General features: G+C 33.7%; 1 protein-coding gene across 1 annotated transcript; it reads right to left on the bottom strand.

Moving 5' to 3' along the window:
* Positions 1-760: 760 nt before the first annotated feature.
* On the bottom strand, positions 761-10,870 carry LOC140444824 (synaptic vesicle glycoprotein 2B-like). Its single transcript, XM_072536554.1, has 4 exons — positions 10,780-10,870; positions 10,099-10,437; positions 6,927-7,452; positions 761-1,600 (listed from the first exon to the last, which is right to left on the bottom strand). Exons 1-4 carry the CDS (start codon positions 10,868-10,870, stop codon positions 940-942), a joined length of 1,617 nt encoding a protein of 538 aa, XP_072392655.1. The 3' UTR covers positions 761-939.
* Between the last annotated feature and the right edge of the window lie 50,078 nt (positions 10,871-60,948).

Here is a 60,948-nt window from a genome sequence, read left to right as displayed (position 1 = left end):
ACCATATGCAGCAATTACAGAAATACTGTACAATACCTCCATAACCAAAAACCTCAATCCATCACATATAATCAATAAACGTCTTAAAACTTCCTACTTCCTCCAGAATAGCCGAAAACAATGCGTTTCGTACCAGAAAAAACCTACGCATCACATAATCAATACCAGACAGATAATAGAAAAAGCGTGAGACAACACAACCATACCAATGTATAACATAATGAACTGATAGACCGATAAAAACTCAGCCAAAGTTAAAATACACGTGACATACACGCAAATGCATTACAACAAAGAAAGGAACTAGTCAGGGCTGCATACTATCACCATTATCATACAACAGATATTTTAAATATATAATGAGAAAAATACTAGACGAATGGGATGGAGAAAACAATATGGGAGGCAGAAAAATCAGCAACCAGCGATACGCCGAGGACACATTTGTACTAGGAGCGAATGAATTGAAAATGATTATCATCACTGAACGGCTAAGCCAGATAAACGGAGAATTTTGACTTCAGATTAACATCGGATTTGTATACTTGGGCGCCCTGATAACCTGATAACTCCCTGACAGCAAGCTAATAATATTTAAAGTGCTGCCACGCCCTGGCAAGGGCTCAAGGAATGAGGAGGAACATTAACTTATTATGGGTTTAGAAAAACTATAAAATTTGTTTTTGTATTGATTTAAACTTTAATTTTTATACAAATAAACATATAAACTTATAATATATACATTAAGTTTTGCTTTAATTTTTACTATATTAAATACACTCGACATTATCAGACCTATAAATGGTTGGATTTTTTAAGTTTCATAGTTTCTATTATGAGCACATCCATAGTTTGTAGATTAATCACATCTTTATACTATTAAAATTGTAATTTATCAAAGATTTAAAATTTCTTCATTACTTGATTGACTTAATTTGGTTAAATTGATTTGTTATTTATAGCAGCCAATTCAAAATTATTTAACTTGGTTTCTTCACAACTTTTAACTGTTTCAGCACGACATTTCTTCTGAGAGGGTACCAGAAAACAGAGTATTCCTCCTATTATCTGAACAAAAGCGACAGCAAAAATCGCGAACTGACAATAATCGTCCATTAGAAAGGCAAAAACTACGTTACTGATGGCGGCTCCTACCCTCCCGGCACATATCACAAAACAAACTGCCATTCCACCAATACTAGTGGGAAAAAGTTCAACTGCTATGCTGGTGATACTCATATTGGCAGTCAGCATTGTAGCTTGAAAAATACATGAAACTATGAGATTCTGAAGCGAGGTTGTCAACCAATAGATACAAGCTGCACAGATTCCTCCCAAGAACGTCAACACCAGAGTAATATTCCGTGAAGATACTCTAGTACTTATTAAACAGGAGATTCCGTTGAAAATTAGCGCTGTTGATCCAGTGGCTACCGTGCTTATTATCACTGATTGGTCAAAAGATGGTTGGCAAGATTTTTCTCTGTTTTGAGGTAAGGATGAGAGCTCTTCAATAGATACTGTCGAGTTTGGATGCAAGAGATGGTACTTCTCAAATTTTATAAAAAGTTCTGGTAGCCATAGTCCTAGGCCGAACAATCTACAACAAAATAAATATATCAGTTAACAAAAGATAATACATAGTTTATCAATTTTAGTTAGCTACAAACCTCCATATTAACGAAAGACTTTTCATACAGTCCTGTATATTCTGAGCAACTTGAATTAAATAATAAATAATTTTCAGTCTGTTCCTCATTTTGGAGTAGGGCTGCTACTCCGCTACTCTTGTGCAATGTAGATAACGTACGTATTGTTCTAGCCTTCCGGGCTGTTTTTGCCTGCCTTTACTTTGTTTATTTAATTATTTTTCCTAGCTCTTTCTATATTCTTTTCCATTTGTTATTTGGCAGCCATGCATATTTTTCTTGTTGAAACCTAGCATAACAATCAATTACTAGCTCCTTCTTCAGGTATTGCTTTCTTTTAGGAAATTACACGGTTATTTTCACTTTTGATACGGCAGCTGTGAACAGTCCAGTGGAGCTAAATTTATACCACTTTTTCAACTTAGTTAACGAGGAAATGAACCAATGGAAATATTCAAATGGTTCGTTTCCTGCATTTAATTTTGTATTATTATCTGTAGCAAAAAGTATTTCATCTCATCACATGGCTCAGGCTTCTTTCTTATCTTAATCGTGTTGATTACTTTCTTATCTAATTGGGTTGATTTCTTTTTTTATTTTTATCAGTATTTGCTACTCTGTCCAGCTTACTTCTCAAATGCTTCTATCGGTCACTAATGCCTTCTTTAAGGTCCAGACCTCGATTCTGTAGAGCTAGTTTCTCATTTTCAGTAGTAATGCAAGGTATGTATAACCCTTTTTTTCTTTTATTAAATATTGATCTAATTTCCATCGATGTTTCTGTTGTATAAGCATTATTTTCATTGACAATCTCCACAAGATATCGTTTTTTTTCTTGTTCATAAATTTATCATTTTTAACTTTAAGTGATAGTCCCTTTATTTATTTATCATATGGTTCCGGACATACAAATACATTTTATAGAACAAGATACATTTATTACAAGTTTACAAACGTACATCTAAATTATTTCTATAGTCTATCGACCTTGGAGTCACCGTTAGGAAGTCATCTGACCTGCCATCGTATGATCTTCTGAGGCACTGTTCTGTGGCGTGTCTGATGGTTTGTAGTTGTCTGTTCTAATTTTGTTCAGCACAAACCATGTATTGCGTACCAAATCGTATTTGGGCAGTTTTTGGGTGATATAAGGCGTATTTCCACTTTGTTGTTCAGTCCATTCTCGGATCCATGTGGTCGTGAGATTAAACTCTTTTTCCACAACTGACTTTTTTTTTGGGGGTCTTCTGAAGCAAATCGATGAGCAAATGATGTTGTTTCCGGATTTCGGTTTTTCCACTATTTTTGGCAGATGCTCTTTGTAGGATAAGGTTTTACCAAGGGTTATCTTTAGGTACCTTGGCGTTTTAATGTAGGTGAGTGTGGTGTTTTTGAATTGTATGTTAATTATTCTTCCCTTAAGCTTGTCATTTAGGTGAAAACTGGAAACCTCTCTTTTCGAGGCGTTTAGTTGGGGCCTCTATTTACGCAAGTATTTTCCCGGTGTGTAAAAATCCATCGTAAGGGGTTTTTAATTTTTTTCAAATGATTTACTCCTTGTTGTAGCCAAACTTTCGCTATGTGGTTTATGGTATGTCCGCAAAGTATAAGCAGAGGGGGCAGTGTCTACCCTTGAAGCAGTCCATTTTCCTATTTCCTAGGTGTCGGTTCCCATCATTACTTGAATCGTTCCGTAGTTCAGCATACTGTTGATTATTTGGACGGTGGATTTACAAAGAAATATTAGGAGAAGCTGCGAAGCTGCTTCTCTCAAAACTGTATCGTAGACCGCTGTTAGGTCTATGAACACGGCTGAAGTTTTCTTTAAAATTCTACATCAATTAAGATAGTAAGTGAAAGAACTTCTGCGTAACTTCTCTTTGGTCAGAAGCCTGCGTGTTTGATTGGTATAGATTCACTGAGTTTTGTACCGATTTGATTGAAGATTAATCGTTCTCATAACAAACTTTGTCGATAATAGGGCTATCGGCCTGCAGTTTTTGAGATTATCATCATTTGGATTGACAACTTTTAATATGGCAATGACCGTTCAGCTTATAAGTTCTTGAGTCTGGTTTCCAGTCTTCATGATATCTGTGAAAAAGTGAGTCATCCATTTTCTTGCATATTTGCCACTGTTTATTAATAATTCGAAAAAAATATTATCAAAACCTCGGGCCCTACCTAGTTTTACAATTTTGAGAACTATTGTGACTTCTTTGCTTGTAAAGAGGTGAGAATATTCGGTTGATGTGACTTCGAATTTTAGGGCTTTTAGCTCCCGTTTTACCTTGATTTTGTTGTGACTTATCTTCTGGTGTTATATACCAGATGTGATGCGATGTTATTGGCATTAATTATTCTTGTATTGATGTGTGAGCAAATAGATGCTCACAGTTCAGATCAATTAGCTTGATGAGCAATTTTCTGAAAATTTTACTCAAAATTATACATCAACGTATATACAGAGAATGCGAAAAAAATCTTAGCGACAATCAATTTGGATTTCGTATGGGGCTTGGTACGAAGGAGGCATTATTTGGCCTACAGATATTACTACAAAAATGCCGAGATCAACGAGAATACTGTTGTTTGTTTTATCGACTACGAAAAAGCGTTTGATCGAGTAAAACACACAGAACTCATAGAAATCCTAACACAACATAGTATAAACCATAACACGGTGGCCCTTATTAAAAACCTATATTGGGATCAAATGGCGTCGATTAAAATAGATAATCGTATGACAGCAGAAATGTCAATAAAAAGAGGAGTTCACCAGGGCTGTGTACTTTCTCAACTATTGTTTAATATATATTCCGAAAAGATCTTGCCAAAATGCTCTCGAAAATATTGAAGAAGGAGTAAAAATCAATGGAGAATATGTAAACAACTTAAGATACGCAGACGACACCATCATTATTGAGGACAGTGCTGAGTGTTTGCAACGACTTTTGAATGTCATAACCAGAGAGGGAGATAGCTTGGGGCTAAATATGAACACAAATAAAACAAAAGTAATGACCGTTACACGTGCACCAAATGCCGACATTAATATTCATATATAAACGACGTTCGACAATAAACCGATAGAACCCGTACACAAATTCCAGAGTCTGGTTGCTGGATAACAAACGGTCTTGACTACGAAGTTGAAATATGTGCTCGTATAGAGTATGCTACGTCCGCTTTTAAAAGAATGAAAAAAATCCTAATAAACTCTACCTTATCGTTGGATATCCGATACCAACTTGTAAAAACATTCATTTATTCCATATTGCTATACGGAGTGGAAACATGGACTCTCGGAATCACAAGTATAGACATGTAGAAGCCTTTGAGATGTGGCTTTTTCGAAGGATGCTGAAGATCTCTTGGACAGAGCACGTGACCAACAACGAGGTGCTGAGAAGAATGGAGACTGAGAGAGAACTCCTAAATATTGTAAAAACCAGAAAAACGAGTTATCTAGGACATATTTACAGAGGAGAAAAATACAACTTCCAACGGCTGATAATGGAAGGGAAAGTGGAAGGAAGAAGTGGTCCAGGAAGAAGAAAATGCTCCTGGCTGAAAAATGTAAGAGACTGGAAAGAAATGGACACACATTAGGTACTAAGAACAGCTCGGGATACAGAGCAATTTGCTGTAGTTATAGCCAACCTTCAGTAATAGAGAGCACCTTAAGAAAAAGTATTGATATCAAGCTGCTTGTCTGATTGATGTTTGAAAGTTCTTGCTTTCTACCGTTTCCCTCCATTTTGCTGCTGAGTCGCTGCATTCAGCAGTTTGTCGGCAATTTCTTGATCAACACTTTCAAGGAAGTTTTGGTACAGCTCTTCGCTGTTCTGGAAACAACCAGAAATGTATTCCTTACGATAGACTCTTTGTATGTACCTATTTTTTAGTCACGTTAGTACGGCTCCGATAAATCTTTTGTAGTTTTTACTGGTAGGGTATATCAATCCTAGATTCTTATTTAATCCCGCAGAGAACCCATTTTACATAACCTCATGGGCGCCGCCAGAATTATTTTCGGAGGGGTGCATCTGCTTTTAAGGAGAGGTGGGTGCATTTACATCTACACATAATATTATGCAATATAAAATATAGAACTATACACGTATAACTATGTACTTTCTTTCCGAACAGGAAGGTGCAACTGCACCCCCTTGCCCTCCGCTACCGGCGCAGATGCATAGCTGAATATTATTATGGAAAGGATCTCGGCACTTTACTTATGTAAAAGTGGTTTGTGTTAAATTAGCTGAAAGTTTGCAGAGAGTAGCTTTGGTCATACTGATCAAAAGTTATCGTTGCGTCAAGACTCATAAGTCAAATGTTTCTGAGTTACACAGGTTCAAAGTGTCGGTTTTTAGTCCTTTTGAATTATAGTTGAGTTGAGGTTTAGAAAATACGCAAAACTAATTTCAGAGAGATATTCGCCATGAAAAATAATTTAAATGGAACGATATAAGCCGAATGCCAACAAATATATAATACTAATAAGTAGTAAAGACGGGAAGAGACGGTTCCCCAATAGGAAGACGATTAGTAGGAAGACCACGAAAACGATAGAACGACAACTTACTGAAGGCACATTGAAAAGCAGATAGACTCATGTCTACATAAAAAGAAGAATAAGATGAAAAAAATATACAGGGCCGCCCATATTGACGGGGTGGAAAAAAAAAAATTTTTTTAATGGAGCATCCTGTATATTCTTTCATTTTTGGATTCTTCTCGATGTTCTCGTTGTTTTCAATGTAAGGTTTGCCAGTGTTATAGTAATTTAAAAGATAGTTACTTTTTTTTTAATTTGGTAACTCGGAATGCGTATCTATTTTTTGAATTTTTTTAGTAGGTATATTAGTATTAATAATAATAATAATACTGTATTTTACTATTTTAATAAAATGTTACATATTTTATGATACTTTATTATTTATTAAGCATTCCCTTTACCTAACTGCTTTAATTTGTGAGTTATTCGTGATTTTTTTTGTGCCAAACATTAATTTCATATTTTTATTTAAGCCTGGAAAATAAAATCTAGCTTGTTTAACTTTCGAGATCGTGAAGACCACCTTCTTGCTTATTTCCTTGTATATCCACATGCTCTCACATAAGTTCAACAGTACTACTTAAAGTTGTCCAAAAGATGTAGACACATTGTTTACTGAGCGTTATTACTGGATGCTTTAGTAATGAATTAACTTGTTATTTTGTTAATAAGCTTAAACATTAATATGAACGATAGTTATAAAAATTACTTACCCAAACATATTACTAAACATGATTGCACTGATCACAAAGGTCTTTGTAAGGAAAGGTTTCTGAAACAGCTTTCTAATTTGATTCGTCACTTCCTTCAAAACCCTTGCAGTCTTTCCGCTGATCATAACTTCACTGTTTTGAAGATTATTGTAAACTTCGCAGATGATGGTTTTAACAGGGAATAATTCCGCACTCTTTCCTGAGTTCGCAGAATAGATTTTCTTTAAAATTTTCAGTGTTTTTTTGTGATTTCCTCTGGCTATATAAAATTTGGGACTTTCTGGTAATCTTGTCAGCCAAAGACATACTAGTATTTCAGGAATAGCAATAAGAAGAAGAAAAACTCTCCATGGGGATATTATAAATATATTTTTAAAATTGTAGTAAATTTTTACTGGTAGAATTAGATATGCTAATACTGGGAGGAATAACCAAGATGCTATGAAGAATAATCCTAAGATACAGACGGTTCTAAAACGGTGTGTAGATGGTTGAAATTCTGCAATATATGTGTACATCAAACTACCTGAAATTCAAGAAAGCAGTAAGTAACATATTGTTATTAGTTATAATAAATTATAATTATTAATACATAATTAAATCCGTAAACTAATTTTCGAAACCAAATTCAGATTTTTGCTCTAATCTGTGCCTTCTTCGAATTGCAAGGCAAAACAGACGTTGATAAATATATTATTAGAGACATAGGGAATCTAAAAATGGCATTCCACAACATATCTATTCAACTAAGCAAAAATCCTTAACGAATTGGTTTCTAGTATTCGTACAGAGTATATCGGAATAAAAGGAAAAAGAAATTTAAGATTTGATTTCACGTACAGTGCATCTGTGTATCCGCTTTCTACGTATTTCGCCCTAATGGGGCTCTTCAGAGACGGATATTCACAGTTGCTCTGAAAATAAAAATAAATCTTTTCTGTCTTAAGAAGCAAATCTAACATGACTTCGTATAGACGCAAATAGCGACATCTGATATTAAATCCGTAAACTAATTTTCGAAACCAAATTCAGATTTTTGCTTTAATCTGTGCCTTCTAAGAATTGCAAGGCAAAACAGACGTTGATAAAGATCCTATTAAAGACATGTGGAATCTAAAAATTGCATTTAATATGTCTCTACTCTGTCCCTCTACTGAATAATTCTACTGTCTTATCCACGTTAAAAGAGAGTAAATTAGAGTCGGACTAGGTTTTTATTTTTAGTAGATCAGAAGTTATAGTTACCTGAAGATTTACAATATAAGAGTTCCTCTAGGTGATACTGGTATCATCAGCAAAAATAAAAAATCTATTTTTAAATAAGTGATGTCATTTATAAAGATAAGAAAAAGTAGAGGACCCAATACTGAACCTTGTGGTATTCCACATACAATGCTTTTGTGACTAAAGTCAGTATCATTTGTTCTAACTAGTTGTTTCCTATTCCTCAAGTAAGATTGAAACCAATTTAAAGAAATACCTCGAATTCCGTAGAAATTTAGTTTTTTTATCAATATGTCATGATTTACACAATCAAAAGCTTTGGCGTAGTCACAAAAAACAGTGGCAGTATAAAGATTATTGTTTATTGTTTGATAGACCTATGTAGTACATAAAACATAACAGCACTGGTACATTTATTAGATAAAAAGCCGAACTGACTTTGTGTTAAAATGTTGTTTTCAACGGGAAAGAACATAAGTCGGGCTTTTATAATTCTCTCAATAATTTTTCACCGGACCGGTAGTATATAGTTGCAGACATTCGATTTTTCTGAAGAGGAATGATAATAGCTGTCTTTAGACATTCTAGAAATATAGCTTTTTCAAAAGAATCATTAATTAGTGAGATCAGGACTTCCAACACATTTTTTGGGAGATTTAAAAAAAATTTATGGGTAGTCTATAAGTACTACAGGAAGATTTGCTTTTGATTCTACTGATTGTTTGGATCAGTTCAGATTTATCAACTGGTCTTATAAAGAATGAATTCGAGACCTTTTTTGAATTGGGGAGATAGGAAATAGGATCTTGTTGTGGTAAAATAGTTTATGTTATATTTTTAATCACATTAACGAAGTATTCATTTAGATTTTCAGATTTTGGAAGAGAAAATGTTTGAGCTGTATTAGTTTTATTTCGAAAATCGTTTATTATGGACTAAGTTTCTTGTGCAACATTTTTAGAGCTTCCCAGACAATTTGTATACTATATTTTTTAGCTGCTTTGATAAGATTTAGATAGGTTCCTCTGTACTTGGAGATATATTGAGTGATAAAGACGTTGGTAGTAAATTTCTTGATGTACAGTAGTGAACGCATATTCTTGGCTGTTATGCGGATACCTTTGGTAGTCCAGGAATTGTGATGTTTTGACTTAATTGTAATTAAAGGAAATACATTATTGAAAATACAGACAAGCCTATCTAAAATATCACTGAAAATATAGTCCATGATCACAGAGGGAAAGTGCCACCCAGATACCAAGCACAAATTTTGGAATTTACGAATGTTCTGAGCGGAAAAAATACTACCTAAACGTTGGGTTTTCGAGGATGGTTTGTTGAGACTGTCAAACGTCCTGCATTAATAATTGTAGATTATTATATACCTGCCACATTTCTGTTACGGAAGATATTAAACTGATCACGTTTGCAGACAACACTGTAATAGTAACAGTTGATAAAACATTAAAAGAAATCCAAGAAAAACTAGACACCTCCAAAATGCGGTAAAAAAATGCACTTGAAATATTAAATGGCGCATAAAAATTAATGCCGGGAAATTTGTCCATATCGATTTCACTGACAAAAAAAAATAAATAATTAGCCAGTTACAAAAAACATTGTCATTTGTAACGGCATGTAGACTATGTATTCCTACCACTGGTAGTATGTACTCTTGTGTGCCTAATTTTGCGTAGGCGCAGAAGCGTATATCTATCTTTATTAACCAATCAATAACTGCCATAAATAACGAGCAACAAAATGCAGCTTTGTTTAAACCTTTAAATATCTGATGGGCGTGTTGGCTAGTTTGCTCTACCCTTATTGGTTTGATCATTATCACTTTATCTTAGAATATTTATACATTTACTTAAACACCACATATTTTATTAATGTAATTGTTATATGCATTTCGTTTCAGTTTTATACATATTGATTTAAAACTTACCTGGTGCTCCCATAAGAAACCCATTGATAAATCTACATGACACCAGAGTTGCAGTATACGGATTAACAGCAGAAACCATGGTCACGATGAGGTTGCATAGATGAGCAAATATCAACACTTTTTTCCTGCCGTGGTTGTCGGCGATAAGGCCCCAAAGGAAACAGCTGACGGTTCCTCCAACCAGAAAGGAGACGTTGAGAAACCCCAGCTCTAGAGACGTCAAATTAAGTTCGCACTGAGCGGGTGGGAAAATGTATGAGGAAATGCCGTTTTGGAAGCCGACAATTATTATGGATAGACTGCAGACCGCTATGGCTTCATAGTGGAATCTACCATAACCTAAAATAGTATCTTTTGTAACAAGGCTAGAATGAATCGTCAGGCGTAATGAGCGTGAAGAACTAGGAGTTCGAATTTTTATTCACTCTCAAATCTAGTAACACTCTGTATTTTCTACACGGTCAGAAAATATTAATTAAAAATAACTAAATGCGATAAGTAAGAGTAATTAGAGGTTGAGTACAATTTTACAAATCATTTAGAATAATAAGAATTAAATCAAGAAATTGAAGAAACAAATTTATTTCATGTAATAATTCGATTTTGCAAATATTTTTCTATAAATCCATCTACTACTTGAGAAGCCTTTTAGCCTCCATACCTATTTAATGTTTTAATAACCACACCAGAAATTGTTATTAACGTAGTCGCTGGGGTACTGCGGAAACAGTGGACATCGTCCCATGGCTGATAGGAAATGTTGTACAGGCATATAGAACTTTTTTTGGATGTGGTAAGTGGTAATCTTCGTAAGACGAGTGGCAAATATTGGTGTGAATGAATACGAACTTGTTATAATTTCTGTCCGTAATAATTCCGATTTTAGCGACATAAAATAGAAAATATTTAAAAATGTTCAACAAAGGACATTCTTACGTCATAGTAACTACAGTGTGGTTATAATTTAAACTAAATTTAGAGAGTGATAGCTATAGCTCGTCCCAAACCCTTCTTTCAGTGCTTGTGCTTGTGTTGATCGAATTCCCTCTAACACATTAAGCTAGAAGTGACAGAAAAAAACGGGAGTCTGTGATTATTGTACATAGAACCTAGAAAAATATTTATCGTAAAGCTTATTCTACTTACGGATGTATAATTGGTTGGAGTTTAGAATACGCTAAATAGATATCCAATCAATTGTCATTCTAGGTTAGTATTATCAGACATTTTACAGTGAAAATTTAATTTTGTATTTATTTTCATAAAAATATTTTAAATATGCCGAGATATATCGAGAAAGAACAAAGACTAATATTAAAATTATTAAATTATTTTCAATTAGAAAAGGAGAGATTACGATCCTGCAACTGTCAAATTTAAACTAAAATGTCATGCAATAATTCTCGACATTCTTAAAATCCTATATGACGTCAAAATTAGTGACGCACTGAAAGAAGGGTTTAGAACAGACTGTAAGTCCATAATTTTGTAAACTCAGAAAAATCAGGTATAGTTCATCCCAAACCCTTCTTTCAGTGCGTCACAGTTTATCGAATTCTCTCTAACGCATTAAGCTAGAAGTGACAGAAAAAAACGTGAGTCTGTGATTATTATACATAGAACTTAAAAAATTATATATCGTTCAAGGGTATTTGCATATTAAAGCGAATTCTACTTACGGATATATAATTGGTTGGAGTTTAGAATACGCTAAATAGATATCCAATTAATGATACGCATAAATATAATTTGACGCAGATGGTCTCGATAGTGACAGTACTTTGACAATGTCAACTGATAAAATGATAATTGTCATTATAGGATAGTATTTTCAGACATTTTACAGTGAAAATTTAATTTTGTATTTATTGTCATAAAAATATTTTAAATATGCCGAGATATACCGAGAATGAACAAAGACTAATATTAAAATTATTAAATTATTTTCAATTAGAAAAAGAGGCTGGGACAACTTTATTACCAGTTTCTGCCGTTCGTGAAGTAAGTTTTAAATTATTCTAAAAAATATTCATATTAGTAGTTTAAATACTATACATTTTAGCCATAGTGTTTGTAATAAATAATAATAAATACATAAATAAATCTTAGCTAATTAAGCACTTTCCTTGGAATGTATAGAATAGGAATTATGACAAACTGCCGTTCCAATATAATGCACAATAAATTTTTTTATACAGGACGGGACCTCTAATATGTAAATTTAAAAAAAAATTTAATTCTTAAAATTTTTACTCCACATTTTCAAAAAATAACCTTTTCACATTTAGCCGATTACGATCCTTCAACTGTCAGATTTAACTAAAATTTCATGCAATAATTCTCGACATTCTTAAAATCCTATATGACGTCAAAATTAGTGACGCACTGAAAGAAGGGTTTGGGACCGACTGTAGATATACTTCAGCTGATAACGGTGATAGAAGGAGGTGGGCTACGCCCATCGAGCAAAAAGACAAAAGAGGGAATGTAAAGGTAGTGGGGGCAAAAATATTGTTAGACAGGAAGTGCCATCTTGAGAGGCCAAATTAAACAAGGAAAGAGAGTCTTTCCTTGTTTAAGAAATCAAATTTAGTTGGGTTATGTTATTATTTGTCCCAACTGTCACATGAAATTAAATCAAGGGGTACCATTTATGACAGGGGTAATTTCGGCCGAGGGGTTGATGTTTACGATGAGATTAAAATATTGGTAATTACGCTTCATAGTTTCTGTAAAATATTAATTGTGTATTTATTTGGAAATACCTAATCCTGTGTACCTGTCGGAAATACCTTTAATTTACTTATCTCTTTATTCTAATAACTATGTTGTACCTACTTAAGATTATTCCTTTAAATGTATAAAATTCACAAATAACAGGTATAAAATTATTATAGCTAGTCAGTATTATAACTTATCTTGAAGCTACTAGTCGATAGAAAGCATAAAATATATTATTTGTATACGATGGCATCTGTTTCAGTAATTAAGAGTTCACGCGGTTGTGACTTACTAGTTGTAGAAAAGTTTCAGTTTTGTAAACAGGACGTATTAAAAAGTGGTGAAGTACGTTGGAGGTGTATAAAGAAAAATTTAAGATGTTTAGCCAAACTGTACACTGTTGGTGCGGAATACACAGTTACTAGAAGTGAATTAATCCACAACCACGAGTCCGATGAAACTACGTTGGAGAGAAAAATAGTGACGACTTCATGCAAGCGCAAAGCTGAGGAAGACATATCGGAGAAACCTTCAAAAATTATTAAAAGCGTTCTTTCAAATCATTTGCCAGAGAATTTGTCATCGATAGATGTCAGTCTAATAAGAAGAAATTTGTACAACAGCCGCCGTAAGCTCTTACCAGCCCTGCCTAAGGATATTCACGATGTACATTCTGTACTCGATAGTTATGGACCGAAAACCACAACAGGTGAAAATTTTTTGTTTATTAACAGCACAGCTGATAATATCATTGTTTTTTCTTGCCATACAAATATAATAAGTTTATGTAAAATGAAAGATTTTTACATGGATGGCACATTTTCTTATTGTACAAAATATTTTTATCAGTTATTTACCATCCATGGACTGGAAAATGGGCATTATGTTCCTCTTTTGTATTGTCTGTTGCCCAATAAGACCAGTGACACATATATGAGACTTTTTCTGTTGGTAAAATCTAAAATTTTTGAACTTTATAATATTGTTTTTGAACCGAAGGAGGTATTTGTGGATTTTGAAATCGCAATTCATAACGCATTAAAAGTTGTCTTTCCCAAAACCAAACTAAATGGTTGTAGATTCCACTTGCACCAGGCGTGGTATAGGAAAATACAATCATTAGGGTTAACCCAAATGTATAAAGATAAAAACTGCGAGGAAAGCAAATGGCTTACTCATACTTTTGGGCTAACTTATTTAGACCCCTCTGAAGTTGAAGATTGTTTCATATTTGATCTCATGTCATACAAACCGGACCATAAACTTATAGATAAATACGCAGACTATTTATTAGAAAACTACATAGCACCAGAATCTCATTTTCCACCAAATATATGGGCATATGAAAACCCATCAATTAAAAGAACCACAAATGCCTGCGAATCATTCCATTCGCACTTTAATTCTAGTTTTTATTCAAGTCACCCTTCTATATTTATTTTTATAGAAAAATTAAAAGATTGTCAGATCGATGCATATTTAAAAATAAAAAATTTAAATATTCCAGCAAAAATTAAAGACAAACAAGTAAAAAACAAACTAAAATTTATCGAAAACATGGTAAATATGCTTCGATCTGACAATATTTCTAGAATTAATTTCGTTAAATCTGTATCACATCAAAACGTTTTTTAAAAATTTATAGTTTACTTAATTTATAGAAATAAGTTGATGTAATAATTTTATTGAAATAAAGAAATATTTTAATATAAAGCATTCTGGTATTTTATTTGATTTGCGGCCGAAAATACCTATGAGATAAGGAAGCAACTTAAAACCTCCGGCCGAATTTACCTACCGGCTTTTAGTACCTGCTCTTTTTCCGGCCGAAATTACGTCCGCCCAAATCTTATTTATATTGAAGTTTTTTAACAATTGTTTCACATTTTAGATTGTTATCGTTAATATTTAATTAAAATTTTCTCGTCTAAGACACATTCTGAAAACTATTTTATAGCTACTGTTAATAAGTGTCGGAAAATTTAAATTTGGCGCATTCGCATTTCCGGATATGTCCGCCATCAGAGGCCACTTTTTTGGTCGCCTTTTCATAACGATTAAATTCCCTCTTTTGTCTTTTTGCTCGATGGCTACGCCAAAATGATTTGCGACGTTGCCGGCTTTTAAGTAAATTATATTTAATTTGGAAATCAAAATAAAAAGGGAGTATAGTTGAAATTCAATATGATTATCAGGGCAGACATTTTGTAATTCGAAAACATTTGATGATAATCGGCTATCTACTTATTTATTTATTAGCACAAATTCAATTCTCAATTATCATTTTTGCCGGTTACATCTGATGTAAGTCCAAACTGGATAAAGTAGACTCGCCTTGTTGCTAAATTATTTAGTACCGCTTTTAGCTTATCAGTGCCTTTAAGGTATAGACACCGTTATCTTTTTCGAAAGTAATATTCTTATTACAATACAGCAACATCGAAAAAACTAGCAGGCAAATAGTGTAAATTAATATTAAAATAAAGTGGTCGGAAATATTTCATGAGCACAGAGTCGGATAACATGGCATTAAAACCAACGTTATCTGTGAGAGAAAAACAAATGATAAAATCGGTTTATGAGGGATTACGTAGAAAAAATCAAGATATGTTTATGAGGACATCGCGGCATTGGGTGGATTTAACGAAAGTATCGACTTGTACGGTTTTCCGAATAATTCAAGGTAACAAACTACTCCAAAAACCTATTCATAAAGGACGTGCAAAATTCATATAAAAGTTCCCAACATGAAGCAACCGGTTATTCTCCATCGATGTTGATCACCGGCAGAGAAATGAAGCTTCCTCAAGATCTTATTTTTGGACGATTGCCTCCTTGTAAAGAATAAAGTTCATTCCTGAAGTACATCGAAAATTTGAAAGAAAAGTAGGAAAAAGGTCTGCGAATTTCCTCGTAAAAGTTTGAAGCTTCAAAGTCGATAAAACCAAGGCTAGGCTCGACATGCACGTTACAGGTACAACTTTCGAAAGAGGTGACCCAATATGGTTTTTCAATCCAATACCACAATGTAAGAAAGGACTTTGTCCGAAACTTCAACCAAACTGAGGAGGATCGTATACCATTCCGCAGAAAATAAATGATCTAATCTACCGAATCCAGTTTTCATCTAAAAGTAAACCCAATGTAGCTCAAATCAAGAAATTAGCTTAATACTATAGAACTGATTAACCCTGTTGGCTTCAACTGGTCCTTGATAGACCAGTTATTCGAGGCGAATAACTATAAAGGAGGGAGCAGTGTTGGAAAGTTCCGTAAGGTTTATCCCACAATTTATCCCACATAGAAAAAGTATCCCACATAAAATTTGACGAAAAGTATTAAAATTTTAGAATACTCAAGATGCTAACTGCCAACGAAAACTCCTGGAATGTCTACCGAAATCTAGAACGTCAGAGAGTATATATAAAAACAGATGTTTTTGACAGTTAGTGATAGTATTTTGAAGTTTACAGTTACCTTTGAATTAAGTATTATATTGTAATATTGTTGCTGTTCCAATAAAGTTATTTTACAAAAGTGCAACAATATAGGACAATTCTCTTCTTTTGCGAACAATAATTATAGGAGAATGTTCAATGATGTTACAAACTACTTACCTGTTAGAGAAATGGCTTCATCAAAAGTTACACTTTCGCTGTTGCTCCTGCATAATTTCGGCATCATTGTTCTCTTATTTTTTTAACAAGTTTCTATTTTAAGTATTTTGCTGTTTTTAAGTCTCCTGTATTAGAGTTCAAATTAAATCGAAACCGCTAGACCTTTTTTAAAAGAAATTAACAAAATACGGCATTTTTAAATAATGCGGTGATTTGAAGAAGAAAAAATTGTATAAAAATATTCAATACTCCCCTCGTATATTCACTCTATAAAATTTTTATGCAATAGGGTTAGGTTTTACTAATTATATGTATAAAATATTATCATTTACAAGACAACTATTCCGAATATATTTGAAGTAAATAGGTGCAATTTCTAAAGAGCTTTAACATTTTTGCATAAGATGTTTAACGTTTTTGTTGATGTTAACTTTTTTATAGAATTCTCTGAATCAACAAAAAAGAATTCAAGGCAACCACAAGACAATGCAGAAGTCAGAATGGCGACCTGTTAACAGCAAGGAAAGATTTATTGAATAGACATGTAAAATACTTTAACCAGGCACTTAATATAGAGGAGGAAGAAGAAAACCTGGAAGACGAAAGAGGTGAGGCAAGGGGAACAGACGAGAGGAAAAAAGAACCACCAGCGATTCTTGAAGTTGAAGATGCAGTTAAAAAACTAGCCAGAAACAAATCACCTGGAATAGATAATCTTCCTGCTGAACTATAAAAAGAAGGTGGACATGATACCATAATGGCATCACAGCAATCACAGCAATTTTGAAATATTTTGTACCATACACAAAAAAGAAGATATCTTTGAATGCTCTAACCACCGAGGAATTACGATTCTAATTTCCACAGTACTTTGTCACCGTATGGCACCATATGCAGAACGGATAGTAGGAAAATACCAGGCTGGTTTCAGAGGTGGTAAATCGACAATTCATCAGATTACAACCCCGAAACAAATTTTAAAAAAATCACTGGAATATGGCATTATACCCATCACATATTTATAGACAACAAAGCAGCCTACGACTCTGTGAATAGAAGAGAAATGTTCAAAGTAATGAAAAAGCTAGGAATACCAAATCAGTTGGTAAATTTAACAAAACTAACTCTTGGAAAAGTTGAATGTAGAGTACGAATGCAGGGGGAACTGTCTGAACCTTTTAAAACAAATACCGGGCTGCGCCAGGGAGACCCTCTCTCCTGTATACTGTTCAATCTGGCTCTGGAAAAAGTAATACGTATGTCACAAATCACAACCACTGGTTCAATATATAATAAATCAGTGCAAATCCTGACCTATGCTCATGATACCAATATTGTTGGGAGAACGGAAAACGCTGTACGAGAGGCGTATGTAGCATTAAAAGAATCACCTACAAAAATGGGTTTAATAATAAATACCAACAAAACGAAGTATATAAAAATAAGCACGCAACCACAAATCCTACGACCACTTGTTAAACTGCATAATTTGCACGGCCAATAGATGCTATTTTGGGCTCAACCTCCTCCTTAAATCCACAATTATATCGAGAAATATAAAAATAAAACTCTACAAAACAATAATACGCCCAGTCCTAACATATGCTTTAAACAAAACACTCTAACAAAAAATAATAAATGAAAACATATTAGGATGTTTCGAAAGAAAAGTACTAAGGCAAATCTATGGAGCAGTGAATGACAATGGAGTATGGAGAAGATTATACAACTTGGAAGTTTATAGAATATACCAGGAACATGATATCGTAAAACACATTAAGATAGGATGTCTGACGTGGATAGGCCATGTAATGCGGATGGAACAAAATGAGGGTTCCTTGATAACTTGAAGACATGAGAAATATGAGAATACGTGCTTGGCGGAGAAAGGCGATGGATAGGGGCGACTGGAAAGAAATTCTTGAGTAGGCTAGAACTGTCGCAGGGTTGTAAAGCCAGAATGATGATGATGTTTAACGTTTTTAACGTTTCTGAAGATAATCTCTGGACACCATATACATTCAAAAAAAAAAAATAAAGATTTTATAAAATTTCGTAAGATAAAAAGAATTACTGTAATCCAAGAATAAAGAGGATAAAGGAATGTTTAGTCATAGTTACTATTACACGCTTTTAGAAAAGGATTAAGTTGATGACATATATGCGAACAATATAAACTAAAAACATTGAACGACTTTTTTGAGCACAAAATATTAATAAATATACCTTGTACCAAAATACTAGAGGAGTATAATCTACGATGAGTATGTCAATCTGAAACAACAGAGTACACTTTGGGAACAAGATGTGATCGTAAAGAGAGGAGCAGATTGTAAGTCGGATCACTGCCTAGTCGTTAGCAACCATTTGCAGTAGTGTCAACCAAAAAAATCAGAATACGAATATGAAGGATAACATCGAGGGTATTAAATATAACTTGAAATGTCCAGATAATGAAATAAACGTTTACTTTATCAGGATTTTTTTATATAGGTTTACGAAGAAAAATATTAACATATAAAACCTGCATTAAAGAAGCAGCGGTAAACCTCTAAGAAAAAAAGACGAAAAGGTTGGTAAAAAGTATTGTTGGGACAAAGAGATTGAAGAAATGATTAAGAAAAAGAAAGGAAAATACGAAGAATTCAAAACAGATGCGAGCGAATAGTAGAAGAATACAAACAAATGAATAAAAGAGTTAAACAAGAAGTATTAAGAAGAAGAACAGTACCTGGCAAAATAAATGGAACTATATTGGAGGTACTAAAAGCACTTTATTGAATTATTTACAGAAACCCGAAAAAATTTTCTAGATAATGTGCAGAACATTAAATGAACAGGTTAAATAATGAATTTAAGCTTGGAACAGGTAAGAGTTGTAAAATAAACAAAACTGCGAAAATTTCCACGTCCAGGGCGAATAAATCTAGAACTAGTACGGTTGGGCCCAATAAAATTACTAGGAATGCTCGAAAAACTTTTCGAAAGATGAATAAACGCAGATAGTGTCCCAGAAGGAGACAGTCTTGTATTCGCCTATCCACAAAAAAGGTATAAAAGCCAACCAAAAGAACTACAAGGGCATAGCGCTAATACCAACGACAGCTTGTTTGTCTCATTTTTATAGATCAAATCTTTGACGACTGGACTAAATTAGAGCTACGCATAATTATTATAGAGATAACCGGTCTAGAATTAAAATAGGAAATGGAGTCACTGCATCATTAAATACAATCAAAGGATTGAGACATCTATATTGTCTTTCTCCTACTCTCTTCAAGATATATTTAGACAGAGCTCTAGTAAAATGGGTTAAAAATGCGGAAACATGGAACTAAAAGTAGGGGATAATATGGCATTTTATTCTTTGCAGATGACCAAATCGTAATGACCTAAGAACAAGGTGATATAAGTTATATAATAAGAAAAATAAAAGGAGAATATGAAGCCGCAAGCCTTACCATGAATATATCTAAGTGTGAATATGTGGTGATCGAAAAGAGTGAAATAGAAGATCTAATTTTAGATACTGAAAGTATAACAGGTGTAGAGTTAACAAAGGCAGAGTGACTATTTGGACTTATCTAGGACAGATCAATAAAAAGAGACTTGAAAAATTGCATTTATAAAAGCATAGTTGAATGTAATGTATTACCCTCTGCAGTTTGTGATGTAACGAAAGCTAACAGAAACAAGCTGTATCAACAAGTATCAACCAAAATGGATTTTATGAGAAAGGGTTGTCAAAGATCAAAATTAGAGAGAATTTGAAATGAGCATATAAGAATTGAAATGGATATGGGCAGAAATGTACGAGAACAGATTGAAAGAAGACAATTAAGTTGGTTTTGGCCATGTTAAGATAATGCCAGAGGACATGCTATGTCTCCGGAAAATATTGGAATGGGTGTTCTGTAGAATGAAGGAAAAGTGGTCGACCACACCGATCTTGAAAAGATGAATTTTATGAGGCTATGAAGGCAAGATGGTATATATACTTGGTAGAGAATAGTGCCTTAAATAGAAAGAATGGAAACTGCGGAAAACTTGTCTAAAAAAACAACAAAACTTAAGATGGCTTAAATATTTATGATATGATAATACAAAAGATGTGATAAATTTTTATTTGTTTTTGAATAAAGGATGATTTTTAAAACAAATTAAACCAAAATTGAAAATTTTTGTAATTTATAGAATAAGACATTTTTTAGATTTTGCTTTTCTGAGTAATTTTGTGTTTTTTATTTCTTACGCAGAGGCTAAAACAAACACCTGTGCACAAACACACGAACTTGAACTACACCTTTCACAGTAATAACGAATTTTCCGGGAAAAGATCTTTTTATATAACCGAAAGGGGTATTAATTTTCTTTTGACAGAGCAAATATTGAACTTTACCTTGAAGATAATGTTATTGGCAATGACTGATAGGGTCTATTCCAAGGTATCTCGATTTATTCTGTAAGTGGTGAATGATTTTTCGTAAGTTATAGTCTAAGGTATCGTTCATTCCATTTGCAATACGTGTTAATATATCTCTAATCGCTTATGACATTAGACTATTGCTATTTTATTCACAGAAAGTTGCCGAGATAAAGTTCGGAAAATGAGTATTATCCTTATTGCTAGTGTACTCTACGATATTTTTGCATAACCTTTGATTGGACTCTATTTCACTGGCGTGGGTTTGGGTAGGTTGAATCCTTAACCTTCGATGTTAAGAGATAATGTGATAAAGTGCTTTTTAGCTAAAAATGTTTGTATCTAATGGTGTGTGAAATACTAAAATATAGTCAGTGTAAATACAGGGTGGGGTTAATAATTGAATAATAGAAGAAAGTACTTAAATGTTTACATTAGGATGATTGTAAAACAAGTAATACTAATAGAATTGATAAATAGAAATTGAGTATAAAATTTTGTTATGTATTTTAAAAAACGTAAAATAAATTATAGAGCAATCACAATTTTAACAGAAAAACACTATGAAGGATAATTTCAAAATATAACATCCTTAGAAATGACGAAAAAAAACCTAAAAACTAAAACATTTGAATTACATTAACGTACAGAGTGTATCATAAGTAATGCACCAAATTGTAAATATTATTATATTCAGTAGCCAAAAATAATAACTTAACAGTAAGGGGTATAAAATCATTCATTTCCGATCTACAGGGTGTCAAATTTGTAAAATTAAAATATGTTTTTGTTTATAAATCGGCAATATTACTAGTATATGTGCATGAAATTTAAAATATAACTCTGATTAACTACGATGCATAAGAATAGTATTATTTAATTTGAGAACACAGTGGTACCAACTTGTATATGCCAAATATACCATATTGAACGGAAGAAATCATAACCTTTTTGTCACTTATTAATTTAGAACATATATGTGTAGTAAAAAATCCTAATCATTGTTGTAAAAAATGTATGATTATGAAAAAGTGTTTGATTTTCAAAATATTAACCATTTCATAGATATTCTGACGTTGGTCATGGAGTTATGGTTATTCTTCCCTATTCTTCAATGCTATACTATCCTGGACGATCCATACACCCGTAGTGATGACAGTTTGCCTCCTCGTAGTGCACCTTAAGTAAAGCTAAATGAGCTATCAATTTTGGGTGTCAAACTAGCCGCTGAGTTCTCCTAGTCATCAGTACGATAAAGAAAAATGAGAAGAGGAATCTCCAAATAGGAGTATGAAAAACTAAAAAGATGTTTATCAACGCGATTTGACAATGCGTATCGGACCGGCATTATCTAACTGCCCCACGAACTACCTGGGCCCATTAATCCCAAGTACCTGCTGCCACATCGCCGAGAGAGTTGGGGATTAAGTCTTAATGACCGGAAATTCCAAATTTGATTATAGTTGAAAGTAAGAATATAAATATTTTTAGTTATTCACTTCGGTTGCAAGTATTACGGTATAGTTTTGTCCGTTAATGTTTAACTTTAAATGGCGAATCCAACGACTATGTTTAGTCAAAGGGGAAAACTTTTATCAATAATTAATTAATGACTATAAATATTCAAATGCTTATGTCTCCAAAGAGACATGGAGAAGATGGAAAAGTTAGATAGCGATGCATCAAAAAAGGGTGTCAACAAAAAGTGTACACAAAGGAAGGTGATGAAAATTACGTTATTCTTGAAAAAGCATCGGTGGAGCATAATCATGCTCCAGATATCCACGTTGACCGGCAAATTTTTAGTAATTCTCCAAAGAGGAAAGCTGTAGAAGATATATGTGAAAGACCTTTAAAGATTGTCCACAAGGAATTGAGGAAGGAAAATTTCAACAATTTACCGCTGACGACGAAAGACATTTCTTGCGTTCGAAGAAATATCTATGCTTCAAGACGAAAATCCACACCATCATTGCCCAAATCACAGGAAGAAGTTCTACAAGTGTTATTGAACTTAAATTTAAAAATAAATACAGGTGAAAACTTTTTATTATCTACGAAAAATAATTCCGCAATTTTTAGTTGTTTCACAAATCTTTACTTTTTGTGTAATGTAGGTTCTTTGTATGTAGATGGAACTTTTCAATACTGTTTCAATATTTTTGTCAAATGTTTACTATACATGGCTACAAAAATGGTTTTTATGTTCCTCTAGTATTTTGTTTTTTAACAACCAAATCAAGCAATCGTACAAAAGTACTGTTGATACATTAATAACCATATGTACAGATTTGAATTTAAATTTCAAACCGAAGCGAATAATTTCTGATTTTGAAATAACAATTCAAAACGCAGCCAAGTTAGTGTGGTCCGACATTATTATTTTTTGTTGCAAATTTCATTTAACATGAAATTGGTCCTCGGAATATAAAAATTAAACTGTTATTGGAAAATATTTAAAATTGTTTTTTGGCATTCCTTATTTAGATCCAAATGATGTTGGTGACTTTTTTTCTGATGACCTTTTTAATATTATGCCAGAAGATGACTGACAAAATTTTGCAATTTTTTAATTACCTATTTGATAATTATTTAACGGAAGATTCAACATTTCCACCTTACATGTGGGCTTCAATTTCATCATCTCTTATATTTACTACAAACGCATGTGAATCATTTCACTCGAAATTTAACGAATGTTTTTATAAATCACATCCTGGCATATTTAAATTTACAGACATTTTGTTAAATTTTCAAGCAGAAGTAAATGTGAAAATTAGAACTGCACATAGATTCGAAAAAAAAACTTGATAAAGCGGCAAAAAGAAAAGTTGATTTTATTGAAAATAGGCTAAATGAATATTACGTTAATCAAAACATTACTAAATTAGACTTCATTAAGTCAGTTTGCAATTATTATGCAGCTTTTAAAATCTAAAATATAGTGTTCACTCTTACTTATTTTAATCAATGATCAGACATTAGAATTAAGCATTGTTATTGTTTAACTGTAGTTTTTGTTATTGTATATAAGTTAATGTAGATTTATAAATAAACTTTATTCGATTATATTGTTATACTTTCATTATTTAATCATTTTAAATTTTCGCGCATGCTTTGGGAATTGGGTTCCTTTTTTAATACAATAAAGTAAAATAAAAACTATATGTGTTCACAAAAATATTATCTAAGTACCTAGGTAGCGTGGGGCAGTTCGTAGTCGCTTTTAATCCTACTATAAAACTGAACCCATTAAAATCTAGGTAGCGTGGGGGAGTTCGTAGTCGCCCTATCGGACCAACCCCTGGCATATGCCTAATAAACATAAAGGGAATTAGTAGATTTAAATCTGAATTGCTTTCAAAACACTAATCAAAAATAACGTTGACGTCAAACCCATTCAAGAAACTCACGCAACACCAGAAACCGAGTTTTTTAGGAGGGATAAAAATAAAAGATTAAATTCCGAGATATAGCATGATTGGAGCTACTTACAGCAATGTTTATGGCACTGCAACTTATGTGCATAACAAGCATACAAAAAGCCAATATGACGGACTGAAGCGGTGAAAATAATGGGACCATAATCTCTACAGAAGTGAATGGTAAAACTATCAAGGACATCTACAAACCATCAGTAACTAAATGGCCAATAAATGTAATTAAAGTTTTGGACAATCAACCTACAGTTTTCACTGGGGACTTTAACAGTCACCATAACAAATGGGTATATAAAAAGAATTTTTCCTATCAGCCTTGACTAAATCTTGTTTTTCGACCGCGAATGGCTATTGAAATGTCTTTTATTTATTTATAATTAGTTATAATGTCTTTACTAATTTAATATATTATTCCTACTTTAATTTATTAAAAAGCACGATAATTTATATAAGTTTATTAATCACTAAAAATACATAATTTATTTAAAGGCGAACGTAACAATTAAATCGCGACCGCGAATCTTCAAAACTAACTGTTCCTCCATATAAAAATGTTTTATTTATATACATAAATCGCCGTTATCGCGAAAAGTCTAAAACCCTCTTGAGTAGACTGGACGGCGGAAACGGTAAGGGCAAACTGGATTTCCCATCGACTCGCCTCGAACTTTGTTTTTATAGCATCATGTGTCAGGTAGAAATGACCTAGAAAAGACTCGAATGAATAGCATATCAGTAATAAACATATACTAAAAGTTGCACATTAATTTTAACCAGGATTTCATAAAATGTAGCTGAAAGTGCTTTATTTTTAATACATCCAATTAGGATGTGATTAATATGACACTGGGAAATATTATCGCAAGAGCGCTTTCCTGATTCTATAATATTTAATCTAGCCAGGTGAGCAGGAACAGCACCGTGACTGGTTTTTAATCTTGTGATAGTTGCTGCTGATCGTTTGGATATGATATAATGAAATACATGGCCGCATTTAGGTCAATTGACGCCTTTGGCAATTCTCTAGTAGCCGCCCTTCAAAAATGTATCATTTTTGCGAAAAAAATTTTTGATTTAAATAAGAAAACATTAAAAATGGCTTTAAACTACGATGTTTATGTTCAGAAAAAATTGTCATTTCAGTTCGATCACATCAGAGATTTTTTTCTTGATTTTTCTTTGGCAAAATCATCTATAATGTCGTCATAATTTATCGCCTTTGTTACTTCACTTTCTATGGACAAAATAGACAAATTGTTAAGACGTTCTTGCATCATAATTGATTGGAAATTATTTTTAGTTCTTGATATTTTCGAAAATGACCTTTCAGCCGACACGTTGGCAACTGGGAAGCACAAATAAATGCGCAAAGCAATGTCAAAATTAGAGAAAATATCTTTCAATCCACTGTTCTTTAAATATTTAGATATGTCAATTGGTAATTTTATTGTGGTGTCCAAATGACCCTTTTAGTGAATGCATTACTGTATGAATGATGTATCTAGGTCGTTCACTGTTTAATTTTGGCAAATGTGTTATAACACGAAAACGTTGATAAATAAGTCGATAAGATTCCAGACGTCAATTCAGGTCTCTTATGAGAGTGTCGATTATAATATAGAATGTGTGGATTTTCATCTCACCACTAGCTGAAAAGATTAGTTCATCATCGGTCCCCTCGTCAAATTGAATTTTTCTTTTTCTCTTTCTTATTTCTTTATATGTTTTATTTGGGCACGAAGTAGAATAAAGTTTTCTAGAAATGAATGCCCACTTCTATTCTATTGATGGATGTACTTAAATATTATTCGACTTTAATTTTTATATACAAATATTTTTTTGTGCAGTATTTTTGCCGCCCTAGGCAACTTCCTGTATTGCCTAATGAATAAAGCGACCCTGTGATAAAATATGTTTGATAATAATGATTATTTGATCTATTCGCTAATATTTTTAATTTGTCTTGCCAGTTAGACTTTATTTTTTGATTATAAAATTTGATTAGACTGTTACTGTGTAAATATATCCTTGTATACCAAAATGAGTAGAATCCTTAACAAATTCGTTTAACATTTCATTACTTTTTATTCCGGTGTGACTCTTTACCCAAGTAAATATTAAATCTTTGTTTCTCACTTTTTGTTTAATATCGCATATCAGCTCACATGTCTTATGGTTTAACTCAGTATTATTAAGTCCGCTAAGAACTGACATAGATTTTAAGATGATCACAGCATCTTATTTTCCTATCTTTAAATTTAAATAAAAAGTGTGTGGTTGAAATCTCTCCATGCCATTATGTATGGAATATATTATTCTTTAAATATCCGCCGCGGCTTCGCTGGATGACGCCCATCCGAAATATCTGATTTCTATGACTCTGGCGCATAAATCAGTCTGAGTTTGACCAATGGCATGGTCTATGTAGGCTTTAAGGTGCGGATTGATTTGTAGCTTATTAGTAAACTTAGCTTAAACTTAAATGGAGATTCGCGGGCCACACTGCTAGACAAAAAGACCAACGTTGGAATACTACAATACAACATTGGAGACCTTACGAAAGTAAACGACCAAGAGGAAGACCACAGATGAGATGGGTTGATGACATTAAAAGAATAGCCGGAACAAATTGGAAATATGTTGCTCAGGATAGAGACCGATGGAAGGAGTTGGGAGAGGCCTATGTCCAAACATGGACGACAGAAGGCTAAGAAGAAGAAGAAGTGTAGACCTTTGGCTTAATAAAAAACATACAAGAAATAGTCTAACGTAATGGGGTCAAATTGCACGAGTTCGGCCAGATCGCTTGTATGGAATGTCCAATATGGCATGGTCTGTGTGGTACTTAGCGCCGTCCTCTTAAAACCAGATATCGTTGGTGTCCATATCATCCAATTTAGGCCAAAATAAGTTGGTAATCATCGTGTATAATGCTCGCCGTTGACGGTAATGGCTTGGCCAACGTTGTTCTTAAAGAAATATAAATCGATGAGCCAACCTAAAATCCACACCAAAAAGTGACATTTTCAGGAAGAATTGGGTGCTCTTGGATCTCATATAGATTGGTATCATCTTAAATTTAGCTCATGGGTCAGTTGAATTTTGTATGGGTGCAGGCCCACGTCACGATGCAAAGTTAGCCAAGTTGCGGTCTGTGAAAAGTCGAGTTCTTGTCAGCGATGTGAAATAGACTGACTCGGATTCTACCGTACTGGCTAGGTTGATTGTTTATTCATTCAGTGGACTCAAATGTATCGACTACACTGCGAATAGTCCTTTCTGGATGAATATGGCAACCTTAAAGTGGGCGAAGCTTGAGAAACGTTGTCAACATCCATGTTGATAAAACACTTTTATCATTTGCACGTCTTGTATGTTATATCCAACCATGGTGATTTGGCAAAATAGGCTGAATAAATGACAGTGAATTTGACAGATGTAACTTCAACAATATGACTAAAGCCTATGGCACCAACCGGCACCAAAAAAGTTGCCAAGTCATATTTTATTTCTTCGGTAGATTGAGAATAATAGATATATATCAATAAATAGATTTTTTTAAATTATAATTGATCACTGATATAATGATCACTTTTTGAACATGATTTTATCATTACATATTTTTAGTAGATCGATATAGTGTTTCAGTAAATCAGTAAACTGAAGTTGAAATCAGTAGATCTACTGAAAAATCAGTAATGGGCAACGTAGTCACAAAACATGGTGGTCACATCGAAACTGGCTTTACTTTTCGAAGGTTTATTAAATGAACGTTACTTGTCCTATCTCTTTTCTTGTCTAAGGTTGCTACCTTCTGCCAAATTTCGAAGGTTTCTATTGAATGACTGTAGTATTAATAGCAGGAAATGTAGAAGAATTTCATCTAGGAGAGGAAATCTTGGCAAGAAAAGAGATTAGGATAGCTGACTTATATAAAAGAATCAGAAATGCTTAAAATGCGTTCTTAAAATTACCATTTTATAATTAAGAGCAAAAGCAAACGAATTACAGCTCAAAGGAAAATACGAGCGGTAAAACACTGCATGCCATTATTGACATACAGAAACATGAACCTTTCAGTCAAAACAATCTACGGACTCTAGATTACATAGCGAAATATGAACAGAGCTATCTAAAATATCAGACTAAAGTTTATAAATAATGGATAATAGGGATTAGGAGAATAACTACAGAGAAAGCCATTGCCACAAGCATATTAAAAAATCAATGGAGATGATCCGTACATGTAGCAAGGATGAATACTGGTTAGGCTAATAAAACACTACAGTGAAAGCAGGGAGAAAGAAAAAGAAAGATCGACATTGGCAAAATAATACGATAATATCAGGAAATCAGTATGTCGAAAATGCATAATCACAGTCTGAAATATCTGGACTTCTAAGAAAGCCTATTTATATTCATTATTCTTAAGAACTTCTAAAAATTACTATTTCTTGTTCTTAGAGTTCCGTCTCCTTACGGAGGTTGGCAATCATAATGGCTATTTTTATTTTTGAACGTGCTCTAAACAAATCAATCGATCTGCATTGGTTCGAATCACGTTGATTCCTCAACCAAGATTTCTGCCTTCGGCCAACAGATCTCCTTTTTTGAATTTTTCCCTGTATTATGAATCTCAAAATTTCATAGTTGGTTTAAAAGTCCCGATTCTTTTTAAATTGCATTTTTTTAATGTCCAAGTCTCAGCTTCATATAATAATATTGAAAATATATAACATCGAATGGTACGTATTCTGATTTCCAACTTTATATTTCTGCACGTTAGGAGTGACTTCATTCGTATAAATCCTGATCTGACAATCTAAACTAAACTAAAATAATTTTCTAATTATTAGAAACAGCTTCTTCTTTTTTCTTGTCCCTATTAGTGGAGCGATAGAATAAAACGCTTTCACATTTGCGTCTTAATTAATACGGGACAAATTCCTGCTACTCATTATCTTGTGATTGTGTCTCCCTAGTATTTACATCGATTTTTTTTCTTTTGCTTTCTCTGTAATACCGTGCATGTTTTTTCTTTATTTCCCCTTCTGCATATTCCTTTATGTTTTTCAACCTGCACACTTTTTTTCACGACATATCGAAATTAAGATTTAGCACATATAAGGCTCCCCATTAAAACAACGCGAATATTCGTCGAATATACGCCTTTTATTCACAGCAGCTACGCGCCGATGCCGCAAGTGTAGTCATGGCGTACGTGTACCGAACAGGAAATAAGGCATCCGCGGAGGTTAGTCCTTCGTAGCGATAGCTGTTTCGCATACTCTGCAAAGGCTCCCTTCTTTTCAATTAGACTATTAGGCGCCACTAGTGGCTTGTAAAATATTTAACAATACACAGGGAGTATTTGCAATATATATATATACATATATATATATATATATATATATATATATATATATATATATATATATATATATATTGCAAAGGATGGTGAATCGTCAAACGGGCCATAGGAAACTCAACTCAATAAATTGCTGAATTCCTGCTTCCCTAATTATTTTACACCAAAACCCAATAAAAACTATTTGTAGAGGACTGAAATCTGTATCTCTGTATCGAAAACAAATGTTTAAATTGTTCTACGAATTAAATGTATTCCAAAATTTTGCAACAATATAATACATTTTTTAGGCCACCCTTTTAAAGTCAGGTCACACGCAGTGCAAGAATGTGTATGAAATGTTGCGTTTGGTCATATTGATGTTTCTGATATTTGACAATATTGGAATTGCCAAAATTTTTATTTTGTGATTTATTGTTTAGAATACAATAAAGTTGATTAAAAAAAATCGGTTGCCTGTAAAGTCGGTTTTACGGGCGAAGATTTTACGTGACAACGTCTTTTTCTCGATAGAATATTTATTGATATGGATATTATTAAATTGCACAATAGGAACAAGGAATTGAATGAAAATAAGAATTGCACAAATTTTAACTATAGAAATATATTTTGTTTACTAAAACATTGTACATGTAAACTTAAACTTAACTAATTTCTATTTGAGTGAGAGGTTATAATTTGTTATTTTAAATGTTTGACTAGCAATACGCGCGGTTTCTTCTCAATCGACTGAATTACGATTGATTGCAGAGTGATTTAAACTAATAATTTACTTAACACTATCAACATTTGTCAATAGTATGACATAACCTATAAACTCAGTTTCTCAACTTTTGTGTCAATCTAACAATTAATCAATCAATCATAGTTTACGATAATGAAATATTAGTGTACAATTATTTACCTTTATTGTTGTAGTTGTTGTAAATGATGAATCTAAGCACTCCACATTTTCACTACAGACACAGCTGACGATACTTTCAACGATTTTCAACTTTAGCGATTCAACGCGCCTAATTCTCTAGTGCCGCGCGCAGCGGACCGATCATGTTTGAGTGGGAGAGAGACGCAAGGCATTCGCCGGTCCGGCGGGCCTCTCTCTCGTTCGGCGACTCACTGTAACAGACGTGAGCGGGCGTTACACTTTTTCTTAAATGACTCCGAGCCACAACCTAATTTAAGACGTTGTCACGTCAAAAAAACATTTTGTTTAGTGATGAATGTACATTTACATAGCTTCATCCCTTTTAAATAGCATCCCTTTAGGCCTGCCCTCTATATAATTACATAAATTTATAAATTTATAAACATATATGTATGTATTATTTTAATTCTACTTATTTTCTTAATGTAATTATGCAAAATTATAATTATATTTATTTTTAATTTTCTTAATAGACCAAAACTCTTCTTAGGCTAGCTCAAATTAATAAGTAATCTCATGGTTTTACGTCATTCAAACAACAGAAATACAAAACCAATACTCAGAGGAAGCACATGGATAAATAAAATTCAAAAATAAATTATAACCGTATAATAAAAAATATTATACCAAAGAAATAATTGCAAATTTTTAATGATAGAATAAATTGTTTAAACAAATACTCTCTGAAACGAGTATTTAATTTAATGTACAATATAAGAAAATACCGCTAAAAAGTTATTTAAAGATAGCAAATTACCCAGTATAAATAAAAAATGAATTAATACTGGTTCTAAGAAATATTTTTAAAACACATTACGAAATTGTTTATGTCAAATTTCACTATAGTCTTTGTAGACGTTGATAAACATTGAGAGAAGGAAATATTGTTAGAAATATAGGTGAACACCTTGTAACAATTACTATATACGATGTGAGGATACCATTAATTGAGTACTTACAAACTTTTGTCACTGATCACTGAATTTATTCTTTTACTTAAAAAAAAATTCACATTTTTACGGATGCCAAAAAAGCTTTTGTTTAACGTAGACCGGCACTTTTTGTTTTTTTCTAAGTCACCAACTGCTCCTATTTGCTATCTCCAACACACTGCTGTTTTTTCCATTTCCAAAATTTCTCCTCTGATGCTCCCTGCTCTCAATGAACATTCCTTCCTTTTTATTGGTCAACACAAATATCCTTTGAAATTCTTTGAATTTCCCGTCGTAATCATTTTATCTGTTCCTAGGAAATTCTACCCTCCGATTTCTAAATACTTGTTTTGCCTCGATCTTAATCTTTGCTTACAATCTCCACAAAACCCCCATGCATTGTCTACCCACTTTCACTCACAAATCGTTTTTAGAATAAAAGAAATTTAAATTGTTTATACACGAAAAACTTAATACCGGGCAATCCCAATCTGTACATAATTTTTTTTGATAAAACCGACAAATAGGTATTTTACATAATTGAATGCAACAAACAAATATTTGAAATAATATTACTTTACTGTATTACAAATTGACAATTTTTTTATACACAAATTATTATACAGTTAGATATTTAGATTTCCCTTCTTCTTCTCTGCCTTTATTTATCTACAATAGTATATATATATATATATATATATATATATATATATATATATTTATATATAAGTATATATATATATATATATATGTATATATATAATATATATATATATATATATATATTTATATATAAGTATATATATATATATATATATGTATATATATAATATATATATATATATATATATATATATATATATATATATATATTAAATATAAATTTTATATCAGTTTATTCGCCGAAATTGTCTCCGCAGGATATTGATATATCGCATTGCAACCTGCCCTTCTCATTTCCACTCACTAAAGCTTCGATCGCTCCCTCACACTCTAACATGCACAACTATACATAAAATCAATAACCAACCGTACGAGAATTATAAAAACGTCATCCACGACCTTCATTGCAATGTATTATTTTCCACCCCCACGGGCTTTTCTTTCCGTTACAATCGAAGAAATCAGTAAAAAACTTTAGCGATCTCGAAGAGCTTTCCCGCATACCTTAGCCCCAAAGCTCGTCGAGGTATCTTCCTGGAAAATTTTCGTAGCAGGAGAACATCAGGCGTAAGAGATAAGGGTTTTCCACGGAAAGCTTTCCAACCCTTCCTCTGTTGATAGTGCGCAGTGTAATCGATCAATAAATTTGCATGATTCCGTCATTACCGTTGTACAAATAATACCTCCTCGATAACAATGAGGCACGTGCGTGATATCTGCTGTGAGTGATAAATATAACGAGGTTACCATTGCATTACGCTAATACAATTTCGTATAACTTATACATAACAGTAATCGAAATCACCGTAAGCAATAATAAATCTATAAAAAAGTGAGAACAAAGAAACATAATCGGAACGGAACGGAACCGGACATATAAAAATAAATTATAATATAAATTTAAAAGGTTAGAAACGAAAAACAAAAAAAAATGGGCTGGCATCAGCTGGAAACTCAAAAACAATTTTTATATCTATGTCTGAAGTATAAAATGAAATTCGATGTCAATATAAGAACAATGTTAAATGGAATAAGACTGACTATAGCGTGATTTTCTACTGGTAATATCTTATCAAACACGTCTTTTGTATATATGCATAAGGGAGAGAAGAAAATGTACAAAAATGTTATATGAGAGAACTAACTTAATCAAAAAAGGGAGGTTTGATCTTTAGTGGCTCGAGTTCATATTTTTTATTGCTGTAAATAGCTACTCTGCCGCTTGTCATGTCAGGATGCTGTCTATATTCTTATTCTTCTTCTGCATCTTCTTCTTCTTCTTTTTCTTCTTTTTATGTAGACATGACCCTGCCTGTTTTTCAATGTGCCTCCAGTAAGTTGTCGTTCCATTGTTTTCATGGTCTTCCTACTGATCGTCTTCCTACGGGGAACCATCTCTCGCCGTCTTTCTGACTGGGTTTAATCAAATTACTTGCTTGCTCTTCCTCTAGCTTTGCAACCGTGTGTGGGGTTTGGACTGTTTAACAATGATTGCATTCTATTCTGCCATTGGCGGAGAATTCTGCAAGGACCTAGAGGTTTCCACTGTATCTGCGAATTGATCAGTCTATCATGATGTGGTGTTTGGTCTGTCTCGTTGATCCACAATCGCACTGTGGGCTTTCTGCGTGACCCTATCACTAGACAAGATAATAAAAAAACGATCAAACGGAGGAACTATAAACAAGTAGTAGTACAAATAATAGGATTTGCCGATATAACCATGGTAGAAACGGATAAGAGGGCACCAAAGAAAACCTTCCAAGAAATAAAAAACGAAGCCAGACTAAGAGGAGTGGAAATAAATAAAAATTAAACAAAATACATGAACTTAAACAAGAAAACGAAGACACTAATGACAGAACTGAAAATAGATGCACACAGTTTCGAAGAGCTTGAAACGTATAAATATTTGGGAGTAGTCAACAGAAGAAATAAAAGTGTAGATATGAAAAGAAGAATTCAAGCAGGAAATAGAGCATTCTATAGAAATAAAAAATGTTTAGAGATAAGAAGATATAATAAGCCAAAATACAAAAATAAAAATCTACAAAACGACCATATAAGAGCAATAGTAGAATATGCTGCAGAGACATTTACATTAACAGCAAAAGAAGAAAATCAACTGAAAGTTTTTCAGAGAAAGATGATGGGAAATACTGGAACCAAAGAGGGAAAACGAAGAGGATGCAAGACAATGGATGAATCAGGAAATACAAAAATAGATGCGTCAAGAGAACGTAGAGCAATAAAAGCACAGAGAATTAAATGGTATAGACACATAATGAAAAGAGAGAAGAGCAATTCATTAAGAGTTATAACGGAATAGATACCACCAGGTAAAAGAACCAGAAGCAGACCTAAAAAGATGGAGACAAAAAGTGAAGGAAGACTTAAGGAGCATGGAAATTAGAAATACAGGAAGGACAATCAAAAACAGATACCAGTGGAGAAAAGTAATGGAAAGAGCGAAGACACACTAGAAACTGTAAAACCAAACCCAGAATGGGATGATCCCACACACAAAAAGGATATTCAAGTAAAAACAGCTTCTCGTTCTTCGGGAACGTATAGTTATTATATATATATATATATATATATATATATATATATATATATATATATATATATATATATATATATATATATATAAATATATATATATATAATATATATATATATATATATATATATATATATATATATAAGCGAAACGTCTTCAATAAATAGATGAAGTAGCCACCTTCTTTGTCTTTTTTTCTTTTTTCTCTCTACCTTTTGACCGAAAAACCCACCACCCTTCGAGTGATCCTTAACTTATATTGGATTGACGGTCGTACTCCTTTTCTCGATATATATATATATATATATATATATATATATATATATATATATATATTATATACCTTTCAAAGATTCGTTAGGTTGCGGTCAAAAGGCCTAGTAATTAAAACACTATGTGGACTCTTTTATTAAAAGTCGCGCTTACTAAACTGTTTAGTTTCTTTATCAAGACTACTAAAATTTATTGTAATTAGTTTTATATTCTATTAGTAAAAAGTATTTACTAAATGTTGAGATCGGAATAGTTCGCAATCCATGTTAAAATGAAAAATAATATATATTTTGACATGACACAAATAATCAGTCAGTAAATTTAAAAAAATATAATTTAAAGTTTATTTTAAATGTAGCAAAAGATTTATTATTTACTGATTTGTTTTACAAAAGTAATTTCAACATAATTATCCCGCTTTTTATCCCATAGTTGGTTATATTAATTACATCTTCATAAAAAACAGGATAATTATGTTGAAATTACTTTTGTAAAACAAATCAGTAATATAAATATTTATATAGTTATATAAATAATTTTAAATTGCCACATTAGATATATGTACACTTAGATTGTCGGGTTGTTGTAGAATTTTGAAAAAAGTTTTAAACAGGATCATGATTATTTTTTTCTATTCACTACAATGCACATCTCGAGACTTTTTTTCACAACTTTTTGCTGCAACCTCACACAAGTAAGTGTTTTATTTTATTTTGTAAAGTATACAATTTCACCATTTTGTAACATTATTGTAGATTTCGTCTGAAGATGTTAGAAAAATCTAACGAAATATAACGAAATCGTTGATAAGAGTACACTTTGGCTTTTAATATTCAGCTGCTAACCCAATGAACCACCTTTTCGACATTGACTTATATGATTTAGACAGTTGTTACCATCCTATTGTTAAATATATATATATATATATATATATATATATATATATATATATATATATTTGATAGTTTAGCCGAAAGTAACACCAAGTATCTCGTCCGCAGAGATGGAAGAGGTAGGTTTCAGTTTTCTTGGTATTAGGGCGTGTTCGCCATTATTTGAAGTAGTTGCCAAACACTGTTAAGTCCTCGTTCAAAGCCTTTTCTCCCATTTCTTTGGCTTCGTTTTGAAATATCATAGCCAGGTCATCGGCATAGGCATACTAACATTATTCACAAGCTCTAAAGACTCGTGAAAATACTCCAGTGTGTGAGATTAGGATAATATTATTTTTAAACGTCTGCTAAAGTAATGTGAAATAAAAAACTACAATCTTCTGTGCGATTTAACAGCGTTATTCGGTGAACACATAAACACTAAAAATTTAATTAATTATTATACAGGGTGTTTCATTAAGAATTGTCTATATAGTAACTGGACAAACCTTAGCACAAAATACGAAGGTTTAACCTAAAACACTTCAATAAAATATTCCTCCTTACCGAGATACAGAGTGTTTTATTACTAATATTCTAAAATAATTTCACCTTATGGTTTTAACACCTTCCAATATTTTTTGTTAAAACTTGTATGAGCACAAAATCTCCGTATTTTGTGCTCAGGTTTCTTCAGTTACTATATGGCAATTCCTAATGAAACACCCTGTATAAATCAAACATGTATATATACAACATTCAACAAACTCAAAAGAAGTATCGGAAAAAGAAGGGTTAAAAATGAATATTGAGAAAATTAAGGTAATGTTAACTGAAGAAGTGGATATCACACTTGATGATACCAAGCTTGAACATGTGTATCATACTTTAGATATAAAATAAAGCAAGGAAAACAAAATCAAAATGTATAAATTACAGGAATAATAAGCACCGGGAAGCACTAGGTAAACCAAGCTTCATTATAAAAGATCAAACTATCCCAATTAATTTAAAGCCGCAGGTTTTTGGCACACGTACCCTTCCTATCATGACTTATGGAATGGAGACTGTGACACTTACTAAAGAATTTCTTAAGAGACTAAGAACAACTCAAAGATCTATTGAGGGAATCATGTTAAACATAAGCTTAAGAGATCATAGGAGAAACGAAGATGTAAGAAGAAAAATCAAAGTAGAAAATGTTATCTAAGCTACCGCAAAATCTAAGTGAAAATTGGCTGGACATTTATGGGCTCTACAAGAGATAGCGGAGAGAAGTGGACAAAGAGACCAATACAATGGCGACCAACAGTACATCAACGAGATATACGAAGGTTACAAAAAATATTGACGACATTCAAGAAAATGCAGGGAGAAACCGGTACCAGATAACCCAAAACATGAAAAACACAAACGGAAGCCTATGTCCACGAGTGAACCAAAAGAGGCTGCTAAGAAAGAAGAAGCAGATATACAACATTCGTTGTACGTTAAGATGTTGCTAATAATGCAGATCGTTAACGCGACCATTCAGATTCAAAATTTATTTGTGATTAACAAAAATATTAAAACTGTTATATAATTAGTTAAACCTGTATCTTTCCAAATTGTTAAAAACTGACAAGGTTAGAAAAAGCGAAAATATTTGTTTATAATAAAATTATAGGACGTATGTCATCCATATTCTAGAGTATACCTCTTATCTTAATAGCTATATTTATTGGCTTTGCGTAAAAACTAAGCGCACAACATAATTTTTACAGAACCGTATTATGTTTTATTATTAAAATACATAGTAATTATTTTCCCTTATTCTAGCAAATTAAACAAAATAAATCCATTCCTCATTCTCTTTGTCTTTATGTATAAACTAAGTCCTAAGGGAGTATAAAAATTAAATCCTTTCTTAGATGTCTTGTTGTCCCTCGCCATGTCTTTTTTGCCCTTTCTCTCCTACTCCTTTCGAGAACTTGATGCTCAGCGATTCTTCTTCTTCTCTTCTTCCTCTCTTTTTTATGTAGGCATGACTCTGTCTGTTTTTCAATGTGTTTGGGAACTCAAACTTTGGGAACGAAAATAAACGAGGTAGACCTTTGTCTGGTACCTCACTTCCCATTTTGAAGAAGAAGAAACCGAATCATCATGAACCCCCAAAATTAGACAAAGTAATTGGAGGCACTGGCCACAACTAATTGATATACCAAATGCTCGAAGATGTCACTCAAAAGCTTGCAAAAGAAAAACAAAATACATCTGCCAAAGGTGCAACGAGCCGCTGTGTCCATCGTGCTTTAAACATTTTCATACCAGTAACTGACGCTTCCGCGATTCCGCAAGTGCATAGTGACCACTAGAGTGGACGGACTATATTTTAGGATTTAAGAAAAAAATTTCATGTTTTACACTTACTATACTATTTTCTAACGTTAATTTTTAATATTTTGTAATAAAATAATTTTTCTAAGAAAAAAAAATATTCCTTAAAAATATGCATTAGAGGATTAATTTGACCCGGTCAAATGCCTTCTTAAGGATCACGAAACAGATATGCCGGTTTGTTGTATTCTAATGATTTTTAGGGTCGGTGCATGATCTTCCCGACCTAAAACCTTGTTGTTCGTCTGCTAGTATTATAATTTCATTCAGTTTATTTATCACTTTGGTTTTTAATATTAGTGTTATTTAATAAATTAATTCCTCTGTTATTTTCCGGGTCCGATTTTTCTCCCTTTTTGAAGAGAGGTATGCTTGATCTTCATTCTTGAGGAATGATTCTTTATTGATTTGATTTTATTGAATGATTTCTCTGTTGATGTTGATGGGACTCAACTACTTTAATTAATTAATCAAAAAAAATTTTATTAATTAAGCAAATCAAAACATAAACAGAAAACAAATCTCAGGGCTCAATTTTTATATAAATCACTTTCATTCGTGACTTCTAGTATTTCTTAGTTGTGTTGTGAATTTATTAAAAGGTTCAATATTTATAACACTTACGGATTTAATTTATTTCTTTATTTATATTAACTTATCTGACAATAATTTATTATATCCGTACGTAACAAATTCGCGAGCGCGGGTCTTGAGAATTAACTGGCCCTCCATATAAAAATGTTGTATTTATATACGAAATCCTGATATACTAGAACAGCATCGAAAGATCGCATTGTCTTGCATCGAAAAATCGAGAAGCATCTAGTTGGAGAATTCACCATAATTTGAATCTAGAACCTCCGGCGAAATTTCTACAACAAAACAGAATATTAGTCATCATATATTTTACAGTTATTTTTAGGCCAGGATTTTTATCGTAACATTGCCCCCGTCTTAAAAGATGGTTCCTCCTGGAACCTTGTCGGGACTGGAACCGGAACTGTATGCTGGTATCGGCAACTGGACCCTCTTTTACAACTTCCAGTTGTATAAAAATGACAAGGGACGGTTTTCTCTCCGCACCGGTAACTATGCGGATTGCAACAGACTAACACCTGGACTTCGGTGTCTTTAAAGATCTCCTCCACCATATTTCGGATAACCCTCCAATCTAATTGGCGGCACTCCAACTTTGGCATGGCTAACTTTTGCACGTCGGACTCTAGTACGTGCTCTCTCAATTGAAGTAAGGCTTCCCATACATCTCGGTAGGTAGGTTGGTCACGGGCAGTGTCTTTTGTTACCAGGTAGAAAAGGTAACGTGATGCATCTTGGAGTTTCAAGGTTTTACCGGGAGCTGGCACCTGGCATTGAAGTTCTGCAACTCGACCAAACTTCCTTCGAAAGACGGATGCCAACCCTGGTGCGTCTTTGATACTGGCCGGGATGGTGAGGGCCAGCGAGTAGTCATCGGGGAGCGCGAGTAGATCTTGCTTTTCTTCAGTGGTAACACCATGTCTCGCTTTACCGGTACCTCCATAGGCACCCATGAATTCCTCAAACGTGAGGTCAGACACATCGTGGACTTGGTTTACTTCCACTTCTTCATCTACGTCGTGGTCACCTTCGAAAGACGCCAGCCGGTTATGGTGTACTATCATCGGCTTTCCCTTCGGAATCTTGCTTATTCGGTAGATGACATCGTTGATCTTCTCCATAATGAGGTATGGACCTTCCCAAAACTGCTGCAATTTGGGAGAACAACCTTTTCGCTTCTTGGGATTATACAGCCATACTTTGTCGTTCTTCTTAAAGCAACCCTTTTCGGCTTGTGTATCGTACCGTTTCTTCATTCGGTCGCTAGCGATCTGAAGGTGGGAACGGACCAACTCATGTACATCGTCCATTCTTCTTCGTAATTCGATCACATAATCTTCACCTGCTACATCTTCTCCAGGTCGACACCCAAACTCTAGATCACAAGGTAGTCGCATTTCGCGTCCGAATAGGACTTTCGCTGGTGTCTGGCCTGTTGATTCGTTAACAGCAGATCTGTAGGCCATCGTGAAGAACGGAAGGTATTGGTCCCAGTCTCGCTGATGATCGGACACCATCTTTGTCAAATACTTGCCAACTGTCCTATTCATTCGTTCTACCATACCATCCGATTGCGGATGATACGCGGTAGTTCTTGTTTTCTTCATGCCTAGTCTATCACATATTCCTTGGAATAGATCGCTTTCGAAGTTCCTGCCTTGGTCACTATGGATCTCCAAAGGCACTCCAAATCGGCTGATATATTCTTGGATCAACTTATCTGCAACGGTGGCGGCCTTCTGGTCTGGAAGTGCGTAAATCTCGACCCATTTAGTGAAGTAATCCATTACTACCAGCATGTACTTGCCTCCATTTTCACTTTCTGGAAATGGCCCAGCAATGTCCAAAGCTATTCTTTCAAACGGGCTTCCAACATTATATTGTCTCATAGGGGCTCTCCTTTTTCGGTAAGGCCCGTTACTCGTGGCACAAATAGTACATTTCTTACACCAGTCTTTTACATCGTCGGAACTGTTCATCCAATAAAACCGTTCCCGAATTCGCTGAAGGGTTTTCCTTACACCAAAATGCCCTCCCGATGGACTGTCGTGTAACTGACGAAGTACTTCGGCTATTCTGCTCTTTGGGATCACCAACTGTCTTCTCTTCTCTGAACCGTCATCATTTTCCAGGACTCGTTTAAGCAAGCCATCTTCGATGATAAATGAGTCCCACTGGGCCCAATACGTCTTAACTACTGAGCATAGGTTTGATATTTCCTGCCAAGGTGGTCGACGGTTTTCCTCTTTCCATTTTCGGATTTTCTGTATAACTGGATCTCTCTCTTGTTCTTCCCTTATCTTAGTAGGCGTCCAGTCGTCGTTGAGAATCGTCGTTCTTAGCACTGCTGCTTCCTTGGATTCCGTTTTGTTGCAGTGGGAACACTCTGCTGGGCATGGCCTTCTGGAAAGAGAATCAGCGTTTCTGTGGCTAACTCCGGCTCGGTGCTCAATCTTAAAATCGTATTCTTGGAGTCGTTCGATCCACCTGGCTATCTGACCCTCTGGATTCTTAAACTGCATCAACCACTTAAGGGCGGCATGGTCGGTTCGGATTAAAAACTTCCTTCCATAGAGGTATTGATAGAAGTGCTCTACTGATTTCACTACTGCCAGAAGTTCTCTTCTCGTGACGCAATAATTCCGCTCAGGTTTTGAAAGAACTTTACTAAAATATCCGAGGACTCGTTCCTGTCCTCCTTGAATCTGAGACAGCACTCCTCCAATTCCCACATTACTTGCATCCGTATCTAAGATGAACTCTCCTTCTGGCAGTGGATACCCCAAAATTGGTGCTGTTATTAAATGCTTTTTCAACGTTTCAAAGGCATTTTGGCAGTCTATATCCCAGCGGTATTCTCTTGATTCCTCTGTAAGTCGCGTTAATGGCTTAGCGATATCTGCAAACTTCTTAATAAACCTCCGGTAGTAAGTACATAGTCCAAGAAAACTTCTCACTTGATGTTTGTCAGTTGGTTTTGGCCATTCCTTAATGGAATCGATTTTTCCCTTATCCACGGCCACTCCTTCTTTACTGACTATATGACCCAGATAATTGACTTTACCTTGAAATAGCTGGCACTTCTTGGGGTTTAGCATCAATTGGGCAGCTTTAAGTCGATTAAAAACGTTTTCTAAATTCCTCAAATGATCTTCGAATGTCTCCCCCAAGACGATTATGTCATCTAAATAAACCAGGCATGTTTTCCAAGATAACCCTCTCAACACATTTTCCATAAGCCTCTCAAATGTCGCAGGAGCATTACAGAGTCCAAATGGCATAACGTTGAATTGCCACAATCCAGATCCTGTGGTGAAGGCTGTCTTTTCTTTATCTACTGGGTCCATTTCTACCTGCCAGTATCCAGACTTCAAATCCAAAGTAGAAAACAATTTACTTCCAGCCAATGTGTCCAATGTGTCATCGATCCGAGGCAGAGGATAACTATCTTTCTTGGTAACGTTGTTCAGCAAACGGTAATCCACACAGAACCTCGTCGTTCCGTCTTTCTTCTTAACCAGGACCACCGGAGAGACCCATGGGTTCGTAGAAGGTTCTATCACCCCGTCTTTCTTCATTTCCTGAACAATCGTTTCAGCTTCCTCTCTTTTCGCCTGTGGTAATCGTCGAGCTGTTTGACGAATTGGCTTAGCATTACCAGTATCAATTTTATGCTTAACAACCGTAGTTCTTCCCGTCTTTCCTCCTTTCGGTACGAAAATATCACGATACTGCCGAAGAAATTCCCTTAATTTCCTTTTCTCCATCTGATTTAGAGACTGTCCTGCAACTGCAACCATTTGGTCGAATTTATCGTTGGAATTATCAGATGTTGTCGCCTGACGGATTATGGATGTCACAGGTACACAAGTTCCTACTTTTGTCTCTTTCTTTATGGTCACTGGGTAGTCGTTGACATTGATAAGTCTCACAGGAATTTCCTTAGCCGAAGTCACCAATTCCTTTCCAATTATGATTCCACGGCCAACCTCATCGTCGTGGTTCCAAGGCTCCATCATAACAGGTCTCCCTTCGTCCACAAATCCCTGTAGCCGCGCTACTATGATCGTTTCGCTTCTCGCAGGCACGACTGTATCTTCTGTAATGGCTGCTTGCACAGTGTTATCATTATGTGGATGGAGAAATACCTCCTCGTTGCCAACTTTGATTACCTTATTCTTAAAATCCAATTGGAATCCATGCATATTCATTACGTCCATTCCTAATATAACATCCTCTTCGATGTCAGCAACTATAACAGTATGGACGAACTTTTCTGCTCCAATTCCCAATTGTATCTGGATTTCTCCATGAATGTTGGCATTTTCACCTGTAGCGGTCCGAAGTCGCAACCTCGTTGGTAACAGTTTCTTTCGGCTGTTTATAACTGTCGGGCGTATAATGGTTCTGGTCGCTCCGGTATCCACCAACAACGTATGCTTTTTACCATTTATGTCTCCATCTACATATACACTATCTTCACGACATTTCAAAGAAGCTATTAGTATGAGAGGGTCTTTGGAAGAGTTCCGGGTCGAAGCTGCCTCCCTAAGGTTGACTCGTTCTGGTTTTCCTGATGGTGAGTTTCTTGATTTTATGGTCTTCTTTTTCTTGCATGTCATGCTTTTCATCATGTTAACGAGCTGGTCAAGTTTATCTTCATCTCCTTCCTCTTCTACAGTCCTAACTTTACTGTACCCACCAGAGGCCTGCGTAGCTGACTCGTATTCGAGGGCGGCGGATAAGACATCAACCAGCGTCTTGTGACGAGCTAATCGTAGTGTTCTCTGCATTTCATGATCACGAAGACCATCAATAAACGTTTGAACGGCCAATTTTTCCATCATGTCTTCGGGAGCTGTTGGATAAGCATATCGTACTAGTCTGGCAATATCTACCTCATATTCTTGAAGAGCCTCATCTTTCTTCTGTCTACGATTTTTAAGCTGCGACTGATATACATGCTCCAAATGTTCGTGGCCATATCGCATATTTAACCTCTTCTTCAGTTGTTCGAAATCATCGGTCTCCTCTACTGCTATGGTCTGAAGCACATCTAAGGCATCTCCTCGAAGAGCGATAGTCAGGTTTACCGCCTTTTCTTTTTCAGACCATCCATTTGCTCTTGCGGCTGATTCGAACTGTTTCATGTAGTTGTTCCATGATGATTTTCCGTCGAAAGTTGGGACTTTAACATGAATAGAACCTCCACTTCCTTCAAATTTCGGCCGTGTCTCCAACTTACATTTCGTCTCGTCTTCTTTTATCTCCACTGTAATTGGATTGTTTCCTCTCTCTGCTGTCCCGGTTTCCTCCATCTTCTTTTCCATCTCTTTCCATATCTTTTCTTCGAAGGCCAACATATCGGCAGCAACTTGGTTTTTTAACGAAGATATTCTATCGTCCAGGGCAAACATCTCAGAAGTGACTTTAGAGATTTCCGAAGAGATGTTAGCAGAGACTTTGCTTTCCAGAGAAGAAATCTCGTTAGAAACTTTGCTTTCTAAAGAAGCGATGTCGCCGGATACTTTGTTCTCCAATGATGCGATGTCGCCGGAAACTTTGGCTACATCACCAGAAACTTTGGCTACATCAGAAGAAACTTTCGAAATATCGTCAGAAACTTTGTTCTCCAATTTCGAAATCGACGAGATGACAGCATCATGTTTGTCTTCAAATATATAAGTCTCTGGATCTAGTCCTTCTTCTAGCAAAGCGTTCTTTAGTCGTTGGACTAACTCAGCCTTTTTTCCGGTGGAAGATAATTCTCTGTCTTCAAGATGTCTTCTTAAATTAGTCACTGTCAGCTCATAAATCGTAGCCATTTTCACAATTTATTTTATATTCACTTGTATTATTATTATAAGTCTAATTTATGTTCGATCCCACTTCTGACACCATTTGTTGTGAATTTATTAAAAGGTTCAATATTTATAACACTTACGGATTTAATTTATTTCTTTATTTATATTAACTTATCTGACAATAATTTATTATATCCGTACGTAACAAATTCGCGAGCGCGGGTCTTGAGAATTAACTGGCCCTCCATATAAAAATGTTGTATTTATATACGAAATCCTGATATACTAGAACAGCATCGAAAGATCGCATTGTCTTGCATCGAAAAATCGAGAAGCATCTAGTTGGAGAATTCACCATAATTTGAATCTAGAACCTCCGGCGAAATTTCTACAACAAAACAGAATATTAGTCATCATATATTTTACAGTTATTTTTAGGCCAGGATTTTTATCGTAACAGTTGTTTCCTTATCGGTATAGACACGGGAAAACACATAAATTCAATAGAAATTATCAATACCATTTATTTTCTCAAAAGGAATTAAAATATTAAATATTGCAATTTTCTTAATCCTAGTATATTTATATCGTACTAACAACACGAATAGAGAATCTTATTTCTTATTGTCTTCTTTGTAACTAAAACCAACTTTAACAATTTATAACAAACAAATCTGATTGAATTTGAATAATTTTATAATAATGAAATGTTATGAAATTTAATATGCAATATCGTATTTAATACGAAAAACCCATACATTTGTCACCCATGTCACAAAAGAAAACGACTTACCTTTGTTGATAAATCGACAATGTGTGCACACGTAAAATTTTTCCTTTCTGGATTGTGTTGTAACCAAAAGAACTCGTCCACGTTCCCCAACAATGTGTTTCTGCTACTCTGCTAATTCTGCCCTCCTTCTTGTTCACTGCTTCCCACAGTGCTCGTTCCTATCTTCTGCTGATGCAATTCTCCACCTTTTTTTTTGAATCACTTCTACTTTTTGTGACCCAAAGATCTCTTTTATCGACTCGCCACAAATTCAAACAAACGTTTCCTCTTAACTTACACAACTGGACACATCAGACTCCAAGGAGTTTTCAAAAGAACCTCTCTACTTGGTCTATCACCCGTTCCACGATTCTGCTAATAACACTTGTAACTTTTAACACAACCTGCGTTACTTTTCCAACACAAGATCTTCAAAACTGGACTTCTCCTTTCGATCGAACAAACACAACTGCCAAAATCTACTAATTCATTCCAGACATCGGCTCGTCTCCCTTTGCATCATTATTTTTCATCCAATCAAAAAAACTTTCAACCATACCATATAATTTACCAAATTCAACATCTCTTGTAATTCTAAAGAAATTCTCAAACTTTCGTATTTGCTTGTTCTTTCTGGAGTTCCAAGAATAAATAAAATTCCTTATACCTTTATAACCACAACTATTTTTAAGAGAGTAATACAAAAGAATATTTTAAAAGCTGTCTACTTTATACAATAATCGCTCTTTGAAATACATACGGGTTACTGGATTTTTTAGCCTATAAATGACTATCCAAATAATCTCTTATTGTTGTGACGCCTTACCAAACATTTATATTTCGGCGAAGACACTTTCTTAAAATTAGCTATAATTATTTTTACAAATGTTGTCATATACAGAGCATTAAAAATTTACACGATCGCGGTCTATGAAGATGCAATTTTTATTTTATTTTTAATTTCAAATAGGAACATAGTAATATATATATATATATATATATATATATATATATATATACATAGGGCTTTTGCAAAAATGCTAAAAGAGGTCGATTTTTATTCCAAAGGGGTCACCCTTTAATGATATAGATATCTGTCCCCCTCCTTCTCGGTACCACAAACCTTTAATTTTAAATAGGGAATATAACATGTGTGGTAAATCATTAGACAGGTAATTCGCTGGAGAATTCAGGCATCCATGATTTTTTTTATATTAACTCTGTAGCATTTTCGTTTCACCACGTATATCATAAAAAAACCGAAAACGATTTTTAATCTTTTGCGTTTCTGAGATTGATAATGTAAACATTTTGGAGTCTGTACTCTTTCCTCAAAGAGAATGATTTGAGAGTGATGATTTCACTTCATGGGAAACGGTCGCTTTCATTGTCGAGGTTCGAGTTTTGTCATCAAGGACTTCGATGTTGGTTAGAGTACGATGGATAGCGCCATGATACGGCATCTCGGAAGTAGCACCTTGATAAGGCAGTATAAACAGTCGGAAGAGTCCATTAACGCGACGAGGAGAGTCCGTTATACAACATGTTAACTTTTCAAGTTTATTAAAATCTATAAAAAGGATATTAACTAACAGCTGTTTTATATCATTCTGAATTATTATTTTTTTGTACATTTGAATCATCTGTTTGTTTGAATCATATATAGATTCACCACGTGTTTAATAAAATTACACGTTTAGTTAAAATAAATAAATAATAAATTTATTTTATTCAAATTTATAAATATTACTTAAAATTTAAAAATACGGAAAAGATAGTATAAAGTTTCGCGATAGTCTACATTATCTAAAATTATCATTATCTAAGGTCATTTAATATTTTATTATTAGGTATCTGAATCCGATAAAACCTTAGTCCCTCTCTGAGCATATTTATACCTATTTGTCCTATCGGACCCCTACATCAATTATTGTTGTTGTTGAAAGCAATTCACGTGCATAATATTGTGTATCAATTTTCCCACTTTTTTTATAAACACATGCATATATAAGTAAGTAGATACATATTATAAAATACTTACATAATAAAATTCTACCTAAAACTCCAGTGTCAATAAAAATATTAAGATAAAACGTTGAACAAAGGTAAACATGTTTTTTACTTTCTTAGAGATGTTAATTACATAATTTTTAGGAAAAAATAAGATCAAAATAAGAATATAAAAATCTTTGAATTTATAACAGAATGTATACTCACACAATTATTTGATTTGGATGCATAATATTGTATCATTTCGATTGAAACGATGAACGTAACAGATTTTTATTGATAAACCAAGTAAATGTTTCTTCGTATATTTAAAGGGAGGTCATATTCTTAACTGTTTTTTATATGTACGTTTAGGTTTTCTAGCGTCATAACTTTCTGAACTGTTAACTGAACCGTTAGAGTTCCATTATAGACTACTACAAGTCCATGGAAGATTTTTAATCGGAACAAATAAAATATTTGTACCAGAAGCGGGGAAATTTTTTATTTTCGGAAAACTTTTTCCCCATTTTCAGCAATTTGAAACAGGCATTCATAAACAAAGTTTCGGATCGGTATATAGATTATTTTTTTGCAATTGAACAGGGGGTGAGAAATCTAAGGCGCAACCGTTAATTTGAACACTGATGGTTTGAGTGCCGATAAGAATAGGCGGCATAGTTTTTTATGTTGTTATTACATATTGTAGTATTGATTTATATGTGATAAATGTTGGGTCATATGACCCCCTAAAAATGCCCGGGCTTGTAGTCTATTAATGATTGTCAACGTTCCTGAACACTCTAACTCTCTTCTTACTACTCACTCATGGTTGTCTCGATTCCCTCTTCAATTACAATTCAAAGTAGCAGATCCACCTGAATATTATACTGTAATATAAGTTGTCTTGATGGGAAGTGGAGAATTAAAAGAGAGAAGAGAAATCCAGGTACAAGTATGTTCACCTTGCTAAGCGGCGCTTATCTGTTTTGAAGGACACAACGGTGACCTTTGGGACGTGTGTCTATAGATCTAGGATGGGGTATATGTAGATAAAAATTTGGGAATTGAAACGTACCCATGAAAATAACACAATTTGGTACTAAAAGAAAGAAGGAAAATAAAGGGTGCCACCTAGTCCTTTTTAGGTGGACGAGGAAAAGTCAACACTTGACCTAGGAGAAGATTGGTTTAAGAAAGATTTCAAAAAAATAACAAATATGCTAAGTCTCTCTAACAAAACCAAAATGCTTATATAGTGAAAAAGAAAGAAAAACAAACACACTTACATTACATTGTCGCTCTACATTTCTGTCAGAATTATTTTATTATGAGAGAAAAATTAAAAATTTTTATTTCTTAATAAAAGTTTAACCGAGTAAAAGTTAATATAGAATGTCAACATATTAGAAAAATAGGCATAAATTAAACAAAGCCAATAGCGAAAATAGATAATGTAAATTTAGACAAATCAGGATTTAAACAAATACTCCTAGAATTAGGTGGAATACCTTCATAACTGGGTAAGGCTAAAGTGTGAATTTAAATAGAAAAAATTAACAAAATTATTATAAAATTACCTCAGTTATAGCATATCAGGTTATTATTGGTATTATAACTTACTAGATTACCAGAATACTGAACATACAAACTTTTGGGTTGTACACAAAAAACAAAAGTTATTCTGAAATACCAAGAAATTGTGGGACATACCCTATACATAAAAACGGGGCACTGCACTAAATACATATGTAACAAAAGTTAAAAATAAAACCAGGTATATTTCCTTGGTTATCCAAATAGGAAACATTCAGCAATTGTAACTCGATCTGTTTTGATAGATTTTAAATTAATTTGAAAAGACTTACAAAGAACTCTGTTTATTTTCTTCCAATCGACACTGATTTTAAACTTTTAACTTAATTAAACTTCAAACACTTTATTTAATCTTTGCTTAGCTGCTTTGCATCTCTTGAAATTAGACATGTGTACTTCAATATTCGTAGTACTTAACTACCACATTACTTCACATCACATTTCCCACACGAAAAATACTAAATTGTGCGAACTACCATGACCTACCATCATGATCGCTAAAATATAAGTGACGTGATCTCAAAATACCTTCACTTACCAAAATAAGTTTAAATTTCCTAAAGTGGATTTAGCTGTTTTGAGCATCTGCATTTTATTTTAAAATCTCCATAGGCGGAACTGAGATTAAACGAATTTCTAGTGAGGCAATTAGTATTTCTTTTCGAAAGAGCACTCTACTAATTATAGACAGACTTTAAATTTGTTTAGATTATTACTTTTAAAACGCAAAAGGAGTATAACCTTTTTGGGTTCTTATGATTTACAGGGTGAAATAAAAATGCTACAATACCACTACTACTATATGTTGGTTTGTAATGTTCTCCGACTTTTAATCTCTTTGTCCCGTCGTTCTATAGGTCCTCTTCTGTTTCTTTCTCTCGTCTCTTTGTCTATTCCTTCTCTCCAACTTGTTCTCGGTCTACTGAAAACAAGTTGTCTTTTTTTATTTTCTTTGGTGATGAATTGGTCTCATAAAATACTGTTAAACATTTTAATAGCTTTTCTACCTACCGTATTTCTTTCTCTTAAATCAACCATATAAGAGAAACGTACAGATATTTTCCCAATTTAGGAAAAGAATACAAAACCCCAACAAAGTGACCCAGTGATCCAAAAGAAATAAAATTAATCTGGAAAACCTATTTCCAAACTCTACTAGGAACGCAAAAAAATGAAGAGCATATAAATATGCATCATATTGAGGGAGACACCGAAAATATAGAAGCCCTGACCATGGGAGAGGTTAAATAAGCAATACGAGCACAAAAGAATTACAAGTCTCCAGGCATTGACATTGTCTGCTCTGAGCTATATAAATTAGGTGGCGAACACCTAGTAGGAAAAATGCATATGCTTATGAACAAGATTTGGAATGATGAAAAGATCCCTAGCGACTGAAAAACCGGGATTATATGCGCAATCTATAAAAAAAGGGATAAACTGTAATACGAAAATTATCGAGGCATAACCCTTTTCTGCATAGCGTAAAAAGTTTTTACTTACATACTAAACAAACGACTCCAACAACTAACTGAAAATATTGTCGGGGAATATTAAACCGACAGGGAAGATCTACAAATGATCAGCTTTTTCATTGAAATTCGGTCGAAATTCCATCAGGTCTAGGATTTCCCGTGTCATCTACTCATTTTTTGCTAATATTGTAGGTGTTACACTATATGTATACTAGAATAAGAATATGGTCTAAGCAATTTAAAAGAACAGTATATCAGAAATCTTCTTTCAAATTTCTCCGAGTTTTTAAAAATGCAAAAAATATCCTCTAATTTACAATTAAAAGACATAGGCTTAAGAAGCATTTCTTTGAAATAATCATCTCAGTTTAGAACTAAGACAAAGAATGGTTAAGTGCTATTTTTGATCTGTACTTTTGTATGGAGCAGAAGCGTGGACACTAAAAGTATCAAGTATGAACAGAATTGAAGCATTGAGTCAGTTAAGGATCTGATATCAATAAAAAATGTAAAGAGTAGAAGTCCTAAATGGGCATCTTGGGGTACTCCAGAGCTTGGAAAGTTTTCAGTTGAAGTAAAGCCCTTCAGTTTGACACACAAAGACCGGTCTTGTATATAATGATACTTTCTAAGATACTTTCTTAGATTATTTAAGCAGTTTCTTTCAATTTCAATGCTAGGTTGAGTTACAACAAGAGTTTAATGTCATACACGTTTAATGATGTTAACTTGATTTCAAGATTATTTCAGTTTTAGTACTTTTTTTTTAATGTACCAGCCATTTTTTTCTTTTGCCTTCTTTGTTAAATAACTATCTATCTATCTATTTTGATTTTGTTTGTCCATTTTTAGATATGACCCTCCCCTTAAATTTATTGGCCATAGTCTTCCACGCTGTAGTAGGGATAACTCTAGTGGGGTTATACTGACCATATTTGGTCGATAGAGCCTCGTTTGTTATCTAATAGGGTGAATTGGGATATGAGGAACTAATACCATATAGTTATATATTTTATTTATAAAGTGAAATATATTTTATTTATTATATATTCAATGTATTTATCATATATTATACGATATATTTAATTTAACTGTGCCAAAGCTTTCTACTACTTCAAACTGCTTCAAAGCTTTCCACATTCAGCTACACAAGTCTAAGGGAAATCGCTAGGTTTACAAAACCTTCTCGACGTTCTGTTCTCCTTCTACCGGACCTATTGCGGGTTTCAACCGGAAACGTTTAAGGAAAGCTATTAACCGGAAATCCGGAAGCTAAAGAATAAAACAATTACTTGTTAATTTGTCAACACTTACGGTAATTCGTTTTTTCTAGAAAACTTATTAATCGCCTTTCGAAAGTCCTACAGAAAACCTGCCAATAGCTTTAATAGCAGGAGAGTAGAATGTTTAAAGAAGTTAGGGAAAAGCCGGAAAGCTCTTTAGAAAAGCTCTCATAGGTTATGGAAAGAATCTATAAAACCGCGATTTTTGTATGGGAAAATTTATTTTACTAGCTAAATCAAATTAACATTATAAATAATTTTTTTGTAATTGATAATTCCAAAATATGAAATTTATGTAATATCGATAAAAAGGTTTTATTTTAGGTTAATTTAGGTAAAAAAGGTTTTTAAGTTTAGACGCAATATTACTCGATGGTACACCCTGACTCGAGGTAAAAAAAATTAATATACGAATGAGAAGAACTCAAAAATAAGGTTAATGAGACTCGAATCAGAAGGTATATATGTTACCGGCCAAACCCGATTTCGGGACAAACTAGTTAAGCCTAGGCTAAACTAGTTCTTCCTATGCGCGTTAGGATCAATTGGTATAGCCCAGTCCAAACTAATTCATCTTAAGCTCGATAGGATAAACCAGTTTAGGCTAGACCAAAGTAGTTAATCCTAATATAAATACCCAACCTTCAGAATAAACTAGTACAGGATAGTGCAAACCAATTTAGCCGAGTCGAAAGTAATTGCGCAATGTGGAAAATTCCCAAATCACGCTCCGGGTTCTGGTTTGCCCATACGTCGTTTTAAATTTGAATACTAATTTTGCCTAGCTGTCAACCATGCGTAAAGTGATTAGTTAATGACTGCAGTTCAGAAAATCCTCTCCCACCAAAAAGTTCCAAAATTAAAGAAAACCCATTGTTTATATCTTTTATGTAGTTTGGGTTTATCTTTTTTATGTCTTTTGGTTGGTGTTTCATTGGAAGTTCCCCCTCCAAGTTCGATGCTCTCCCCAAGGCAAGTGTCTAGATCTGCCACTGCTACTGTTTAAATTTAAAGGTTTACGTATTTGGATAGATTACAAGGTTTTCTTCATTTTCGATATGGATGATTCTACTTCAAGTTGACAAGCAGATCAAAAACAATGTAGGCGTACCCAGGGCGGTTTGGGGGGTTAAACACCCCCTCCCCAGGCATATAAAGTAAAAAATAAATATAAAGAATAGTAGGAAAATATAACTTGTCTTTCACACACAATACAAAAATCCAAAACGATAATTTATTAATTAAATTATCTGTAAGGACCTGTACATGTGAAAGGTTATTTTCATCGCTGAAAGTACTAAAGACTTACTTAAGAAATTGTATTACCGAAGAAAGACTAAATGGTTACGCTTTGATGTTTATCCATCTTCTTCTTCTTACGATGCTTATCCGTTCCGGATGTTGGCGATCAACATGGCTATCCTAACTTTGCTTGCTGCTATTCTGAATAGTCCGGTTGTCGATGTATTAAACCACTTTCTCAGGTTTTGAAGCCAAGATATTCTTCTTCTCCCTGGTCCTCTCTTTCCAAATACCTTGCCCTGAAGAATGAGTTGCAACAAGCCGTATCTCTGTTCATTCCTCATAACAGGGCCAAGATATTCTAGTTTGCGCTCTTTGATGGTGTTAATAATCTCGCATTCCTTGCCTATTCTACGTAGGACCTCAACATTAGTCACACGATCCACCCATGAAATTCTTAAAATACGTCTGTAACCAACATCTCGAATGCCTCGAGTTTTCTTAAAGAAGCTTCGGAAAGTGTCCAGGCCTCTACTCCGTATAATAAAGAAGAAAATACATAGCATCTAATGAGAGAGATTTTGGTAGCAAGTGGTAAATCGTGACTTCTGAAAAGAGACTTCATCATTATGAACGCCGATCTCGCTTTTCCTATGCGTTGTTTTATTTCACTGGAGTGATCCCATTGGCTGTTAATGTTGGTACCAAGGTATGTGTAGCTGTCCACTCTGTCAATTGGATGTTGGTTAACCATCAGGACATTCAAATAGATGAAATAGGGGTAATAAACCATATGGCCCTAAAGCAACGCCGTTAAGACATTTTATTATAAATTTAATTTGTTTACAACTTATTATTTAAAATACAGTTCAGGATTTAAATTAATATTTTTCATATTTAGATATAGGTAGATACCTAATATTAGGCTCATGCTAACAGTAGACAGAACGAGTCTGTTGCGAGTAGCATGCGCCTACAGGACTGTATCTGCGGCGGCCTTGTGGACTATCACGGGTTGTATTCCTCTGCAAGTGTTAACAGTAGAAAGGAAACATCTCTATGAGAGAAGGGAGCATTTGACAACAGCCATAAAACAAGAAGAAAGGGAAATATCAATGGAAAAATGGCAAGAAGAATGGAACAACACGAAAGATGTTGCCCAGTGGACCAAGATGCTGATCCCGAGCCTAAGAAACTGGATAGATTGTCTGTTTTAGGGCGTATCTTCATAGGTTCAGAAAGACAGACACAGACAAATAGCTATACTGCGAATATTCCGATACTGTTACTGTGAGAGATGATCGTGAAGATGACGGGAAGTAAGAAGAGATGGAATAGTGCTCACAATTACATCCGAACAGTAATTAAAAAGAAAGAAGAAGAAGAGAAACACCAACTGGGCCAACGACAGAGATAAGATCTAGATAAGAGAAGAGAGTGTTCCAAAAATGTCGTCAGCCTTACAGGGCTTGGGAGTACATTACGTGTGATAGTCAACTGCGCACTAGTAGGAGAGGGTGGTTTTAGTTGGTAGGCAGGATAACAAAAACCTGAATCTTTGGGATTAATATCTTTAGTCCTTTAAATTAAACTAGAACCCTCCATCAAAATGAAGGTAGCATAAAAAACATTTCGGTGTCCAACCAACCCCCCACCAGGAAAATTCTAGCTGCGACACTGCGTTGAACAAGTTGAAGATGCAAAAAAATGTAAAAAAAACGACACTATTACAACAAAGAAGATTAAAACGATTTGCAGTGCTAAAAATTGGGGATGTGAAAAAATTGATTGCACGGAGTGAAGGTAATATAAAATACTACATTCCATCTGATGAACTTTACAATGTGATTGATGCAGCTCATGTGGCTATGGACTACGGTGGTCGTGACAGGATGTTAGCCGAAAAATCAAAAAAATATGCCAATATTACAAAAGAAATTATAAGCCTCTATTTTTCTATGTGTAGTGACTGTCATCAAAAGAAAACAAAGAAGAAAAGATGAATATTTTCTAAATCCATTCTTCATTCGGAGATGAATAGTAAGTGGCAAGTAGATCTGACCTATTTTCAAACACAACCAGATGGAAATTTTAAATTGATTATGGTTTACCAAGACCGTCTAACAAAATTTGTTCTACTAGGGGCTTTACAATCTAAAAGACCGACAGAGTTACTATTTGAATGATATAGTTCTATACTCCATTCGCTTAGCTCGGGCATATTTTGACAGATTCATTGTCGGAAACCTACAACACAACAAATCCTACTTCTCAGTATTAATAGCTCAAGAATACTACTATCGCAGACTTCTTTCTTTGAAAAAAAAAAGAATTAGTCGAAATAGTGGAAGTGTATACTAAACCCATAAAATTTTGGGTAGTATTTATTTAAAAAATATATTTTAGTTGTTATAATTTAACATAACTATTTATTATATATGGTGCAAATAAATAAATATTAATTGTCGGTAATTCTCAAAGTTCTATTTTATTTACTATTTAGTTTGTTTACTATTAATATTGGCTATGAGTACGTGTGCTTGGTTGTATAGTAATTTCCAGCCACTTCGAGTCTGTCAAAAAGTAACTAACTTCGCAAAAAAATAATTACTAAATTCACTAGACAGTTCGGACTGGAGATAGCGAACCGAGTATAACTATAGGAGCGCCGTACATTCTTCAATCTTAAAACGGTAAGGAATTTGTAAATAGTGTTATAAGTAAGTTTGCCAATCACTGGCCAGATCTCAAAATTGTGCACGGAAAGCCCAGGCACACTTTAAGTCAGGGCTTCGTTGAACGTGTCAATCAAGATATTGAGAATATGATAGGTTCTTGGACGAAGGACAACGTTTCAACGAAATAGTCAGAAGGCTTGAGATATGTCCAATTAATGAAAAACCGCTTCTACCATTCAGGGATAACATAATTGCCATACAACGCATTATCTGGAGTAGGACTTCCGACTTCCTTTTTGTCGCAAGAAATAATAAATGAAATTCAAGATGAAGATGACTTAAGGAAGCTAATAGAGGATAAATTGCAATTTTAACCTCAGAGAAGACAGTGATGATAACGTTGAAGAAGTTCAAGAAAGTTCCAAGAAAAAGTTTCTTTATCTGAAAATGGCATTCAAAAAGCTAGAAAAAGTACATCAGAAAATCTTGTGAAACAGACTAAAAAAATGAAAGCAACTGAAAAGTCTCATTCACCAGCCAACATTTGAGATAATGTGACTATACCGATTCTAGAAGTTGACAAAACGCAAAGGTGAATTCAAAAACATCATTGAAGTTATTCTTCAGACAAATGACGATGATTTGTACAACGTTGGCACCGAATATAAAGTACTCAGAACTACTACTTTGGAGTATTAATGTAGCTAATATATTTTTAAATTTTTCAGATCAGAATTCGACATTAGCCATTAAACTTTTTTATAGGTAGCAGATGTATGCCATGGATCTGAAATATTATTAAGGGTTGCAGCTACTACATTCATTGTCAGATGCAGCTGCAAAAAACGCTGTTCCACAAACAGATGCAAGTGCAAGAAGCAATGATACTCTGAAAGTGCCACCAAAACATTGTAAAAATAAATGATAATTTTAATAATTGAGGTATAATTATTGCTTTTATAAAAAAACACGTATTATTTGTTAGAATATGATTGTTTGTATTAGCAATTGTCCATTATCATTTTTAAAAAAATGGTTATTTTTCCAATTTCAGAGTATTTTATTCAGTTTATATATTTAGTTTGGCTTTTTATGTATGCTATATTGTTTATAATAAGTCGTATTAGTTTATTCTGGAGTGTGATGTGAGTATTTATATCAGGTACAACTAGTTTGGACTAGGCTATACCAATTAATCCTATCACGTTTAGGAAGAATTACCTAGTTAAGCCTAGGCGAAACTAGTTTGTAATGAAATCGGGTTTGGCCGACAATATAAATCATACAATACAAATCATAAAAACAAAGTAAACACATACGTTATGTTGTTTGGAATAGATTGAAAGACTACAACTCAAAGCAGAAATTACTAAAATGGACTATATAATTGACCGATCAGAATCAAGCGAAAAAAAAAAGAAAAAGAGACCCAGAAAAAACGGAGGAAAGGATTAAATTCATGTAGATATATTTGTAGACAAATAACTTTTCTAAATATATTTATCAACTTTCTGTAAATAACACAATATTTTGTTCAAAATTACAATACATCAATAGGTTTCTGTATCTTACCGTTGAAAAAACTTAGTTAAAAAAACAGTTCTTACAATATTTGTTGAACAATATACTGATAAAAAAAGATTTATTAAGGAGTACGATGAAGAGTTATGTTAATCTCTGACGTAAATATGAAAACAATAAATAATAAAGACGAATGTTTTCTCTCGGGATAATTAGAAATAGGATCAGTGAGGCTTCTAATGGCTTATATATGGTAAAAAAACTTTTACCATAATATCTTGTTCGTTTTTCAAAGCAAAGACGTAAACATTAAGATTTGAATATACAGGGTGTCCAGAAACTCTTCTGACAAACTAAAACCAGAGATTCCTCAGATAATTTTAAGACGATTTAACCCAATTCATCTAGTTCGAAAATGCTAAGAGCTAGAGCTCTTTGAAGATGGCGTAAGTAGTTTTTTTAATACTTCGTCTCTACAGAACGCTTCTATTTAGAAAAACGAAAACTGGTACGATTATGTATCCTCCAGAGTTAAATCGATTGCATTAATTGCGAAATTCTAGTACCGTTTTGAGTAGGTTAACGAATATTTTAACGCAAAATTTTTTCTCTTTAACTTCATCGCATTGTTGATACTAGATTATTAAATTTTTGTTTATTCTAATAGTAAAAGTTACTCTTACTTTAAGTCTGTAGGATACACCATTTTCTAGAAAAATCGATTTGAAAATTTTTCGTCATAAAAGTTCAATTAATAGATACCTTATAACAATTTTATTTGCCTACCACATTGGGTATCACTTATAGGGGGTTGAAAGTAGGGACAGCAATTATTGGGCTGGAGATAGGGTAAGCAAACCAACCGAAACGTTTGCGAACGGCCATTCTTGTTTTGGTTGGAGAGCTGGGTCGTAAGTAAGTGAATAAAATAGGGACTGGAAGCTGTAACTACAAAGAGAGAAATAAAAAAAAATACTTACATATATTTCCTGGGCAACACACACAAGAATGTTCCTAAACTATTTGAAATGGACGCCAGTTAAAAGAATCCTCTTGCTGGATAGAATGAAAGGCTTTTCTTTCCTAAAAAATATTAAAGGGTGAAATCTTTTTAAATGAAATAATTCTACAGCTCCTGGTTTAGAGAGAAACATTTCATATTTAATATTACTTCATATCAACAGTTATATAAATAATATTAACAACAAAACTTACAGGTTGCGCGACATTTCTAACGATTTACAACAAGCTCCAGACGTTGGGGACACTGATAGGAATTTAAATTATTATTAGAAATGAAAAATATCTAAATTTTCAACGGAGCTTACATAGGGTCTACATTTGAACAAAACAGATATCAAAATGATGGGTATGTACCAAATGACAAAGAGGATAATACTGACTGTCACATGTCGAAATGAAATATTAAACTTGTTTTGAAATATTAATTAATTATTTTTAACTTTATTTAAAAAAAGACTAATATGAATTTAAAGAAAATCCGAACTAAACAACGAAACCAACTGCCCTGGTAGCGGGCTCATCGTAGAGTGACATCCTAATCTTCCCCGCAATACTTTCTCACCAACCTAACTGGATATTTATTTGACACGCAATACTAAGCGGAATCAACGCCACAAGAATGCAATTAAAATTATTATATACAGACCAGAAATGTTTATATTATCAATCTCAGTGACCCAAAAAAATTGAGGATATTTTTGGGTAATTTAACATATACAGGGTAATTCGAAATGCTACATGTTACTTAATTAATTTTATCATAGAAATCATAGAAAAAGCTTGGGAAAAGCAACAAAAAATCAATTTAAAACAAAATTTTATTTAAAGGTTTTTAAAAACAAAGTATTTATTACGATGGAACAAAACTACGAGTAACACAAAAGAACAAGTATCAAAGGTTTACTTCTAAAATCGTTGCAAGCATCTTGTATCCTTAGCTAGCATTGTGCACGATTTTGTATCGGAACGGAATAAACAAATGCTTTTATATCCTCAAAAACATTAACCGCAAAGATTCAAATCCGGCGACCTTGCTGGCGAAGCAACTGGACAGCCTCTTCCAATCCAGTGGTCTTCGTAGTTATTATCAAGAAAGCCTCGTACAGTCCTGGAAGTTTGCGGAATAGCCGTCATGTAGAATCCATAAGTTTTGCCGAATATTTACCGGTACATCATTTAACAAAGCAGGTTAAACATATTGCAGGAAATGTAAATAATCAGCACCATTTAAACGAGCAGCCAGTTCCACGGGTCCAAGTAGATAATCGCCAACTACTCCTATCCAGACTTTTATGCTAAACCTATGCTGATGCTTAAACTCTTGAACAACGTGGGGATTGTCACCAACGTACGAATAATAAATGTGCATTATGTTCATTAAAAATACCATTTTTTGTAAATGTATCTGAAAAAATCTTCATTTTGATTTTTCTGATTTTGTAAATAAAATCTACTTGTAGCAGTGCTTGTGCCTTTGTAAAATGAGAAGAATATAAATTTTCGTTGTGTAAGATATTTCCTGCGGAAGATTTTGAAATTGTGGAATACATGGCAGATAGTCTTTGAACGCTAATTTCTAAATTTTCGTCAAATTCCGTTAAAAAAACATCTTCATGTGCTACTGTTACATCATTATGTTGCCCTGTTTCATTATTTTTTGGGAACACTGAACTTGTTTCTTTTAATTAGGAAAATTTTCAGAATATCTACGTTACTACTCGAGCGTTACTTCTCATTTCGCACTAAACTAAATGTTTATCAGCGTATTCCTCATTAGTATAAATTTTTGTTGAATTGAAATTATTGTGTTTGAATGTCACAGTAAAAACTAAAAAAAGAAAATAAAAAACATAGGTTATACTTCTGTTGACAGTTCAAAAGCGAAAAATTTTCAAAACGATTTTTCTCGAAAACGGTCTATCCTATCAACTTAAATTAAGAGTATCTTTTAGTACTCAAATACCTGAAAATCTAATAATCTATTATCACGAATGCTTAAAAGGTAAAGACAAAAAAGTTATGCGTTAAAATAACCGTTGACCTACCCAAAGCGGACGCCTATGACCAGTACTAGAAATCGGCAATTGATGGAATCGATTCAATTAAAATTATGTTAAAATTTTGTGAGGAATCTTCGGTCTTCATTTCTCAGGAGAGTTTCTGGACACCCTGTATTTTGTAGTAAATTTTAAAAAATATTTGAAAACATTGACTAGATTTTTTAACATTTTACCTTTTCGTAATAGCTTTAAATATGGCTTTGAGGCACTTTCCACTCTGCATCACTCAGTTACTGTCTTTTGTTTAGTTTTTAGTTGTCTCTTTTTTAAGGTTAATTTACAAAATATTGATTTCTTTCATATTAGGACTGGTAGTTGATAGGTTCCGGGATAAACGGGATTGTATTCTGATTAGAAAATCTTTACAATAATACAACAGGGGTCGGTTAGATAAAGGGATATTTTTCAAAAAATAATGCACTAAGGAGACTTAATGGAAACCATATATGGGCGCATTGGGTGAACCACCATTTCTGAATGAGAGTAGAAGCATGCCGATCTTAACCAGTGATGCAGATAAAAAAGAGTTCTTATTCTTTTACTGTGATGACCTTATTCTTACATCAGGTATGTTTTCTAACATAGTTGTAACAGTAATCAAGAACCCTTTTTTTAAACTGATTAAGCAAGTGTTCCG

Source organism: Diabrotica undecimpunctata, chromosome 1 (assembly GCF_040954645.1).
Source record: "Diabrotica undecimpunctata isolate CICGRU chromosome 1, icDiaUnde3, whole genome shotgun sequence".
NCBI classification, from domain to species: domain Eukaryota; kingdom Metazoa; phylum Arthropoda; class Insecta; order Coleoptera; family Chrysomelidae; genus Diabrotica; species Diabrotica undecimpunctata.
The sequence above is the reverse complement of the archived record's forward strand: the minus strand, read 5'-3'. Positions and strand labels throughout refer to the sequence as shown.

Bases quoted from the DNA above. Each gene is read 5' to 3' on its own strand.
- LOC140444824 (XM_072536554.1), bottom strand. From the start codon at position 10,870: ATGCCTGTACAACATTTCCTATCAGCCATGGGACGATGTCCACTGTTT. The intron at 10,438-10,779 runs GTTATTAAAACA...ATACTATTTTAG, and splicing joins TAATAACAATTTCTGGTGTG to GTTATGGTAGATTCCACTAT. The intron at 1,601-6,926 runs GTAAGTAATTTT...ATTTTGTTGTAG, and splicing joins ATGTTTAGTAATATGTTTGG to ATTGTTCGGCCTAGGACTAT.